General features: G+C 34.6%; 2 pseudogenes; one reads left to right on the forward strand and one right to left on the reverse strand.

The window, feature by feature from the left end:
• Positions 1-21,011: 21,011 nt before the first annotated feature.
• Positions 21,012-21,471, forward strand: LOC131502091 (cytochrome c oxidase subunit 8A, mitochondrial-like; annotated as a pseudogene).
• An 8,173-nt stretch (positions 21,472-29,644) lies between these two features.
• Positions 29,645-47,323, reverse strand: LOC131502092 (small ribosomal subunit protein uS2B-like; annotated as a pseudogene).
• Positions 47,324-72,089: the final 24,766 nt, after the last annotated feature.

Below are 72,089 nucleotides of genomic sequence, written 5' to 3' on the forward strand. Positions count from 1 at the left end.
ATTGTGCCATGTTACCATAAGTTGCAACTGATGGATCACAAAGTTGGTGCTAAAAAATACATGTCCCTAGTGCATCATTCCACATCTGCTACACAATTTCCTACAATACTCATTCCTTCAAGTAGTCATTCCATTCCTCAACTATGCTGTTCTGAATTGAGCACCATGTTTCTTTTATTTAAAAATGAAAGATATATATTTGAAGTCTATAGAAAGAAGTTAAAAGATGGCTGTGTGCTTTTATGGATGATTTCTAAAATCTTTTCTAATTATGATATTTTTATGATTCAGAATCAAAATTTAATATTAATTATATCTTGACCACTATTAAAAATATTGAAAGACTTCCATATGTAAGCCCTCATTCTAGGTACTGGGAAACCTTAAACACTACATACATTATAATCCTTGATTCTTTTACTTCATATTTTTCATAATCTAAGTAGACAGATAAGTAACATAGAAGGTATTTGAAGACATTGAGCATGACTTATATATTGCACAAAAATATTAGTTACATTTGCTGCTCAATAAATGCTGATACCTTCATACATTGTTGGTGGAAATGTAAAATGAGACACCTATTTTGATAAACAGTTTGGCAGTCCCTCAAGAAGTTAAACATAAAATTACCATATAATCCATCAATTATACACTTAAGTATATGCCTATGATAATTTAAAAAAATGTAATCAAATTAAAACCTATGTATGGTGAGCATGTGACTCTTGATCTCAGGATTGTAAGTGTGAGACCTACAGTGGGTGTAGAGATAACTTAAAAATAAAATCTTTAAAAACCCTGTATATAGATGTTAAAAGTAACACTAATCACAATAACTCAAAAGTGGAAACAACCCAAATACCTATCAACTGGTAAATGGTAAATGAAATGTGGTATATTTATACAATGGAATATTACACAACCATAACAAGAAAAGAAATACTGATATATGGTACCACATAAATCAGCCCTGCAAATATCATAAATAAGAAAATCCAGACACATATTTTATGATTTTGTTGATATGAAATATGCAGAATAAAGAAAATCCATGGAGACAGAAAATAGATCAGTGTTTTCCAAGAACTAGGAAAAGGGAGAAAAAAAAGTGCCTGAGTAGTGGGTATAAGGTTTCATTTTGGGGTGATAAAATTTCCAAAATTAGATAATGTGAGTGGCTATACAACATTGTGAATGTATTTATTCAAGAGAGAGTCTCTCAGCCTATTTCTCTCACAGGAGACACTGGGAGGGTGTAAGTGAGTTCCTGGCTTTTGCAGCCATACAGGACAATGCCAAAAAGGTTCACTTCTTTCTTGTCCCACTTAGAATCCTGAGACAAGTAACCTGATTTGGGAGAAGGAAGGGACTAGAAGAATAAGAGACAGAATTCAAAACTAAATATATCAGAGTGATGTGGATCCTACATAAATATTTTGAGGATTCCATTAGGAAACCCACCAATGAACTACTGGGGATTCCCCATCTGGTTATTCCCAATTCTGCTCCATGGACACCCCCAATGATTCACATCTTTTACTCATCCACACCTCCACCCTATGGCAAGCTCAGTGTGCATGACTCTGAGGGCAGCAAGTATGTCCCTTTGCAGATGGATAGTGAGCACATACAGAATGCCATCCCAACTCTGTGAGACTGGGGGGAAAAATCACACAAACATGAGCAATAAAAACTTAGAGAAAACAAATGGGAGACTGTCAACACAAAGTCCAGTTTTGCAGAATTATGAGAAGGCATATGATTTTTTGAGTTATCCTTCAAGAGGAAACAAGAAGTGTGAAGCCTGTGTATCTATAGGTGTATCTATAGAAAAGTATTATGAAAGCCTCAGAATCCCTGTAAGAAACAATTTTTCCCCTGAAGCCATTTAAAGACATATTTTTTTCCCTGAAGCCATTTAATGAAGAATGAAGGATGTGTCTCCTCTTCAAATGCAAAGACAACAGTACTAGACTTCAAGAAACATGAAAAATAAAGAAAAAACCATGATGCCACAAAAGAAACGCAGTAATTTTCCAGTAACCAACCCAAAGAAATGGATATCTGTAATTTGCTGAAAAGATTTTTAAGGAAGTTCATTGAGCTGCAGGAATGCACAAATTCAATAAAATTTTTTAAAAAAAACACAAAATAAAATGAGAAAGTTAGCAGAAAAAAAGATTATTTAAAAAATAGAAATTCTAGAACTGAAGAATACAATGAATAAAAATTTTTAAAATGCAATACATAGCACAAATAATCAGCTGGATCGAGTTGAAAAAATACGAATTTTAGGTGACAGAACTCCTGAAATTATTCAGCAAGAAAAAAACAAAGAAAAGTTAAAAACAGGAAAGATAGTCCAAGAAAATTATGGCATACTATCAGACAAAACAACTTATGTATTATTGTAGTTCCAGATGGAGAATAGAGGAAGAAAGGAGTAGAAAGTTTAGTTTTTAAAAATATTAGCTGATTAATTAGAGAAAGAATAAAAGCCACATAATCATCTTACACATGCAGAAAAAGCATTTGAAAACATGCAACATCCATTCATGACAAAACTCTCAACAAAGTAAGATTAGAACTAACATGTCTTGGGATGCCTGGGTGGCTCAGTCTGTTAAGCAACTGACTTTCGCTCAGGTCATGATTTCAAGGTTCATGGACTTGAGCCCCACATTGGGCTTTCTGCTGTCAGCACAGAGCCTGCTTCAGATCCTCTGTCCCTATCTCCTGCCCCTCCCCTGATCTTGCTGTTTCTCCCAAAAATAAATAAACATTAAAAAAAAGAAAGAATGCATATGAAAATAATGAAGGTCGTATATGAAAAACCCACAGTTTTTGTTTAATTAATTAATATCATACTCCATGATTAAAAATTAAGAGCTTTCTTCCAAGGAATAAGACAAGGATGTACGTTCTCACTCCTTTATTCAATATAGTACTGGAAGTAGTAGCCACAGTAACCAGACAAGAAAAATAAATAAAAGGCATCTGAATTGGGAGCTCCAAATAGACTAGATTCCATCAAGGATCTTAAGCCCAAATGTTTTCATGAGTAAACTGGTAAAATAAGAAAGCAGAGCATACAGTATATTAAAAAAATTGGGGGGAATAAAGTTATCATATAGTAGAAAGTGGTGGGGATTTTTCCAAACTCTGAAGAAGAAACCACACAATTTTTTTTTTCAAATTTTATTGTTAAAATCTCTGCTGGATTTTACAATGAATAAATGTTGGGTTTGGTCAAAGATACTTTCACTTAGTTGTTATTGTCAAATGATTTTTTCTTGTTTAGCCTCTGGATGTGCTCTATTGTTGATTGGTTTTCTAATGTTGAACCAGCCTTGAATAATTTGAAATAAATTCTACTTGGACATGGTTCATACATTTTCTAATGTATGCACACAATTTTCTAATACTCGTTAATAATTTTTGCATCCACATTTGTGAGAGATATTTATCTATATTTTATTTTCCTTTTTTTGTTAGCACTGTATTTTTTCTTTGTTTTCATATCAAGGTATTAGTAGTCTGTGCTTTTTAAGGAATTGACCCATTTTTTCTATGTTGTCAAATCTACGAATATTATTATTTTATATACTCTTTATATAATCTTATTATCAATTTTTAAAAAAAAATTTTAACGTTTTATTTATTTTTGAGACAGGGAGAGACAGAGCATGAACAGGGGAGGGTCAGAGAGAGGGAGACACAGAATCCGAAACAGGCTCCAGGCTCCGAGCTGTCAGCACAGAGCCCTACGCAGGGCTCGAACTCACGGACCGCGAGATCATGAACTGAGCCGAAGTCGGCCGCTTAACCGACTGAGCCACCCAGGCACCCCTCTTATTATCAATTTAATGGTTGTAGAATATTCAGTGAAAGTTCCTGTTAAATTACATATACTTGTGGGTTTTTCTTCTCTCTTGATTGTCAGTCTTCCTAAAGATTTATAATTTTATTATTTCAAACAACAGCTTTTTGTTTAATTAATCTTTCTTTTGTTATTATTGCTTTCCTCTTTTATTTTTTTATTATTTTTTTTTAAATCTTTTTTAACGTTTATTTATTTTTGAGACAGAGAGAGACAGAGCATGAACAGGGGAGGGGCAGAGAGAGAGGGAGAAACAGAATCCGAAACAGGCTCCAGGCTCTGAGCTGTCAGCACAGAGCCCGACGCGGGGCTCGAACTCACGGACTGCGCGATCATGACCTGAGCTGAAGTCGGACGCTTAACCGACCGAGCCACCCAGGCGCCCCTGCTTTCCTCTTTTAAATGTTATTAATTTCTGCTCTTATTTGTATTATTTCTTTCCTTATTCCTGCTTTGGTTTATTTTTTTCTAAAGTTTTCAAAGGAAAAACTGCTAAAGCTGATACATGACATAGATAATTAATTTGAGATTTTTCCTATATTTTTTAAGCATTAGGTGCTATGAATTTCCTTACAATATAGCTTTTGACATGGTTTATTTCCATATTCTTTTAGTTGTATGTATTTTAAAATTTCTTTTTGCACACATGACCCACAGATTAAATCAAAACGTGTTGTTTAGTTTCCAATGGTTGGAGAATTTCTTGTTCGTGCTTTGTTACTCTTTGTCATTTAATTTCATCAAGGTCACAGAAAACACAATGCATAACTTCAATGTTTTAAAACACACTTTGAGGGGCTCCTGGGTGGCTCATTCGGTTGAGCGGCCGACTTCGGCTCAGGTCATGATCTCGCGGTGTGTGAGTTCAAGCCCCGCGTCGGGCTCTGTGCTGACAGCTCAGAGCCTGGACACTGCTTTGGATTCTGTGTCTCCCTCTCTCTCTGCCCCTCCCCCGCTCATGCTCTGTCTCTCTCTCTGTCAAAAATAAATAAACATTAAAAAGAAAAAGTTTAAAAAAAATAAATAAAACACACTTTGAGATTTTATCATGGTTGGAGATATAGTTGACCTTGGTAGATATTCATGGTTATACACACAAAAATGTATACCATGCTGTTGTTGTATGGAATGTTCAATAAAAGTAAATGTAACCTTATTGTGTTATTTAATTTGTTCATCTAGTTCATACCAATGATAATTTTATCACCAGTAGTTACTTATTTTCAAAATTTCAGTATAACTAACATATTTTGTTACATTAGTTTCAGGTGCACAATACAGAGACTCAATACATTAGTCAGTGCTCATCACCATAAGTGTACTTTCATTCCCCTTCACCAATTCATACATAACCCCCACCTCTCCTCTGGCTATAAACAGTATGTTCTCCATATTTAAGACTCTGGGTTTTAGTTACCCCTCTCATATGTCATCTTTTTTATTTCTTGAATCCCATATATGAGTGAAATAATACGTGAAATCTTATGTGTAATAAGATGAGTGAAATCTTTCTTTGACTAACTCATTTCATTTGCATAATGCACTCTAGTTACAGTCACATCATTGCAAATGGCAAGATTTAATCATTTTTGATAACAGTAGTATCCTGTAATATATATTTATATTTATATTTATTTGTGTATAGCAAATCTTCTTTATACATTCATCAGATGATGGACATTTAGGCTCTCTACGTAGTTTGGGTATTGTTGATAATGCTTCTATAAACATCGGGGTGCATGTATTCCTTTGAATCTGTATTTTTGTACCCTTTGGGTAAATGCCTAGTGTACAATTGCTGGATCATAGGTTATTTCTACTTTTAACTTTTTGAGAAACCTCCATACTGTTTTACACAGTGGCTGCACCAGTTTGCATTCCCACCAACAGTGAAAGAGGGTTCCACTTCCTCCACAGCCTTGCCAACACCTGTTGTTTCTTGTATTGTTAATTTTAACCATTCTGACAGGTGTGAGGTGGTATCTCATTGTGGTTTTGATTTGTATTTCCCTGATGCTGAGTGATGTTGAACATCTTTTTACGTGGCTGCTGGGCATCTGGATGTCTCTTTTGGAAAAGTGTCTTCTATTTCTTAACTAGATTATTTGTTCTTTAGGTGTTGAGTTTGAAAAGTTCTTTATGAATTTTGGATACTAACCCTTTATCCAGTGTGTCCTTTGCAAATATCTTCTTCCATTACATAGGATGCCTTTTAGTTTAGTTGATGGTTTCACCATGCAGAAGTTTTCTTCACCATGCAGAAGCTTTTTATCTTGACGAAGTTCCAATAGTTCATTTTTGCTTTTGTTTCTCTTGCTTCCATAGACGTGTCTAGTAAGTTACTGAGACCAATGTAGACGAGGTTCCTGCCTGTATTCTCTTCTAGGATTTTCATAGTTTCCACTTTCAAATTTAAGTTTGTCATCCATTTTGAATTTGTTTTTGTGTATGGTGTAAGAAAGTCATGCAGTTTCATTCTTCTGCATGTTGCTTTCCAGTTTTCCCAACACCATTTGTTAAATAGCCTTTTTTTTTTCCATTTGGATATTCTTCCCCGCTTTGTCAAAGATAAGTAGACCACATAGTTATGGGTCACCTTATGGGTTTTCTATTTTGTTGTATTGATCTCTGTGTCTGTTTGTGTGCCAGTACCATAGTAGTCTTGACGACTACAGCTTTATAAATATAGCTTGAAATCTTTAATAGTGATGCCTCCAGTTTTGTTTTTATTTTTCAGGATTGCTTTAGGTATTCTGTGTCTTTTGTTGCTCCATACAAATTTTGGGATCCATGTGTTCTAGCTCTGTTTAAAATTCTGGTGGTATTATGATGGGGATAGCATTAAATGTGTAGGTTAGTTTGAGTAGTATAGACATTTTAACGATGTTATTTTCTTCCAATCGATGAGCAGGGAATGATTTTCCATTTCTTTGTGTCCTCTTTAATTTCTTTCATAAGTGTTCTATAGTTTTCAAAGTACAAATATTTTACCTCTTTGGTTAAGTTTATCTCTAGGTATCTAATTATTTTGGGTGCAATTGCAAATGTGATCAATTTCTTGATTTCTTTTTGTGCTGCTTCATTATTGGTATATTGAAATGCAACTAATTTATCTACATTGATTTTTATCCTGCAAATTTGCTGATCTCACGTGTTAGTTTTAGCTATTTTTTGGTGGAGTCTTTCAGGATTTCTACAGAGAGCATCATGTCATCTGCATATAGTGAAAGTTTGACTTCTTCCTTGCCAATTTGGATGCTTTTTATTCCTTTTAATTTTCTCTCTTTTTTTTACATTTATTTATCTTTGAGAGACAGAGAAAGACAGAGCACAAGTGGGAGAGGGACAGAGAGAGATGGAGACACAGAATCTGAAGCAGGCTTCAGGCTCTGAGCTGTCAGCACAGAGCCCTATGTGGGGCTGGAACTCACAAACCATGAGATCATGACCTGAGCCGAAGTCGGTCGCTTAACTGACTGATGCACCCAGGTGCCCCTCCTTTCCAGTTTCTGATTGCTGAGGCTAAAACTTCAGCACTATGTTAAGTAACATTGAGAGTAGACATCTTTGTCTTGTTCCTGACCACAGGGGAAAGGTTCTAAGTTTTTCCCCAATGAGGATGATAATAGAGCCAGTCTTTGATATATGGCATTTATGATGTTATGTTCCATATATCTCAAATTTGATGAGATTTTTATTTTAATCAAGAATGGATGCTGTATTTTGTCAAATGCTTTTTCTGAATCTACTGAGAGGATCATATAGTTCTTATCCTTTCTTTCATTAATTTATTAATGCAGTATATCACATTGATGGATTTGAACCAACCCTGCAGCCCAGGAACAAATCCCACTTGATTGTGGTGAATAATTCTTTACATTTGGATTCAATTTGCTAGTATCTTGTTGGGAATTTTTGCGTCCATGTTTAACAGGGATGTTGGCCTGTAATTCTGCCTTTCAATGAAATTTTGGTTTTGAAGTCAAGATAATGCTGGACTCATAGAATGAATTTGGAAGTTTTGGAACAGTTTGAGAAAAATATATATTAGCTCTTCTTTAAATATCTGGTAGAATTCCCCTGGGAAAATATCTGGCCCTGTACTTTTGCTTGTTGTGAGATATTTGTTACTGTTGCAATTTCTTTGTGGTTATTGGTTTGTTCAAATTTTCTATTTCTTCCTGTTTCAGCTTTCATAATTTACATGTTTCTCAGAATTTATTCATTACTTCCAGATTGCCCAGTTTTTTGTCATATAATTTTTCACAATATTCTCTTATAATTGTATTTCTGTGGTGTTGGTTGTGATCTCTTCCCTTTCATTTGTGATTTTATTTTTTAAGCCCTTTATCTTTTCTTTATGATAAGTCTGGCTATGGGATTATCAATTTCATTAATTCTTTGAAAGAACCAGCTCTTAGTTTTGCTGATATGTTACTACTGGTTTTTGTTTGTTTCTAGATCATTAATTTCAGGACTAGTCTTTTTTTTATTTCCTTCTCTTCTGCTGGTTTTAGGCTTTATTTGCTGCTAGTTTTCTATCTCCTTTAGGTGTAAGGTTAGGTTGTGTATTTGAGACCTTTATTGCTGCTTGAGGTAGGCCTGTATTGCAATATACTTCCCTCTTAGGACTACCTTTGCTGCATTCCAAAAGTTTTGGAGTGTCATGTTTTCATTTTCATTTCCCTCTATGTATTTTTTACTGCTTATTTTAATTTTCTGGTTAACCCATTAACTGGTTAGTGGGATGCACTTTAACCTCCATGTATGTGTAGTCTTTCCAAATTTTTTCTTGTGATTGACTTCAAATTTCATTGTATTGTGGTCAGAAAATATGCATGGTATGATCTCAATATTTTTGTAATTGCTAAGGCCTGAGTTGTATCCCAGTGTATGATATATTCTGGACAATGTTCTGTGCACACTCAAAAGGAATGTGCATAGTCCCTCTTTTGGATGGAATATTCTGAATATATCTCTTAAGTCAATCCGTTCCAATGTGTCATTCAAAGCCATTGTTTCCTTGATGCATCTCTCCTTACATGATCTTTCCATTGCTATAAGTGGGGTGTTAAGTTCCTCTACTATTATTGTATTGTTTTCAATGTTTTTTTTAATATTTGTTATTAATTGATTCATATATTTGGGTTCTTCCAAAATTTGGGCCATAAATATTTAGAATTGCTAGATCTTCTTGATGGATAGACCCATTAATTATGATATAATGCCCCCCTTCATTTCTTGTTGCATTATTTGTTTTAAAGTGTAGTTTGTGTGATATAAGTATGACTACTCCAGCTTTATTTTGGCATTCATTATCATGATAGATGGTTCTTCATCCCCACTCATTCAATCTGTTGATGTCTTTGGGTCTAGAATGAATTAACTGTAGGCAGCATATAGATGGGTCTTGTTTGTTTGGTTTTTTTTTCCTTCCATTCTGATATCCTATATCTTATGATTGGAACATTTAATCCATTTACATTCAGGGTGATTATTGAAAATATGAGTTTAGTTCCATTGTGTTATCTGTAAAGTTGGTGTTTCTGGTGATGTTGTCTGTTCCTTTCTAGTCTTTGTTGCTTTTGGTCTTTTTGCCCCACTCAGAGAGACCCCTTAATATTTCTTGCAGGGCTCGTTCAGTGGTCACCTACTCCATCAGTTTCTGTTTGTCTTGGAAACTCTTTATCTCACCTTCTACTCTGAATGACTGATTTGCTGGATAAAGTATTCTTGGCTGCATATGTATCCCATTCAGCACATTGAATATATCCTGCCATTCCCTTTGCCCTGCCAAGTTTCTGTGGACATACCTGCTGTGAATTCAATCTGTCTCCCCTTGTAGGTTAAGGAATGTTTTCCCCTTGATGTTTTCAAGATCCTTTCCTTGCCTATGTATTTTGTGAATTGGACTATGATATGCCTTAGCAATGCCTGACTTTTGTTGAATTTAGTGGGAGTTCTCTGTGCTTCTTGGATTTTGATGTCTGTGTCCTCCCTCATGTTAGGGACATTTTCAGCTATAAGTTGTTCAAATAAACCTTTCCCACCTTTTCTCTCTCTTAAGCTTCTGGGACTTCTATGATACAAATGTTATTCCATTTTAATAAGTCAGTGAGTTTCCTAAGTCTTCCTTATTATCTATTACCTTGGTTTCCCTCTTCTTTTCAGCTTTGTTATTTTCCATAATTTTATTTTAAATATCACTAATTCATTCCTATGCTTCATCTACCCTCACTATTTTGGCATCCATTCAGGTTTGCAGCTTGGTTATAGCATTAATTTAAGCCTTACTAAATTTTATCTCTTCAGTGAAGGATTTTCTAGTGTCTTATAGAATCCTTATAATTGTTCATTTAAATTCTAGTTCAGACATCTTCCTTATGTCTCTATTAATTAAATCCCTGTATATCATTTCTTCCTGTTATTTCTTTTGGGATAATTTCTCTGTCTTGTCATTTTGGAGGAAAAATAATAAAATTAAATTTAAAAATTAAAGATTGAATAAAGGAAGCTATATCTTAGATGTGTTTTGGTCTGTTTTGTTAACAACCTTTGTTAAGAGAAGCTTGACAGAAAAAAAGAAAAGATAAAAAAATAAAAGTTAAAAAAATTACTCTTTCTGTATCCAAAACAAAAACATTTAAAAACATGCCAAAAAAACCCCAAAGGAAGCTAGATCCTTTGTCCCCCTAGAGCTGAAGCTTTTCAGCACTCTATGATCAAGAGATTTACTGTGTTGGATGAGTTTGTGCTGCTCTTCTGGGAGAGGAGCCTTCTGATCTGACTCTCAGGTGGTTTTGCCCTAGTGGAGATGTTCCTGGAGGACACATCATGGGGGCAAGGCTTGTTCTAATGGGTCCATTCTCCACTAGTTGGCACTCTTTAGCTCACTTAGGTCAATCAGTGTTGGTGGGTTAGGGGTGAAAATGGCTTCTCCCTGTTCTCTAGTCTGCGGAGTAGGAACTTTGTGCCTTCACAGATGTACAAATGACTACCCCTCCTGTGTCCTTGGCTTTAATTAGATTCCCACGTTCACCCTGCCCTTGACCAAGGTGTCCACCTGCCTGGGAGGTGTAGCACTCTTGTTTTATCTCAGGAGAAACAGTATTTCAAAACCCCAACCTTCAGAGACCTCTTTGGCTTGGACCCATGCTGATCCCTGGGGAAGGGTCTCCTTGTGTTCTGGCGGGTACCAGCTGATCCCAGGGAACAGTGACATGTTGGTGCCATGGCAGCACCTTGAAATTTATAGTAAATTACAACACACAACTGGTGCCATGGTTTGCTGCCCTCAGCTGGTATCTTTGATCCTATACTGGTGAGTAGGGCAACTCAATGGCATCAGCAGATTTCTTTTTGCCTGCGAAGAGGCCAGATCACCACTATCAAATGCACTCCAAGCAGAGGAACTGCTTCCCCCTGAGCAACTGAGGGGATCCTCAGACCATGCTGCCTTCTCCTGGGGTTCTGCCCTGCTTCCTCACCAGAGCACCACCAGGCACTGACCTATTAAACTTTAGCCTCTGCCTTCTACTGTTTATAAATACTGGCAGTATTGAAACCCTCTCCTTTTCCCCATCAATGGTTTGGGGGAAAGATTTCTTGTGTAGACCCGTGTGTGTGTTTTCACTTTTTTCACTCTTTCTCACAATCTTTCTGCTAGCTCATCTGTCTGCAATCATGGCCTCCCCTTCCACTGCAGTGACTGTGGCTCTTTTCTCCCACAAATCAACTCTGCAGTTTCTACCTTCCACATATTTTTTCTGTATGTTTGTAGACTGGGGCTTTGTTCTCTAAGACTTCCAATCGAGTTCTTGGGTGTTCAAAATGATTTGTTATTTTCTAGCTTTTCAGAGGAGGAGGGAAGCTTAGAGAAAAAAAACCTCTCTGACTAGCTTTTTCATATATGGCCTTCATCATGCTCAATGTTCTCTCCAACCCTACTTTGTTGAGAGTTTTTTCATGTATTGATGTGTTATGTTGTCAAATGTTTTTTTCTGCATCTACTAAAATGACCATGTGATTTTTATCCTTTCTTTTATTGATATTATTTATCACATGGAATAATTTGCAAATATGAAATGATCCTTGCATCCCTGGAATAAAATCTCACTTGATCTTCATTAATGATTTTTTAATGTATGGTTGGAATTGGTTCACTAATATTTTGGTAAGGATTTTTGCATCTATGGTCATGAGAGATATTGGCCTGTAATTTTACTTTTTGTAGTGTCTGTATTTGGTTTTGGTATCAGGGTATTTCTCCCTCTTCATAGAATGAAATTGGAACATTCTTTTCCTTTATATTTTTTGGAATATTTTGAGAAGAATAGGTATTAAGTCTTGTTTAAATGTTGGGTAGATTTCACCAGTGAAACTATCTGATCCCAGACTTTAGTTTGTTGGATGATTTTTGATTACTGATTAAATTTCATTGCTAGTAACCTGTCTAATTAAATTTTTATTCTTTTCTTATTCAGTTTGGGGAGGTTATAAGTTTCTCACAATTTATACATTTCTACTAGGTTGTCCAATTGGTTGGCATATAATATTTCATAATATTGTCTTATACTTCTTTTCATTTCTGTGACGATGCCTGTTTTTCCTGCTATGCCCTCTCTGATTTTATTTTTTGTGTCCTCTTTCCCTCTTTTTTCTTTATTTGACTAAAAGTTTATGAATTTTCTTGCTATCTTCACAAATGATTGTGGTTTCATTGATCTGTTCCATTGTTTTTTTAGTCTATATTTCATTTATTTCTGCCCTAATATTTATTGCTTCCTTCATTCTACTAGTTTTGAGCTTTGTTTTTCTTAGTCTTACTCTTTTACATGTAAGTTTATGTGGTTTATTTCAGGTTTCTTGCTTCTTGAGGTAGGCCTGCATATCTATAATTTTCCCCTCATAGCAGTTTTGACGTTTACCAAAGATTTTGTACTCTTGTGTTTTCATTTTCATTTTTCTCCATGAATTTTTTGACTCCCTAATTGATATTTTGTTTCACTTATTGTTTCTTAACATGCTATTCAACCTCCATGCATTTTTGTTCTTTCCAGACTTGTTTTATCATGGTTGATTTCTAGTTTTATAGTTTTGTGGTCAGAAAAGCTACATGGTATAATTTCGATCTTTTTGAGTTTGTTTAGACTTGTTTTGTGGCAGGGCCTGAAGTTGGACAAGACGCCTATATCCAGTGTGTCTGTTGAGTTTGCAGCAGCCTCAAACTACTGGGGTCTTTCTTTGTACTGTCCCCTGTAAGGTTTATGGTGGTGGGCAGAGCTGGTAGTGAGATCAGATGCCCCCCACCCCAGTCCAAGTTGTGTGTGTGGTTATATTTCCTTCTCCCCAGGTAAGGAGTCATTTTGGAGTGGTGCTGGTCACTGTTGGGGCTGTTTGCACAGTGACATGCTTCTGGAGTAGCTTTGGTTAGACTCTTATTGAGTGGAACAGGTTGGATGGGGCAGTCCATAGAACACGTAGGTGGGATCCACCGTGTTAGCAATGTTTGTGTTCATCTTCTCGTGGGAGGATACCTGGAGTTGCATGGAGAACTCCTGCCAAGTGGGGTAAGTTGGATGGAGAAGACCCCCAGGACAACATGGGGGCAAGGCACACTGTAAGCAAGCTACATGAAAGTGTTTGCAGTGGTTCCTACAGGTATCCCTGCATTTAGGCTGAAGGGTGGAGGAGAGAAATAGTACCAGGCAGCTCCTTTGTTCTTGGAGAAGTCTCTCAAGGATCCCTGCCCCTCATGAACATATTTTGAAACTAGCAAATAAGTCTACTTCCTGTATACCCCAGGTGACTCTCAAACTGGTGATTCTCTGCTTTATCTTGGTAGAGTTCTTTGTTATGCTGTCACTTTAATGACAGTGACTATTTCCTATTGCTTGCTAGCTCTTTGAGTGTTGAAACTATTGATTTTTAATGTTCCTTTTATTAAGCCCCACTGATTGTAAAGCATTTTTAGTTTTCAATGCTAAATGTTAAAAGGATTTGTCTTCCTTTGCCAGTACCCCCTGCTTGGGATGCCTAGTGTGGGGTTTATTCTTTCCTCTCCATGCTTCCCCTATCCCATGGTAAGTTTCTCAGGTCACTTTTGTTCCTGGCCCCATGCATGCCTTTCTTACAATTCTCAATGTGGCCTCTTCTGTTTAATTAAATAAATGCGATAAGCCTGTTCTGCAAGTCTTTGGGTCATTCTCTGAGTTATTTACACTGATTTCAGTTGTTATCTAGGGGTATCTGTAGGATGCTCCTACTCCCAACACCTTCCCTGGTACTCTTATCTCTGGTAGTTCTATCAGTGGCAGTCAGAAGTGTGTTAAATTTCCCAAACATAATTTGATCTATTGTTCTTTTAGTTTTACCAGTTTTAATTTTAAGTATCTTGGAATATTTTCATTTGGATCATTATGTGTTCTTGGTGCATAGGTAATTTGTCATTATGTAATATCTGCCTCTAGCAATTTTCTTTGCTCTGAAATCTACTTTATCTGATATTTATATAAACATCGTTTTTTTTAATGTTTGCATTTATTTTCCATTCTTTTACTTGGAATTTTTCTAAATCATATTTGAAGTGGATTTCTCCACCCATGTGCAATAGAGACCCTCAGGATTTTAGAAATGTATGGAAGTGCTCTCAGATTGACAAAAAAGCATCTATAAAAACTGTGTCATCATAATTAATGGTGAAGGTCTGAATGATGGTTCTAAGATTGTAAACAGATTGCATATGTCCTGTCTTGACAATATTATCCAGTATGTTAGGGGAAGTTATAACAAAAATAATAAGGCAAATATAAATAAATATATATCACACAAATTGGTAAGAAAGCAAGAAAAGTACCCTATTTCCAAATGGGAAAATTGCTTACATATAAAATATCTAGGAAATCTACAAATAAAACCTCTATGATTTATAAGTAATTTTAGTAACATCACAGCATACAAGATCAACACAAAAAAGTGTGATGGATATTAAGGAGGTTACTTGTTGTGATGAGCACTGAGTGTAAATTCTACTCCTGAAACCAATATTACACTGTATGTTAACTAACTAGAATTTAAATAAAAACTTGAAACAAATAAAAAATAATTATATTTCTATATGCCAATGACAGCTTTGCTTAAATTGAAACTAAAATTATGATATCATACACAATTACTGCACAATAAAGAAATGTTCTGTTATATAATTAACAAAACATTTGCAGTATCTGTATTCTGACAATTAAAAATTCTGTTGAGGGGGCCTGGGTGGCTCAGTTGGTTGAGTGTCCAACTTCAGCTCAGGTCATGATCTCACAGCTTATGAGTTCAAGCCCCATGTCGAGTTTTGTGCTATCTCAGAGCCTGGAGCCTCCTTCAGACTCTGTGTCTCCACTCTCTCTGCCCCTCCCCTACTCATGATCTGTATGTCTCTCTCTAAAAATTAAATAAACACTTAAAGAAATTTTAAATTCTGTTTAAATTTATTTATTTATGTAAAAAATATTTACTTATTCATTTTGAAAGAGAGAGAGCAAGAGCGAGGGGAGGGGCATAGAGAGAGGAGAGAGAGAATTCTGAGCAGGCTCTATGTCACTAACATGGAGGCTGATGAGGGGCTCAATCCCATGAAGCATGAAATCATGACCTGAGTCAAAATCAAGTGTTGGATGCTTAACCAACTGAGCCACCCAGACGCCTCTGTTGAAACAAATTTAAAATACGGACTTTCATTAATGAAAAGGCACACAATACATGTGGATTAGAAAGCTGAAAATAGTAAAGATGTTAACTCACTCCAAATTAATCTGTAGGTTTAATGAAATTCTTGTCAAATTCCCAGCAATTTTTTTTGACATAAAAAACCTTATACAATTTATGTGGACAAACACAGAGATTACAACATCTAAAACAATTTAAAAATAATGTTGGGAGAAACTATTATATCATAATAAATAATAAACATTAGAGACAATATTAACACTTACATACCTACAGTGATCAAAAGAGTGTGGAGTTGGTAGAGAATAGACACATAGATCAAGGGACTATAATAGAAATCCCAAATGTAGACCCACATAAATATATCTAGCTAATTTTTCCAGTTTTATTGATATATATTTGACATATGTAATGGTATAAGTTTAAGGTATATAGCCTTATTGTTTGACTTCCATATATTGCAAAATAATTATTGATGACAGTTTAGTTGACATGAATCATTGACACAGATACAATTAAAAGAGAAAGAGAAAAGAGAAAATAATCTTTTTTCTTGTGATGAGAACTCTTAAAACTTATTGTCATAACAACTTTCATATATATCATACAGCAATGTCAATTATAGTCATACTGTATTTACATGCCTAGTACTTCTTTATCTTGTAACTGGATGATTGAACCTTTTCTCTAGATTCCTTCTGTGCCATTCCTAACCGGCAACCACACATCTGTTCCCTTTTTCTATGAGTATGTTTTTTTCTTCAGACTCCACGTAGATATGAGACCATAGAGTATTTGTCTTTTTCTTCAGTCATCATGGTGCCCTCAAGTCATGTTTTCACAAATGGAAGGATTTTTTTTTGTTTTTGTTTTTGTTTTATGGCTGAATAATGTTTGGCTTTAATGGTGTGTGTGTGTGTGTGTGTGTGTATCACAGCTTTTTAATCTATTCAGCTGTAAGTGGAAAGGTCGTTTGCATATCTTGGCTAGTAAATAATGCTGCTAATAACATGCAAGTACAGAAAAATTTTTGAATTTGTGTTTTCATTTCCTTTGGATATAGTCCCAGAAGAGGAATTGCTGGGTCACCTGCTAATTTTATACTCTATATTCTGAGGATCATTCATAACATTTTTCATAGTAGCTGTTACAGTTTACAAACCTGCCAACAGTGCAGAAGGGTTCTACTTTTTTGTCACATCCTCACCAGCATTGGTTATCTCTTGTCTTTTTAATAATGGCTATTTAACAGGTGTGATGTGATATCTTATCGTGATTGGATTTGGATTTCCCTAATGACTACTGATTTGAGCATATTTTCATGTACCTGTTGGCCTTTCATATACATTCTCTACAGAAATGTCTATATAGGACATCTGTTGTTTTTTAATTAAATTACTTGTCTTTTTGTTTTTATTTGTTATTGAGATGTGTGAGTTTTTTTTATGTAATTTGGACATTAACACATTATCAGATATATGGTTTGCAAATGTTTTTCCCATTACATACATTATCTTTTCACCTTGTTGATTGTTTTTTTTTTTTTTTGCTGTGAAGAAGCTTTTCAAGTTGATATATTCTCAGTTGTTTATTTTTTATTTTATGGCTTGTGTTTTAAGTTATATTTAAAAATCGTTGTGAAGACCCAGGTCATGGAGCTTTATTCCTTTGATTTTTTCCCCCCAGGAGTTTCATGATTTTGTGTCTTACATTTAAGTTTTAAGCCATTTTGACTTAAATTTGTGAGTGACATAAGACAGAGGTCATTTCATTTGGGGTAGTTTCATCTTTTTCTCATTTAAAATCAAATATCCAATTTTCCCACCACCATTTATGGAAGGGACTGAATTTTTTCATTGAGTACTCTTAGCTCTATTGTAAATATTAGTTGACAATATATTCTTGGGTTTATTTCTGAGCTCTCAATTCTGTTCCATTGGTCTATGTGTCTGGTTTTATTCTAGTAACATACTGTTTTGATGGCCATAATTTATAGTAGAGATTAAAACCAGGGAGTATGATGCCCCCCACTTCATCTTCTTTCTCAGACTTCCTTGGTATATTCAGTGTTTTCTATAGTTCCATATAAATTAAAAAAAAAAAATTTTGTATTTCTGTAAAAGATGCTATTGGAATCTTGATAGGGATTGCATCAAATCTATAATTATATTTTATTACTATAGGCATTTTAAGAATATTAGCTCCTTCAATCCATGAACAGAGGATAACTTTCCATGTGTTTGTATCATCATTAATTTCTTTCATCAATGCCTTTTGATTTTCAGAGTAGAGATCTTTCACCTCCTAGGTTAAGTTCATTCTTAATTGTTTTATTATTTTTGATGCTACTATAAATGGAATTGTTTTCTTTATTTCTTTTTTTATATAATTTGTTGTTAGTGTATAGAAATGCTACTGATATTTGTATGTTAATTTTGTATACTGCAAATTTACTGAATTTGTTGATAGGATCTCAGTTTCTTTGTTTAGTTTTTAGAATTATGTATATATATATATATACATATATATGTATATATATATGTATATATATATATGTATACATACATACATATACATACACACACACACACACACACACACACAATCATGTAATCAGGAAAGAAAGACAATTTTGCTTTTTCTTTTCCAATTCTGATTTCTTTCATTACCTTTTCTCATCTGAGTGTTGTAGCAAGGATTTTCAATACTATGTTGAATAAGAAAGGTGAGAGTGGAAACGCTTGTCTTATTCTTAATCTAAAAGGGAAACCTTTTAAAGTTTCACAAGTAAATATGATATAAGCTATGGTCTCACTATATGTGACAGTTATTGTATTGACATATTTTATACCTAACTTATCAAGAATTTTATTTTATTTTTTTATTTATCAAGAATTTTAACATTAATGTAAGTCAAACTTTGCCAATTGTTTTTTCTGCATGAAGATGATAATATGCTATTTACTCTCATCTTATTAATGTGACATGCCACATTGATTTATTTCCATGTATTGAACCATCCTTGCATCTCAGATGTAAATCTCACTTGATAATGGTGAATGATCCTTTTAATGTACTGTTGAATTTGTTTTTTTAGTATTTTATTATAATTTTTGCATCTAGGGGTGCCTGTGTAACACAAACGGTTAATCATCCAACTCTTGATTTCAGCTCAGGTCATGATCTCATTGTTTGTGAGTTTGAGCTCTGCATCATTCTTCATGCTTATGGTGCAGAGCCTGCTTGGGAATCTCTCTTTCTCCTTCTCCTTCTGCCCCCCCAACAAATAAATAAGCTTTAAAAACATTTGCATCTATATTTTTCAGAGATTTTAGTGTGTAGTTTTCTTCACTGGTAGTTTTGTTTTCTGGCTTTGGTATCAGAGTGATGCTGGCTTCATAAAATGAAGTTTGGAGTATTTCCTTCTCTTTAATTTGGGGAAAGAGCTTGAGAAAGATTGGCCTCGATGCTTTAAATGTTTGTTAAAACTCACCAATGAAACCCGCTTGTACTGGAATTTTCTTTAGGGGGAAAATTTTGGTTACTAATTCAATGTCATTACTAGTTTTGCTAGATTTTTAACTTTTAAACATTATTCTACTATTTTGCTGATGTTAAGATATTTTATAATAAAACTAGTCAATATTTTTCTGTAAAAATGTCATTGATAGTAATTGGTGTATTTATATTTTCTGTATCTTCCTGATTCAGTCTTGGTAGTTTGTATGTTTCTAAGAAATTTTCTTAGAAACAAATTTTCTTAGAAACAAAAATTCTTAGAAATTTCTTCTAAATTGTTCAGTTTCTTGGTGTACAGTTATTCATAGTAGCCTCTTATGATTCTTTGTATTTCTGTGGTATCAGTTGTAATGTCTCTTTTTCATTTCTAATTTTATTAATTTGGTACTCTTCTTTTTTTCTTGGTTTATCTAAATAAAGCTTTCTGAATTTTGTTTGTTTTTTCAAAGAACCAACTCTTAGTTTAGTATTTTCTATTTCCTGTTCTCTATTTCATTTATGTCTGCTCAAACCTTTATATAGTCTTCTTTCTGTTAGCTTTGAGCTCCATTTATTTTTTTCTTTCTAGTCCCTCAAGGTGTAGAATTAAATTATTTGTGATTTTTCTTGCTTCTTAAAGTAGGTTTTTATTACTATTAACATCCTTCTTTGTAATTCTTTTGGTGTATGCCACATGTTTTGGTATATTGTGTTTTCATTTTCATTTGTCTAAAGATACTTTTTTATTTTATAGTCAGAGAAGATACTTGATAAAATTTCAATCTTCTTGAAATTGTTTAGACTTGGACTAACATACAGTTTATCCTAGAAAACGTTCCCTGTGCATGTGGGAAGAATGTGCCTTCTGCTCTTGATGAACAAAATGTTCTGTATATGTCTGCTAGGTTCATATGGCATACAGCATTGTTCAAATCTGCTGTTTCCTTATTGATTATCTGTCTGAATTACCTATCCATTGTTGAGAGTGGGGTATTAAAGTCCCCAACTATTATTTAATTATTTATGTCTCCTTTTAACTCTGTTATTTTTTGCTTTATGTCTTTAAATGCTCCTATGTTGGGCACATACATATTTATAATTACTATATATGTATGTGCTATATACATATAATTACTATATATAGCTACTTTTGTGTTACCATTTGCTTGAATTTTTTTCATCTCTTCACTGTCAGTCTACGTATGTTTTTAAGGCTAAAGTGATTAGCTTGTAGGCAGCATACCACTGAATTTCGTTTTTCTACCCATTCAAACATTCTGTCTTTTGGTTGGAGAATTTAATTTATTTTCATTTGAAGTAATTATTATCTGTTAATGCTTATTGTCATTTGTGATTTGCTTTCTGTTTTTTTCATATATCCATTGTTCTTTGTTTCTCATCCTGCTGTCTTTTGTGTGTGTGTTTTGATGTCTTATGGTACCAATACACTTTGACTTCTCTATCATGCTATTTTGTGTAATTACTACAAATTGTCTTGTAGTACAATTTGTCTTATCATGAAGCTTATATAAAGCATTTTAATATCACAACATCATTTTTTAACTTAATAACAACTTAACTTCAATAGAATTCTTAAGTTTTATACTTTTATTTTTGCTCCTCCTCACATTTAAGATTATTGGTGTTATAATTCATGTAATTTTATATTGTATAACTAATAACAGATTATTGTATTTATGACTATTTTTACCACATTTGTTTTTTAACTTTGAAATTACAAAGTTGTAAATGCATTATGTACCACTATTACCATATTATAGAAACAAAATTTGACTATATTTTTGTCATTACCAGGGAGTCATACACTGCCTTCATTTGTTTTTATGCAGATGCAAAATAAGTACATTTTAAAATGTTTTACATCGACTATCTGCAGTTATTCCATGAGGTCATGTCCATGCTGACACCACTGCTGCTGAGTGTCCTGACAGGATTTATCCAGCAGCTCCCAATGCTGGGTGCCCAGATCCATTCCATGCTGCCACAGGAAGAGCTTGGGACCATGATTTATAGCCATTGGGCTCACCTCCCTGCTTTCTTTTTCTTTTTTTTTTTTAATTTTGTTTAACATTTATTAGTTTTTGAGACAGAGAGAGACAGAGCATGAATGGGGGAGGGTCACAGAGAGAGGGAGACACAGAATCTGAAAGCAGGCTCCAGGCTCTGAGCGGTCAGCACAGAGCCCGACGTGGGGCTCGAACTCACAGACCGCGAGATCATGACCTGAGCCGAAGTCGGACGCTTAACCGACCGAGCCACCCAGGCGCCCCTCACCTCCCGGATTTGTATGTTTCCTCTTACCATTGGGCTGGGTACTGTCACATCTAGAGAACTACAAGAAGTGGATGTGAAGGGGTTTGTCCTGTCCCTTACCCTGTGACTTGACCACCCCCAGCCTGTCTTGATCATGTCTGCTGCATTCTTGACCAGCTTTCCCTGGATCATATCCTTCAATTACAGTGACCTCCTCTGCAATCATGACCTCTCAGTTTATCCGTGGTGACATCCTGGGACCACATATATTGGTCTATAAGGTTCTGCTCAGTAGGGTCCTCCTTGTAAAAATAAGTCTACTTAAACCTTAAAAATTTCTTTAAAAATGTTCTGCATCAGTAACCATAAAAGAATCCCAATTAAAATCACAATGCCATATTACTATACACCTTTCAAATTGGATAAATAAAAAAATGTGGCAATATCAAATATTTTCATGGTTGTTGAGAAATAGTACCATTCATAGAATGCTGGTGAGAAGGTAAAATGATACATTTTATTTTGAATCCACCACTTTGGAAACCAGTTGAGAAGTTTCTATTAAAACTAAGCATAAAAATCTCAAATTAGGCAGCAACTGTACTCTTTCACATTTATCCCATAGAAATGAACAGATTCACACAAAAATCTGCACATGAATGTAAATGAGCAAAAGAGAGGATCTCTCTGTATTATTGATTACAGCGGCATGTTAATCTGCAATGATCATAAATTAAAAGATTTTTAAAAATTATGCCAGCAATATAAAATATATTTGTTCATTCCCTTTTAGCATAAACTTCTATTGGAGAATCCCTGTTTAATTTAAGATTGTATATTCTTTGATGGCTGGCATTTAGCCTTAGACTTTTTTTTTAATTAACCGTAGTAACTATAGCCATACTAGTCGTTGCTTGTTTAGTAGTTATTGGTGTATATAGCACAATAGAGTATTCATTAACATTAAATAATTAATTTGACATTGAATGCTAACTCTGTGTCACATATTGCAGTTGCTTACATAGATATCACGATCCTTGCATCTCTTGACATCACAATCTAGTAGGCAAGACAGTATTGCAAACAGATAAATAAACAATGTCATAGGTTTTAATGGATACACACAGAGGCTACTGAGAGAGCCCTATCAGGAGAGAAAAGTGTAATGAGATTTAGAGAAATCATGATAGATTAGAAAGATAAAGTTGAATATTGTAAATTCTCCAGGTGAAGAAAAAGGTGAAGTGATCGCTGATGGGAGAAATAATATTGGTATATGAAAATATTATGAAAAAAGTTTGCTGCAGGATTTTAGAAGTAATATAGAAAGAAGTAATATAGAAATATGGTATAGCTAGAGTGTAAATGTCAGAAACAACAACAACAACAGCAACACTATTATAAACAGAGAAGCTAAGCATGGATCATATAGTGAAAGGTCTTGTATCCTGGGATAAAGCCGCCCAAGAATTGTGGGAAGACATAAACTAGGGTAAAAACAAACAAACAAAAAAGATGTTCCTATTTGGCCAGCGACTATTCTGATTTTAGCACAGACAATCCCATATCCTGGGAAGCCCCTAGTCACAGACAAGCTGGGTAGGTCATTGCCCACTAGTATGTTTCCTGAATTGTATTTAGAAAGATAACTCACTATAGCCTTAAGTTAAGCCACAGTGTGGAAGAATGAAAAAGGGGATGGAGGCAGGAAATTCAGTTGGGAGAAAATTACAATTTCAATGTAAGATTTCTTCCTTATTATTAGTAATTTTTAATGGTTCTCTGCCACACAGATCAAAGTACTGGGGCCTTACAAACAACTCAATAATACAATTTTAAAATAAGTAATTCTAGTGTTAGAATCATGTGTAACATTGTTGATGAGAAGTCAATACTTTATTTCTTTCATTTCAGCCTTCCTGAAAAGCATACTAATAGAAGGCTGACCATTGCATGTCTAAAAGTTGAGTAAACTGTACCATGTATATCTGGGCAATCTTCATGTGAAGCATATTTAATTAACATAGGAAGGTACTTTATAGATAGAGTGCTCTTACGTGCAAAGTTTTCACATGGAAAAGATTATGCCATGATTTTTTACTTTCAGATGGAGTAGTCAGTTTTTAACCCAAATCAGAATTATGTGTAAATTATTATAAAAATAAATTCAATGAAATTTAAAGTCAGAAAAAAATTAAGGCATATTTGGCTATAATTATGGATGTGCTGAAACTTTAATCTCTAAGTAGTTCAAAAGCTTAGCAGAGATGCAAAGAAGAAAAATAATGTTCAAAAGCTTCGTTCAAAGATGTAGATTTTATAGAGTCTATGGAGAGTGAAGCACAGCATACCCATTTCACAAGAACTGAAAGAGTCTCTCATATGGCACATATATTTTAGTAATATTGAAAACTATAATGTAAATTATGCCAATACTTTTTAAAAATCCCACGTTTTAGACAGATAGAAAATTAAAATAAACTTTACCTTCATTATAGTCCCACACCCTTGAGGAAATTACAATAACCTTTATAAATTTTACTAGGCTGCTACAAACACACCTATGTATATACTTATATTTGCACAAATGGAATCATATTATACATATTTTTCAAAAGAACCTTTCTTTTATCCTTCTAGTTAAAGTTGAAACCTCATATGACATTTGTTAGTTCTGCATTAAGTTTCATAGACTGAATATTTAGAAAGCTAGACTGTGAATAGACAGGGTCACCAAATCAGTTGTTTTTCAGTGGAAATTACTGTTTTCCTTTTTCTCAACTTACTGTTTGATCCCTAGGCAGTCAAATGAACAGCTGTGCAATCAATCTACATTACTTAAAAAGACTGTCAAAAATATTATTTCGACTCTTTTTTGATCTTTTTTTAATACATAGAAAAGACCACAATCAAAGCATTCATTCATTAATCAAATATTTATTAAGTATATACCATGTGTCGGGCACTTAGATGTGAAGAAAAACATGACAATCACTTTTATAATATACTACATAAATAATTATTATCACCATTATTTTTATTGTTACCTCTAAAAGTTTGTCAGCTTACATTTCCATCCTAAACAATGAAATTTACTTTTTAACTTGGGAATTCACTTTAAATATGTAATTCTCGTAATCTTATACTTCCTCAAGAAGTAATATATTTTTCATATAATATCAACTACCCTCCAGAGTTTTTATTATTAAATAAAATACATAGTTTATTTAGATTTCCTTAATTCTCACCTAATGTCCATTTTCAGTTTTAAGTCCCATCCAAGTTATCATTTAGTTGATATATCTCTTTATGTTGCTCTCATGTATCATGATGTGTTATTTTATTAATATTTTAAGGTTTATCATTTTATTATTATTTTTTATTTTTTTCTATTTATTATTTATTATTTTATTTGTTAATTTACATCCAAGTTAGTTAGTATATACTGCAACAATGATTTCAAGAGTAGATTCCTTAATGACTCTTACCCATTTAGCCCATCCCCCGTCTCAAAACCCCTCCAGCAACCCTCTATTTGTTCTCCATATTTAAGAGTCTCTTGTCTTTTGACCCTCTCTCTGTTTTTATATTATTTTTTCCCTTCCTTTATGTTCATTTGTTTTGTATCTTAAATTCCTCGCATGGGTGAAGTCATACAATATTTGTCTTTCTCTGACTAATTTTGCTCAGCATAATACCATGTAGCTCCATGTAGTTGCAAATGGCAAGGTTTCATTCTTTTTGATTGCTGAGTAATACTTCATTGTATATATATACCACATCTTCTTTATCCATTCATCCATCAATGGACATGTGGACTCTTTCCATACATTGGCTACTGTTGATAGTGCTGCTATAAATATTGGGGTGCATGTGCCCCTTCGAAACAACATACCTGTATCCCTTAGATAAATACCTAGTAGTGCAATTGCTTGGTGGTAGGGTAGTTCTATTTTCAGTTTTTTGAGGAACCTCCATACTGTATTCCAGAGTGGCTGCACCAGTTTTCATTCCCACCAACAATGCAAAAGAGATCCTCTTTCTCCGCATCCTCACCAATATCGGTTGTTGCCTGTGTTGTTAATGTTAGCCATTCTAACAAGTGTGAGGTGGTACCTCATTGTGGTTTTCACTTGTATTTCCCTGATAATGAGTGATGTTGAGCATTTTTTCATGGGTCACTTGGCCATCTGGCTATCTTCTTTGGAGAAGTGTCTATTCATGTCTTCTGCCCATTTCTTCACTGGATTGTTTGTTTTTTGGGTGTTGAGTTTGATAAGGTCTTTATAGATTTTGGATACTAGCCCTTTATCTGATATGTCATTTGCAAATATATTCTCCCATTCTCCCGGAATGGGAGAAACTATTTTAGTTTTGCTGATTATTTCCTTTGCTGCACAGAAGCTTTTTATGCTGATGAGGTCCCAGTAGTTCATTTTTGCTTTTATTTCCTTTGCCTCCAGAGACATGTTGAGTAAGAAGTTGCGGGTCAGGTCAAAGAGGTTTTTGCCTGCTTTCTTCTCGAGGATTTTGATGGCTTCCTGTCTTATGTTTAGGTCTTTCGTCCATTTTGAGTTTATTTTTGTGTATGGTGTAGGAAAATGGTCCAGGTTCATTCTTCTGCATGTCGCTGTCCAGTATTCCCAGCACCACTTGCTGAAGAGACTGTCTTTATTCCATTGGATATTCTTTCCTGCTTTGTCAAAGATTAGTTGGCCACATATTTATGGGTGTATTTTTGAGTTCTCTATTCTGTTCCATTTATCTGAGGGTCTGTTTTTGTGACAGTACCATACTGTCTTCATGATTATAGCTTTGTAATACAGCTTGAAGTCCGGGATTGTGATACCTCCAGCTTCAGTTTTCTTTTTCAAGATTGCTTTTGCTACTCAAGGTCTTTCCTGGTTCCATGCAAATTTTAGGATTATTTGTTCTAGCTCTGTGATGAATTCTGGTGTTATTTTGATAGGGATTACATTGAATATGTAGATCGCTTTGGGTAGTATTGACAAAGTTGCAGGATATAATATCAATGCACAAGAATTAGTTGCATTCCTATACACCAATAATGAAGCAACAGAAAGAGAAATCAATCCATTTACAATTGCACCAAAAAACATAAAATACCTAGGAATAAATCTAACAGAAGAGGTGAAAATCTATGCATTGAAAACTATAGAAAGCTTATGAAAGAAATTGAAGAAGACACAAAAAATGGAAAAATAACGTTTATTCATTTTAGAGAGACAGCACACAAATGGGGGAATGGCAGAGGGAGAGGGATACACAGAATCCAAAGCAGGCTCCAGGCTTTGAGTTGTCAGCACAGAGCCTGACAGCAGGGCTTGAACCCACAAACCAAGAGATCATGACCTGAGCTGAAGTCGGACACTTAACCGACTGAGCTACCCGGAAGCCCCATCTATCATGATGTTTAAAAAGTAATTTAACAGAAAATTCACATAAAATACACTTATCTGTTTAAAAAAGTTTATTAGCATTTTTTTCAAATTTGAGCATAGATGACACACAATAATATATTGGTATCAGTTATACAAACTGATTCAACAATTCTGTATGTTACATTATGCTCAACACAAGTGTAGGTACCATCTGTAACTATGTGATGTTATTATAATGCCATTGTCTATATTCCTTTTGCTATACCCTTAATTCCTTGACTTATTTATTCCATAAATGGAAGCCTGTAGCTCCCCCTCTCCTTTACCCATTTTGCTTCTATACTCTCACCTGTGGAAATCATCAGTTTGTTCTCTATACTTATAGGTCTGATTCTGCTTTTCAATAGGTTTATTCATTGTTTTGTTGTTTAGATTCCACATATGATGGAAAGTTTAGATTCTACATATGACAGAAATTACATGGTATTTATCTTTTTTTCTGTATGACATATTTGGCTTAGCACAATGCCTGCTAGGTCCATTCATGTTGGCACAAATGGCTAGATTACATTATTTTTTTGTGGCTCAGTAATATTCGATTTTACATCTATCATCTATCTATCTATCTATCATCTATCTTCTTTTTTTCATTCATTTATTAATGGACACTTGGACTGCTTTCATATCTTAACTATTATAAATAATGCTGCATAGGGGCACATATATCTTTCCAAATTAGTGTTTTCATTTTCTTTGTGTAAATACCCAGCAGTAGAATTACTGGATCATATGGTATTTTTATTTTTCATTTCTTAGGAATGTCCATAATATTTTTCACAGTGGCTATACAAATTTACAATCCCAGCAACAGTGCATGAAAGTTTCTTTTTTACCACGTCCTTGCCAACACTCATTCCTGATCTTTTTTATGGTAGCCATTCTGCCAGGTATGAGATGATATCTCACTGTGGTTTAGATTTGCACTTCCCTGATGATTAGTGACACTGAGCATCTTTTTATGTGTCTTTTGTCCATCTGTATGGCCAAAAGTATCTATTCGGGTCTTCTGACAATTTTTAATTGGGTTATTTTTTTTTCGTGTGTGTTTTGAGTGGTATAAGTTCCTTACATATTTTAGATATTAACTCCTTATTGGATATATCATTTGCAAACATCTTCTCCCATTCAGTAGGTTGCCTTTTGTTTTGTTGAAGGCATTCTTTTCTGTGCAGAAGATTTTTATTTGGATGTAGTCTCAATAGTTTATTATTCTTTATTTGAGTACAGTTGACATATGGTGTTACATTAGTTTCAGGTGTCTGGCGTAGTGATTTGCCAAGTGTTTAAACTATGCTATGTACACTACAAGTTTGCTTTTGTTCCTCGCCTTAGGAGATATATATAGAAAGCCAACCACAAGCCAATGTCAGAGAAATTACTGACCATTTGTCTTCTAAGGGTTTTATGTTTTCAGGTCTCACATTTTGAGTACATTTTTGTGTTTGATATAAGAATGTGGTCCAGTTTCATCCTTTCACATGTAGCTATGCCACATTCTTGTATAAATACAACTTCTATTTAGTTTCAAAATATTTTCATCATTTTGACTCCTTACTAAGTAGTTTCTCTGTATTTCCTTTCCCCATATCTCTACCACAAAGTAGAAAAAACACCTACCCATATTACTTATCTGTGAAAGTATCTATTCTAGGTATTTCATTCAAGTGAAATCATAAAATATGTGACCTGGTATGCCAGACATTTTTCATTTAATACAATGTATTAGAGTTTGATCCACATTGTAGCATGCATTCCATTTTGTAGTAAAATTATATTCCCTTATATAAGATAATAAAACGTAATATATATACCTATATATCACCATGTTTATTCATTCACACATGATGTATAGTAGTAATTGCACATTTTGGATATTGAAAATAATGTTTATGTGTGTATGTGTATTTATGTACTTTTTAAAGTACCTGTTTTTAATTTTGGAAGTCATAAACCTTTGAGTGAAATTGCTATGTGAAAACTCTGCTTAATTTTAAGGATCACTTTATCAAAGCAAGTGAAGTATTTTACATTTCCACAAGTAGTATAATTACAGTTGTTCAAATTTATTCACATACTTGCCAACACTTGTTTTATTTCCACTTTATATAACTGTCTGAAGGAGTGTGAAGTGGTATCACATTGTGGTTTTGATTTGCATGTAGCTAAAGACTAGTGACATTGAGTTTCATTTCATGTGCTTTTGGGAAATTTGCATATTTTTTGTGAAGAAATATCTACTCATGTTTATATTCATTTATTAAAGTTGCCTTATTGTAGATTTATAAAAGTTTTAAAAAATATATTATAGATACTAGATTCTTAAAAGACATACGATTTGTAGATAGTTTCTCACAGTATATAGGTTTTCATTTTACTTTCTTGATAATGTTTTTTGACATTTTAAATTTGAACTTAAATTTATCCATTTATTTTTGTTGCTCTTGCTTTCAGTGTCATATGTAAACTCTTACTGCCAAATTCAGGGCCATGAAGATTTTCCCCTATGTTTTCTCATCAAAGTTGTACAGATTTACCTGCTGTGTTTAGGTCATTGATCCATTTATAATTAATTTTTGTATATGATATGAGGTAGAGGTCCTTTATTATTTTTATGTGTATATGTTTATTTACAAGTACCACTTATTGAAAAGACTACTTTTTTTCCTCACTGAATGTTTTGGCACCCTTATTAAAAATCAGTTGACTATAAGCCTGAACCAACCACAGAGACTCATTAATGGTTCATATTCAACAATAAAATTATAGGCACTATCTGACTGTGGATCCCAAAGATTTTGGAAGAATGTATTCACTCATGTACAACAGCAAAAAACCCCTTCCATTCACAGATGCCACCAACAGGCCCTCCCAGAATTCCAGACCAAGCTATCTGCTGAAGGCCTTCCCCTGCAGATGTCAGCCTGTGGAGACAACAAGAGGTGACTGTTACTGTAAAATGTAAATTCACTAGAGAAAAGATTTAAGAAGTATAAAAAGTCAGGAAAACAACACCATGAATGGAAATTAATAAAGTTTCAGTAACTGATTTTAATAAAAGATCAGTGAACTGCCTGACAAAGAATTAAAACTAATAATCTTAAAGAAACTCAGTAAGATGGAAAAGAACACAGACAACTAAACAAAATCAAGTAAACAATAGATGAATAAATGGAGAGGATCAACAAAGAAATGGAAACCATAAAACAAAACCAAATCAATACCCTAGAGTTGAAGAATGACTGAATTAAAAAATTCAAAGGACAGTTTCAACAGCAGACTTGATTTATTAGCAGAAAGAATTATTGAACTCGAAGAGGTGATTTGAAATTATCCAGTTATAAGAGCAAAAACTAAGAAAAAATAATGTAAAAATATTTAGAAAGCTTATGGGACTTGTGGGGTCCCATCAAAAGAAACAATATATGTGTGATGAGAGTACCAGAAGGAGAGAAGAGTGATAAAAGGGAAGAAAACTTATTCAAAGAAATAATGCATAAAAAACTTCCCAAATTTTGGCAGGGAAATGGACATCCCAATTCATGAATATCGAAATTACGTAAATAGGTTGCAACTAAAAAGATCTTTACAAAGCAAACTATAATTAAATTGTAAAATGAGAAACCCAAAGAGAGAATTTTGAAAACAACATAAGAATGATTTGTCCCATATAACAGAACTTCCATGAGAAAATCAGCACATTTCTCACCAGAAACCATGCAGATAAGAAGGGTATGGGATAATATACTTAAACTACTAAAAAATATCTTGCCAACCAAGAATATCATAACCATCAAAGCTACCCTTCAAAAATGAAGGAGAGATAAAAACATTCAAAGGTAAACAAAAGTTGAAGGAATGCATCACCTCTTGACCTACCTTAAGAGAAGTGGCAAAGGGCGTTGTTCAAGTTGAAACAAATAGGCAGTAAACAGAAACACGAAGATGTATGAAAGAAAAAGTCTCACTGGTAAAGGTAAATATATAAATAAATACAGAACATTCTAATTTTGTAATGGCAGTAGATAAATGATTTTTAACCCAAATATAAAAGTTAAAGAGCAAAAGTTTTAAGACTATAATGACAAATATTTCATGATGACAACAAAATATAAAAAGGGGTAAACATTGAGGGGCACCTGGGTGGTTCAATCTATTGAGCATCCAGCTTTGGTTCAGGTCATGATCTCAGGGTTTGGGAGTTTGAGCCTTGTGTTGAGCTTCATGCTGCCCATGAAGAGTCTGCTTGGGATTCTTGCTTTCTCCTCTGTCTTTGCCACTCCCCCACTTGCACTTTCTCTCTCTCTGTCTCTCTCTAAAAATAAATACACTTTAAAAATGAAGTAACTGTTGATATCAATACCATAAACTGGGTGGGGATATTAAAAGTGTAGAGCTTCCATATTTGATAAAATTTAAATATCTATCATCATAAAATAGACTATAAGAGGTTCAATGGAAACACAGTAGTAATGATGAGGGGGGAAAAACTATGGTAGATACACAAAAGATAAAAAGAACCTAAGTCTATCACTTAAAAACACATCAGGGTGGCTCAGGTAGTTAAGTGTCTTTCGCTCAGGTCATGATCTGGTGATTCAGAAGTTCAAGCCTTGCATTGGGTTCTGTAGTGACAACTCAGAGCCTGGAGCCTGCTTCAGATTCTGTCTCCCTCTTTCTCTGCCCTTCTCTTCATGCTATGTCTCTCTCTCAAAAATAAACACTCATCATCAGGGAAATACAATTCAAAACCACAATGAGATACCACCTTACACCTGTCAGAATGGCTAACATTATAATACAGCTCCTGCAACAACAGATGTTGGTGAGGATGCAGAGAAAGAGGATTTCTTTTGCATTGTTGGTGGGAATGCAAGCTGGGAATGCAAGCAGCCACTCTGGAAAACAGTATGGAGGTTCCTCAAAAATTGAAAATAGAACTACCCTACGACCCATCAATTGCACTACTAGGCATTTATCCAAGGGATATATGTGTGCTGTTTCGAAGGGACACAGGCACTCCCATGTTTATAGCAGCACTATCAACAATAGCCAAAGTATGGAAAGAGCCCAAATGTCCATCGATGGATGAATGGATAAAGAAGATGTGGTGTATATATATATATATATATACACACACAATGAAGTATTACTTGGCAATCAAAAAGAATGAAATCTTGCCATTTGCAACTACGTGGTTTGAACTGGAGTGTATTAAGCTAAGTGAAATTAGTCAGTCAGAGAAAGACAAAAATCATATGACTTCACTCATATGAGGACTTTAAGAGACAAAACAGATGAAAATAAGGAAGGAAAACAAAAATAATATAAAAACAGGGAGGGGGACAAAACCTAAGAGACTCATAAATATGAAAAACAAACTGAGGGTTACTGAAGGGGCTGTGGGAGGGCAGATGGGCTAAGTGGGTAAGGGGCACTAAGGAATCTACTCCTGAAATCATTGTTGCACTATATGCTAACTAATTTGGATGTAAATTTAAAAAAAATTAAATTAAATTAAAAATAAATAAATAAACATTAAAAAATAATTAAAAATACACATTAAACCACAAAGACTGCAAAAGAACAAGAAAAATTAATACAATGACAATAGCTTCTTATTTATCAATGATGACATTAAATATAAATGAATGAAATTTACCAGTAGAAAACCAAAGTGATTGAATGGATTTTAAGACCCAATGAATAATCCAATTTACAAACAGACAGAAGACATGAATAAACATTTTTTCCAAAGAAGAAATACAGATGGCTAATAGATGTGAAAATGTGTTCAACATCACTGATCATCAGGAAAATAGAAATCAAAACTACAATAAGATATCACCTCACACCTGTAAGATTAGCTAAAATCAACAACACAAGAAACAACATGTGTTGGTGAGGATGTGGAGAAAGGGAAACCATCTCTTAGTGTTGGGAATACAAACTGGTACAGCCACTCTGGAAAACAGTATAGAAGTTCCTAAAAACGTAATAAAAAAAAAAAACTATCCCATGATCCAACAATTGTACTACTAGGCATTTACTCAAGGATACAAGAATACTGATTGAAGGGATATATGCACCCTGATGCTTATAGTGGCATTACCTACAATAGCCAAATTGGCACAGCCGAAGTGTCTACTGATTGATAATGGATAAAAAAGAAGTGAGATATATATATATATATATATATATATAGATATAGATATAGATATATATATACACACACATACATGTATAATGAAATATCATTCAACCCTCAAAAAGAATGGAGTCTTGCCATTTACAACGACATGGATGGAGCTGGGGAGTGTTATGCTAAACAAAGTAAGTGAATCAGAGAAAGACAAATACCATATGAGTATATTGAATTTAAGAAATAATCTGAGCCTGGATGGCTCAGTCTGTTGAGCGTCCGACTTTGGCTCAGGTCATGATCTTGCAGATCATGGGTTCAAGCCTGCATATGTCAGCCCTGCTGACAGCTCAGAGCCTGGACCCCACTTGGAATTCTCTCTCTCTCTCTCTCTCTCTCTCTCTCTCTCCCTCCCTCCCTCTCTCTCTCTGTTCCTTCGCTACTTGCACTCTGCCATTCTCTCTTTCAAAAATAAATAAACATTAAAAAAATAAGAAATAATGTGGAATTTAAGAATAAAATGAACAAAGGGGAAAAAAGAGAGAGTGAGGCAAACCAAGAAAAACAGACTATTAACCATTGAGGACAAACTGATGGCTACCAGAGGGGGTAGGTGGGTGGGGTGGATAAAATAGTTGATAAGGACTAAAAATTGAACTTATTTGTGATGAGCACTGGGTGTTGTATGAAAGTGTTGAGTTGCTATATTGTACACCTGAAATTGATATTACACCATATATTAACAAAATATTATTTAAATAAAAGCTTAAAAAGAAAGAATACCTAAATATATGCTGTGTACAAGAGACTCACATCAATTTAAGGACACACATATCCTGAATTTGAAGGAATGGATAAAGATATTCTATGCAAAAGGCAAACAAAAAGAGCAGGTGTGACTATAATTCTATCAGGTAAATCATATTTTAAGTCAAAAATTCTCACAAAAGTCAAAGAAGGTTATTACATAATGATAAAGGAACCAATTATAGAGGAAGATATAATAATTAGACATTGATTTGATCCAATAGAAAATCTCCTAAATATATAGAGCAACACTGACATTTAGGGAGTGATAAATAGATAGCAAAATAATAACAGTGGTAGACTTCAATACTCCACATTTAATAATGGATAGGTCATCCACTTAGAAAATCCATTATGAAATTGCAGTCTTTTTAAAATTTTTTAAAGATTTCATTTATTTATTTTGAGAGAGAGAAAATGGGGAATGGTCAGGGAGAAAGAGAGAGAGAGAGAGAGAGAGAGAGAGAGAGAGAGAGAGAAAACCCAAGCAGTCTCCATGATGTCATTGTAGAGCCTGATGCAAGGCTTGATCCCATGAACTGTGAGATTATCACCTGAGCTGAAATCAGGAGTGAGATGTTTAACCAACTGAGCCATCTGGTGTCCCAGGAAATGCAGTCTTGAAAAATACTATAGACCAAATGCACCTTATAGACATGTACAGAACATTCCATCAGACAGCAGCAGAATACACTTTCTTTTCAAAGGAGCATGGGTCATTCTCTAAGTTTGATTACATACTAGCTCACAAAACAAGTCTTGGAAAATTAGAGAAGTCAACAATCACTCCAAGTATTGTTTCCAAACACAATGGAATAAACATCATAACAAGTGCCCTCATAATACCCATCATAGGCCAATATCCTTGATAAACTGAATGCAAAATCCCCAAATAAAATATTAGCAAACAGAATTCAGATCCATATTAAAAATATTATATGCCAAAAACAAATATGACTAATCTTTGGGAATCAAGAAGTATTCAATATAGGCAAATCAATCAATGTGGTATGCCACATTAATGGAATAAAGAACAAAAAGTCTTGATTAATTTAATAGATGTATGAAAAGCATTTGGCAAAACTCAACAAAGTTTCATTAAAAACCAAATTTTCAATAAGGTAGGTCTAGAATGAACTTACCAAACACTGAAAAGGCCATATATAAAAAGGCCACAAAAAAACTTGATCAGTGGTGAAATACTAAATGTCTGGAACTTGCTCATCTTTCACAACTATAACTACTTACTCACTGAGCAACTACCCCTCATATGGCCTTTCCCCATCCCCTGATGATCACAATTATATTGTCTATTTCTATATATTTGACTATTTAGAGGCATTACATAAGATAAATCACACATTGTTTGTCTTTTTGTGTTTGGCATTCACTTAGCATAATATTCTCTTAGTTTATCCATGTTACTGCAAACAGTAGTATTTTCTTTGTTTAGGCTGCATAATATTCCATTTTATGCATAGACTACATTTTCTTTATTCATCTCTTGACAGATCTGCTGATCTGATTCTGAATCCTGCAATACGACATAATATTTCCATATCTAGGCTAATGTGAATAAGTGCTAAAATGTACACTGGATATCTATTCAAGATTCTAATTTCAATTCTTGATTTACATTTCCCTAATCATTAGCAATATTGAGCATCTTTCCATATACCTGTTGTCCTTTTGTATGTTTTCTTTGGAGAAAAGTAGTTCAATTCCTTTGCCTATATTTAATCAGGTTGTTTGCATTTTTTTGCTATTGAGCTACAGGAGTTGTATATATATATATATATATATATATATATATATATATATATTTAAATTGCCTTTTATCAAATATATGGATTATAATTATTTTCTTCCATTTCATAGACTGCCTGTTGTTTCCTTTGCTGTTCAGAGCTTTTAAATTTGATGCACTCCTACTCCTATTTTTACTTTTGTTGCCTGTGCTTTTGATGTTATATCCAAGAAATTTGCCAAGACCAATATCAAGAAGCTTCCTTCCCCCTTTGTTTTCTTGGTGATTTTTACAATTTCAGAAATTACATTTAAATCTTTAATTGAAGTTGAGTCAATGTTTAATGTATGGTGTAAGATAAAAGTCTAATTTTATTTTCTTGGTATAGATATCATGTTTGCATTATACCATTCGTTGAAGAGACTATCTCTTCTACAGTGTGCATTCTCAGCACCCTTCTTGAAGATTAATTGACCATAAGTTTATATCTGGCCTCTAATTTTTGTTCCATTGGTCCACATGTCTATTTTTAGTACAATACCGCTTTGACTACTGTAGCTTTTTACTATATTTTGAAATTAGAAAATGTGATATAGTCAGATTTTGTTTTCTATTTGCTTAACATTGCCTTGGCTATTCATGATCTTTTGGGATTTCATATAAATTTTAGAATTATTTCTTCTTTTGAATGATTTCTATGTCTGTAAAAGTTGCTTCTGGAATTGTGATGAGATTTCACTGAATCTGTAGATCACTTCAGGTAGTAAGGATGTTTAACAATATTAATTATCCCAATGTATGCACATGAGATGTTTCTCCATTTATTTGCATCTGCTTTAATTTTTTTTTCTCAGTGTTTTATAGTTTTTAGTTTACAAGCCTTTTACCTCTTTGGTTAAATGTATTCCTAAGTAATATATTCCTTTTGATAACCAAATGGGATCACATTATTAACTTCCTTTATGGATGGTTAATTGTTAATGTATAGAAATAAAACTAACTTTTACATGGTTCTTTTAAATCCTGCAACTACTGAATTTGCTTGTAGTTCTGACAGTTATTTTGTGCATTTTTAAATTTTTTTGATGTTTATTTATTTTTGACAGAGAGACAGAGCATGAGTGGGGGAGGGGCAGAGAGAGAGGGAGACACAGCATCTGAAGCAGGCTCCAGGCTCTGAGCTGTCAGCACAGAGCCCGACGCGGGGCTCAAACCCACGAACCGTGAGATCATGACCTTAGTCAAAGTCAGACGCCCAACTGACTGAGCCACCCAGGCGCCCCTATTTTGTGCATTGTTAAGGTAATCTGCATATAGGAATATGTCATATATAAGCAAAGATAATTTAACTTTGTTCTTTCTCATCTGGATGTATTTTATTTATGTTTTTTGTCCAACTGCACTGACTAGGATTGCCAGTACTAAGTTGAATATAACTGGTTAGATTGGATATCCTGGTCTTGTTCCTGATCTTATAGGAAAATCTTTCAAATTTTCACCATTGAGCATGATGTAAGTTGTGGACTTGTCAAATGCGGTCTTAATTTTTATTTCTTCTCTTCCTTCTTTACAAGCGTGGTTTTTTTTAACGTGAAAGAGTGCTGAATTTTGCCTAATAGTTTTACTGTATCTACTGAGATATACATGCCATTTTTATCCTTCATTATGTTAATGTAATGAATCATATCGATTGATTTACATAGTTTGAACCTACCTTACATTTTTAGGATAAATTGTATTGTTCATGGTGTAAGATTTTTTAAAATATTCTTTTGATTTTTTTTTTTTTTTTTTTTTTTTTGCTAAGAGGAGGAAAGTGCTTGCTGTTCTCTTTGCATAAATATTAAGAAGCACAACTTCTGGGAAATATGTAAAAGTAATATTTTGTTTAGTAAAAATAAAGCAAAATTAAACACCAAACTGTCCTCTGAAGTGGCTGTACCATTTTGCATTTCTAACAGCAATGTATGAGAATTGCTGGTTTTTCCTCTTGACGGCACTTGGTATTTTGAGAATTCTCAATTATGGCCATTCGAATAGGTATATAGTCATATCACATTGTTGGTTTAGTGTTCATTCTCCTGAAAACATATGATTTAGATTACATATTCATGTGTTTATTTGTTATATGTATATCTTTTTGGTGAGGTTTCTGTTAATGTCTTGGCCCATTTTTACATTGACTTGTTTCCTTATTATCGAATTTTAAGAGGTTTTTATGTATATTTTGGATAACAGTCCTTTACAGATGTCTCTTTGCAAACATTTTCTCCAAATATATGGTTTGTCTTCTCATTCTCTTGACAATATCTATTGCAGGGCAGAAGTTTCTAATTTTAATGAAGTTACTTTATCAATTATTTATTTCATGATTGTGACTTGGGAGTTATATCTGAAAGGTCATTTCAAACCCAAGGTCATGTAGGTATACTCATGTTTTTAAATTAAGATCTGTGGGGCACCTGGGTGCCTCAGTTGGTTAAGCATCCAACTTTGGCCCAGGTCATTATCTCATGGTTCATGAGTTAGAGCCCTGTGTCGGGCTCTGTGCTGACAGCACAGAACCTGGACCCTATTTCGGATTTTGTATCTCCCTCTCTCTCTACCTCTCCCTCACTCACGCTCTCTTTCTCTCAAAAATAAAAAAAAAAACAACAATATTTTTGTAATAAATAAATAAATAGATTTAGATCCTTGAGTTAATATTTGGGCAGCGTATAAGTTCTGTGTCTGGATTAAATTTTTGCATGTGATTGTACAGATGTGCCGGCACCATTTGTTGAAGACATCATCTTTGCTTCATTGTATTATTTTTCTCCTCTGTAGCGTATCAGTAAACTATATTTTTGGTCGTCTATTTCTGGACTCTATTCTGTTCTAGCGATCTATTTGTCTATCCTTTAACGATTACCACACTGTCTTGAATACTGAAGCTCTATAGTAAGATTTGAAGTTTTGCAATTTCCAGTTTTCAACTTTGCTCTTCTCTTTCAAAATTGTGTTGGCTATACGAGGTATTTTGGGTCTCTATATAAACTTTAGAATTAGTTTGTCAAAACCCATAAAATACTTTGCTGGACTTTTGATTGGGATGGCATTGAATCTATAGATCATTTTGAAAATAACTAAAATTTTGGCAATATTGAGTCTCTTATACACTAGCTTTCCGATTCTTTGATTTCATGCACTGGAGTTTTGTAATTTCTTCACATAGATCTTATATATAATTTGTTAGATTTATACAGATGGATTTCAGTTTCTGAAGCTATTGTAAATGTTATTTTTAAAATTTTAAACTCTATTTAATTATTGTTGATATATAAGAAAGCAATTCACTTTTGTATATCACCTTTGTATCCTACAACTTTGTTATAATCATTTATTAGTTCCAACATTTTTATTGTTGTTGTTCATTCTTTCATATTTTTGACATAGATAATTGTTTAATCTACAAAGGTAGTTTTATGTCTTCCTTCCTAATATATATACTATTTAGTTCCTTTTTCTTGCTTTACTGCTTTAAGAAGGACTTTCAGAAATTGTTGAAATGAAGTGGTGAGAAAGGTTATCCTCATCTTGTACCTGATCTTCAAAGGAGAGCTTTGAGTATCTCACCATTAGCTATGATGTTAACTGTAAGTTTTTAAGACACTGTATCATTTTGGTAAACGTTCGTCTCTATATCTAATTTACTGAGAGGTTTTACTCATGAATTGGTGTTGAATTTTGTCTAATGATTTTTCTGAATCTGCTGATATGATCATGTGTGTTTTTTCCTTTTACTGTCTTTTCCTTTTGGATAGTGTTAATTAATTTTAGAATGTTAAAATAGTTTTGCATACCTGGGGCAAATATTGGTCATGATACATAATTATTTTCATATGTTTTTTATTTTAATTTACTAATATTTTTTGAAGAACCTTTACTTCTTTGTTCCTGAAATACACTGGTCTGTAGATTTGTTTTCTTTTAATGCCTTCCTCTGAATTTAGTAATAGAGTAATTTTGGCCACATAAGTGAGATAGAAAATATTTCTTCCCATTCCATCCTCTAAAGGAGACTGTAGAGAATTACTATAATTCGTCCATAAATATTTGGTAGAATTTGCCATTGAACAAAAATGGGCATGGTGCTTTCTGTTTTGAAATTTGAATAATTATTGATTCAATTTGTTTAAAATGTATCATCCTATCTAGCTCATCTGTTTCTTCTTGTGTGAGTTTTAGAAGATTATGTTATTCAAGGAATTAGTCTATTCCATCTAGATTATCAACTTTGTGGGGATATGGTTTTTACTAGTATTTTTTCATTATCCTTTTAACTTACCTGGGATCTGCAGTTGTATAACCTATTTAATTTCACTTTTTTAAAGTTTTAATTAAATTCCTGTGAATTAACATTAATGCAATATTAGTTTCAGGTGTACAATTTAGTGATTATTCATTTACATATGACACTTGATGCCCATCACAACTGTTGCACTCCTTAATCCCCATCACAAAAATAAACCCATCCCCCCACTGACCTCCCCTCTATTAACCATCATTTTGTTTTCTGTAGTTGAGTCTGTTTCTTGGCTTGCCTCGCTCTTCCCCCACCCATGATCACTTGTGTTTTTTCTTAAATTCCACATATGAGTAAAACCATATGGTATTTGTATTTCTCTGACTGACTTATGTCATTAACATAAAAATCTCTAACTCCATCCATGTCATTGGATATGGCAAGGCTTCATTATTTTGTATTGCAGAGTAGTATATATATACCAATTCTTTATCCATTTGTCACTTGATAGACATTTTGGTTCTTTCCATAATTTGGTTAATGTACATAATACTGCTATAAATATTCGAGGTTCATGTATCCCTTCAAATTAGTCTTTTTTTTTATTCCTTGGGTATATGTTAGTAGTATTATTGGAAGATCAAAAGGCAGTTCTATTTTTAACTTTTAGAGGAACCTCCATACTATTTTCTACAGTGACCGCACAAGTCTACATTCCCATCAACATTGTAAGAGGGTTCTTCTTTCTCCACATCCTCACTAACACATATTGTTTCTTGTGTTGTTGATTGTAGCCATTCTTGTGGGTGTGAAGTGATACCTCATTATAGCTTTGACTTGTATTTTCTTTTTTTAAATTTTTATTTAATATTTATTTATTTTTGACAGAGAGAGAGAGACAGAGCATGAGTGGGGGAGGGGCAGAGAGAGAGGGAGACACAGAATCCGAAACAGGCTCCACGCTTTAAGCTGTTAGCACAGAGCCTGACACGGGGCTCAAACTCACTGACCACGAGATCATGACCTGAGCCAAAGTCGGAGGCTCAACCAACTGAGCCACTCAGGCACCCCGACTTATATTTTCTTGAGGATCATTGATGTCGAGCATCTTGTCATGTGACTGTTGGATATCTGTATGTTTTTTTTGGGGGGGGGAATGTCTGTTCATGTCTTCTGCCCATTTTTAATTAGATTATTTGGTTTTGAAGTGAAGAATCTTATGAGTTCTTTATATTTTTTGTATACTAACCCTTTACTGGATATGTCAATTGCAACTATATTCTCCCATTACATAGGTTGCCTTTTACATATGCTGAATATTTCCTCCAGTTTGAAGTTTTTTTTGTTTTTTGTTTTTTTGTTTTTTTTTAATGAAGTCCCAATAGTTTATTTTTGTCTTTGTTTCCCCTTTCCTAAAAAGACATACCTTGTAAGAACTTTCTATGGCTGGTATCAAAGGGATTACTGCCTGTGTTTTCCTCTAGGATTTCATGGTTTCCCATCTCACATATAAGTCTTAAATCCATTTTGAATTAATTTTTGTGTATGGTGTAAGAAAGTGGTCCAGATTCATTATTTTGCATACTGCTGTCCCATTTTCCCAACACTATTTGTTGAAGAGCCTGGTTTTTTTTTTGATTAGATATTATTTCCTGCTTTGTTGAAGATTAATTGACCATATAGTTGTGGGACCATTTCAGGATTCTCAGTTCTGTTCTATTGATATGTGTGTCTATTTTTTTATGCCAGTCCAATACTGTCTTGATCACTACAGCTTTGTAATAAAACTTGAAGTCTGGAATAGTGATGCTTCCAGCTTTGCTTTTCTTTTTAAAAATTGCTTTGGCCCTTTGGTGTCTTTTGTGGTTCCATTCAAATATTACAACTGTTTGCTCTAGTCCTGTGAAAAATGCATTAGTATTTTGATTGGGATTGCACTGAATGGGAGATTGCTTTGGGTAATATATACATTTATAGATATAGATATATAGATATTACAGATAGTTTTTCAATACATGAGCATGGGATGCTTTACATTTCTTTGTGTCATCTTCAATTTCTTTCATCAGTGATTTATACTCTTCAGAGTACAGGTTTTTACTCTCCTTGGTTAGGTTTATTCCTAAGTACCTTATGGGTTTTGGTGCAATTGTAAATGAGATTTATTCCATGATTTCTCTTTCTGCAGATTCATTGTTGGTGTATAGAAATGCAGCATGTTTGTGTATGTTGATTTTGTAACCTATGACTTTACTGAATCGTGTATAAATTCTGGCAATTTTTTGTTGCAGTCTTTCAGGTTTTATATATATAGTACCATGTAACCTGGAACTACTAAAAGTTTGACTGTTTCCTTGCTGATTTGAATGCCTTTTATTTCTTTGTGTTGTCTGATTGCTGTGGATAGTACTTCCAAAACTATCTTAAATAACAGTGGTGAGAGCAGGCATTCCCATCTTGTTCCTGACCATAGAGGAAAAGCTCTAGATTTTTCTTCATTTGTTGATTTTCTGGTTGGCCTGTTCATTATTTAGTGTCATGTTGTTTTACCTCTATGTGTTTGTGTTCTTTTCCTTTTCTTTCTTGTTTTGAGCTCAAGTTTCATACTTCTGTGTTCAGAAAAATATGTATGGTATAATCTCAATCTTTTTGTACTTCTTGAGGCTTGAAATGTGACTTGTACTATGTGATCTATTCTGGAGAATATCCTATGTGCACTTGAAAAGAATGTGTATTCTGCTGTTTTAAAATAAAATATTCTGAATATATCTGTTAAGTCTATCTGGTCCAGTTGACATTCAAAGCCATTGTTTCCTTGTTGATTTTCTGTTTAGATGGTCTGTCTATTAATGTAAGTGGGGTGTTAAAGTTCTCTATTATTATTGTATTATTATCAATGAATTATTTTATGTTTGTTATTATATATATATATATATATATATATACACTCCCATGTTGGATGCATAAATATTTACAATTGTTAGATCTCCTTGTTGGAGTGTCCCCTTTATGATGGTATAGTCCCATTTTTCATCTCTTGTTATAGTCTATTTTTTTAAGTTTAGTTTTCTGATATATATATTGCTACTCTGTCTTTTCATGTCCATTTGATGTAAATGATTCTTCATACCCTCATTTTCAATCTGCAGGTGTCTTTAAGTCTAAAGTAAGTTTCTTATAGGTAGCATATAGATGGGTCTTGACTTTTATCCATTTGGATGCCCCGTGTGTTTTGACTTGAGTGCTTACTCCATTTACATTCAAAGTAATATTGATACATGGGTATTTAGTGTCATTTTATTTCTTGTTTATCATTGTACATGGAGATTTTCTCTGATCCTTTCTTGTCTTTGTCACTTTTGGTCTTTCCATCCCACTCAAAGAGTCTTCTTTAATATTTCTTTCCAGGATAGTTTAGTGGTCATGGACTCCTTTAGTTTTTGTTTGTCTGGGAAACTCTATCTCTTTTTCTATTTTGAACCATAGCCTTGCTGTAAAGAGCATTATTGGGATGCAATTTTTCCTATTGAGCACTTTGAATATATCATGCTACTCCCTTCTGGCTTGATAAGTTTTTGTTGAGAGATCTTTTTATTTTTTTATTTAAACATTATAATGTTTTTTTTTTATTTTTGATAGAGAGAGAGAGAGACAGAGCATGAGCAGGGGAGGGGCAGAGAGAGAGGGAGACACAGAATATGAAGCAGGCTCCAGGCCCCAACCTGTCAGAACAGAGTCCGACTTGAGCTCAAACTCACAGACCGTGAGATCATGACTTGAGGTGAAGTCGGATGCTCAACTGACTGAGCCATCCAGGTGCCCCTGTTGAGAAATCTTAAGCTAGTCTTATGGGTCTTCCCTTGTAAGTTAAGGACTTCTTTTGTTTTGCCACTTTTAAGATTTTTTTCATTACCACTTTATTCTGCAACTTTAATAGCAATATATCTTGAGGTGTGCCTGAGTGGCTCAGTTGGTTAAGTTTCTGACTCTTGATTTCAGTTCAGGTCATGATTTCCTGGTTTGTGGGATTCAGCCCTGCATCAGGCTCTGTGCTGACAGTGTGGAGCCTGCCTGAGATTCTCTCTCTGCCCTTTCCCTGTGCACATGCTCTCATTCTTTCTCTCTCTCAAAATAAAGAAACTTTAAAAACAAATTATTAAATTAAAAAGTCTTGATGTTTGCCTGATTTTGTTGATTTTGATGAGAATTCTATGTGCTTCCTGGATCTGGATGTGTATTTCCTTCTGAAGATGAGGGATGTTTTCAGCTATTATTTCTTCAACTAAACTTTCTGCCCCTTTTTTCCTGTGTCTTCTTCTGGGACTCCTATACTAAAAATGTTATTACATTTTATGGAGTCACTGATTTCTCTAAGTCTACTCTTGTTTATTTATTTATTTTATAAGGAGAGAGAGAAGAGAGGAGGGGCAGAGAGAAAGGGAGACAGAGAATCTGAAGCAGGCTCCAGGCTCTGAGCTGTCAGCACAGAGCCTGATGTGGGGCTCAAACCCACAAACTGTGAGATCATGACCTGAACTGAAGTCAGACACTTAAGCAACTGAGCCACCCAGGAACCTCTAGTTCTTTACTTCTTTTGTTCAGCTTCATTATTGTCCATTATTTTATCTTCTCGATCACTAATACATTACTCTGCTTTTTCCAGTCTGGTGTTTATTGCAGCAAGCCAGTTTCCAATCTCATTTGTGGCATTTTTCATCTCTGATTCATTCTTTTTAAAAACTCTTTTATATCTGTTGTGTTTCACTGATGTCTTCTTTTCTCAAGACCATTAAATATCATTATGATTTTTGCTTTAAATTTTTCTTTAGGTATTTTACGTCTATCTGTTTTTTTTCTAGATCTCTGTCTGGGGTTTTATATTGTTCTTTCATTTGTTTTAAATTCCTCAGTTTTGGTATTTTGTTTAAGTTTCTGCCTTCTCTGTGTTAGAAAACTCCATTATGTTTCCTGCTTCTCAGGGTAATGGGTTTAGAAAGAAGAGGTCACATAGTGCTCAGGGTCAGGAGCTTCATGCAGTGTCTGTGGTTTGTGCTGTGTGTGCTCTGCTACTCTATTCTGACTTCTCTATCTTTCAGGCCAGTCATCTGCAGAGGCTCTCCTTGCCTGATGTGGGCAACGTTTGGTCCCTGGGCTGAATGTGGTGACTTTTAACTAGTTGTGCTCTGGTCTGATTGATATGCTTGTGAAATGAGACCTGACACCCATTCTACCAGAACCACGGCCCTTCAGAACTCTCTAGACTGGAAACGTGGTGTGGGCAAGGGTTTGTCCTGATCTTCTGAGGGGAATGTCCTGCCATCCTGGGACTGAGTCAAGCTTGACTGAGAAGGGCAGTCCTTCCAGATCACAGGTGGTGGAGCTCGATGTAAACAAGTTAGGCAGCCAGTGTCCAATCTAAGCAGCTTCCTTCAGGTGGCTCTGTTTATGCCCAATGGTGGGGGGAATTGTCCCCAGGCAGCTTCTTTTTTCCTTGAGAGGCACCTTGTAAATGCTGCCTCTCAGGGAAGCTCCTAGAATATAAAATATCTTCCCTGTGTGCCCCGAGCATTTTTCATATTGCTGTTTCCATGCTGTCTGCTCCCATGATGTTTGCTTTCATTATTTCCAGGAGCAGCGCAGTAACCTCCAGACCCTATTCCCAGTCTTCTGACCTTTAAAACTCCAGGTTTTAGATACATGGTGTGGACAGAAGCATGCTGATCTTCTGGAGACCAGCATGCTGGGGATGAGACAAGCTTGAGCAAGAAGGGCAGTCTCACCAGAACACAGGGAGATGGGTCTTGGTGTAAGCAAGTTAAGCAACCAGTGCGGTCTTTTCTGAATTTCATGCAGGTTTTAAGATTTTTTGTCTTTGAAAAATGCCACTTAAATTTTGATAGGAATTGATTGATTTTGTAATCACATTGAGGAGCATGAATACTTTAACAATATTTTGTCTTCAATCCATGAACTCAGAATGTCTCTATTTACTTGTGTCTTCTTCAATTTCTTTTATCAATGTTGTATAGTTTTAATTGCATAGGTATGCCAACTTCTTGGTTGTATATATTCATAAGTTTATTATTTATTTTCATTCCACTGTAAATGAAATAGTTTTCTCAATGGCTTTTACAAATATGTCATTGTTAGCATATAGAAACACAACTGAATGTGCATATTAATCATTTTATCCTGTAACTTAACTAAATTCACTTATTATAATAGTCTTTTAGTAAACTCTTTAGCTTTTTATATATGTAAGATGATGTCTTCTGCAAATACAGTTATACTATATGTTTTCCAGTTTGTGTGCCTTTGATCTTCTTTAATTGAATAGTTATCTGGATATTACTACCAGTAATAGAATTGATTAGAATGAAACATTCTTTTCTTGTTTCTGACCTTAGAAAAAAGGTTTTTAATTTTACACCATTGAATGTAACATTTACGGCCTTGTCATAGATAGCTTTTATTATGTTGGGATATATTTCATTCATTTTTTAATATTTTTTCAACTTTTAGAAACTGTTTATTTTCCATTAACCTTATTTCTTTTTTGTTTCTCTGTAGAAAAGCAGCTTCAGACAAGTCAGTGATTGTTCCTACCTATTCAGTAGCCCGAGCAGTGGGAGCTGCAGACCAGTCTTCAATGGCAGGCCGAGTGCTCCAGTCCTCAGTAGGGAATTGCTGACTAGGCACAGAGGGCACCTGCATGCCTTCAGACCAGTTTGTGACTTCAAGTTGAGTAACAGTGAACTCAGGAACTGGAACAGTCCATTCACCCTGAAATTATTGCTTGGTCACAGCCTTTATGGCAGCAGCTTGCTTTTCCTTTTCAATCTCTTCAGGATCCCTATAGAAGGAGAGATCAGGCATGACCTCCCATAGGTGTTCACAGGAAATGGTGCCACACATGCACAGAACTTCCTGGGCCAGCATCCACCACGTCAAGCCCACCGAGTGAGCTCTCTTGTTTTTGCAAGGGATGGCAATGTCCACATAGCGCAGAGAGTCTGTGCTGCACAGACCGGTGGCAGACAGGTTAACATTAGAAGCTTCTGTGAGTGGTCAGCCCTGGGATCAGTAACCACCAGAAATCTTGGCTCCCAGAAAGCTGCCTGGATGTTGTTAGTGAAGGTTCTGGGAATGAAGCGGCCAGCAATAGGAGTGGCTCCAGTAGCAGCAGCAAACTTCAGCACAGCTTGCTGGCCAGTATTCCGGGATGATATGACACTGACATCAGCTGGATTTTCAATAGCAACAATGGCATGAGTTGCCAGCAGAATCTTCTCCTAAGGTTCTCTTCAGATTTATGATGTAAATACCATCACTTTTTCTTTTTTAGATGTGCTGTTCCCTTTGGAAGTCAAGGATGGTGCCGTCTAAGTGGGTTCCTGCTGCAAGAAATTTGAAGACATCATCCTTCATTTGCAGGACATCAAGGGCTCTGGACATTGTGAAAGTTTCCCTTTAAGTTACAACGGGAATGCAAAACAATACCCTATGGACCCCTCCCTGGGTATCATGGAAAAGCGGATATATTTCATTTATACCTAATTTGTGAGAGTATTTATAATTAAAAGATGTTGAATTTTGCCAAATGAGTTTGCTGTATCATTGAGAAAATTGTATGATATTTATCCTTTATTTTGTTAATGTGATGCCTCAGCTTTATTGATTTGCGTATGTTGAAATATCCTTGAATCTAATGAATAAATCCCACCTGATCATGGTGTGTAATTTTTTTATGTGCAGTGGAATTTGATTTGGTAATATTTTGTTAAGGATTTTTGCAATGGATTTTATCAGAGACAGTGGTCAATAATTTTATTTTCTTTTAATGTCCTTACATGGTTTTGATAACAGGATAATTTTGTCTCATAAAATAACTTTGTAAGTGTCCTTTTCTCTTCAAACTTTTAGAAAGATTTGAAAAGTTTGGCATTAATTCTTATTTAAATGGTAGAATTCAACAGTGACTCATCTGGTCGTAGATATTTATTTGTTGAGAGGTGTTTCATTATTGTTGTAATATCTTTAGTAGCAATTTGTCCAGATTTTCTATTACTTTATAATTAAATATTGGTAGGTTTTCTGTCTCTAAGAGTTTCTGCATTTTTAGGTTATCCAATTATTTGACATATAATTGTTTATAGTATCATGTTATCCTTTGTGATTCTATGGTGTCATATATGATGCCCTTTCATTCATTTATAATTTGATATATTTGAGTTTTCTATTTTGTTTTCTTACTCTAATTAAAAATTTGCCAATTCCATTTACTTTGTAAAAAAAAAAAACAACAACGAAAAACAACCAAAATAATAGTTTTATTGATCTTTTCTATTGTCTTTCTAGTCTCTATTTTATTTTATTTTTTTTGTATTCTGACCTTTGTTATTTTCCTGTATTTCATAACTTTTGGCTCAGTTTGATCTTTTTATTCCAGTTCATGGAGATATAAAGTTATATTGTTTAAGAAGTTTTATTTATTTATTTCTTTAATATTGTTGCTTCTCATTAAAAACTTCCCTCTTAGAACTGGAGTTTCTGAATCTCATGTTTTGGTATGTTGTAATTCAATTTTTTTTTTGTTTCAAAGTATCTTTTGATTTTCTTGTTGATTTCTTCATGGACCCATTGGCTATTCAGGCACATTTTGTTTAGTCCTCAAATGTTTGTGAATTTTCAAATTTTGTTATTTTTATTCATCTCTAGTTTTATATCTTTGTGGTAAGAAAAGATCCTTGATATGAGTTCAAACTTTTTTAATTTGTTCATACTTGTTTAGTTGCCTAAAAAGAATCTATGATGGGAATGTTTTGTATGCACTTAAGAAGAAAAAGCATTTTGATGCTGTTAGATAAAATGTTCTGTAAATATGTTTTAGGTCGATTTCTTCTAATGTGTAATTCAAGTCCAATGTTTCCTTGTAGAATTTCTGTCTAGATGATCTATCTTTCATTGAAATTGATATGCTGAAGTCCCCCTACTAGTATGGTATTGCTGTCTACTTCTTCCTTCCAATCAGTAAATATTTGCTTTATATATTCAAGTACTCCAATGCTAGGTGCATACATATTTATAATTGTTATGTCCTCTTGATTAATTCAGCTCTTTATCATTTTATAACATTGCTTTTTGTTAGAGTTTTTCACATAAAGTCTTTTTTACCTGTATATGTGTAGCTATCACTGGTTTCTTTTGACGTCCATTTGCATAGACTATATTTTTACATCCTTTTACCCTCATTCTTTGTGTCATTATAGCTGAAGTAAGACTCTTATAGGCAGCTTATAAACATGTATTATTTTTATTTATCCAGACACTTTATATGATTTGATAGAATAATTTAATTAATTTGTATAAAGTGATTATTGATGCATAAGTTTTTATAGTAGCCATTATGCTAATTGTTTTAGGTGTTTTATAAGGCTTTCCACCCCCCTTCTTTTCTTCTATTCCTGTCTTACTTTCTCATTTGTTGATTTTCTGCTTTTATTCTTCTCTCTTTATCTATTGTCTATCTACTGTAGGGTTTCACTTTATAGTTACCACGAGATTTACAACAAAATCTTATAATTATTGTAGTCTACTTTCAGCTGATAACACCTTCAATTACACTCAGAATACCTACATTTTTCTCCTTCCCCAACAAAATTTATTTATTTATTTATTTATCCAAAATTTTGTTTAAGTTTATTTATTTAGGGAGTGACAGAAAAGGGGAGGGGCATAGAGAGGAGAATTCAAAGCAAGCTCCACATTATTAGTGCAGAGCCCGATGCTCTATGAAACTGTGAGATCATGACCTGAGCCAAAATCAAGAGCTGGAAGATTAAATGTCTGAGCCACCCAGGCACCCTTCAAGGTTTTTTTTCTTTTAGTCTAGTTATTTAGCATAGTGTTATATTAGTTTCATGTATACAATATAGTGATTCAACAATTCCATACATGACCCAGTGCTCATCATGATAAGTACACCCCTTCATCCCCATCAACTATTTTCACTCATCCATCCACCCACATCTCCTCTGGTAACCATAAGTTTCTTCTCTATAATTAAGACTCTGCTTCTTGGTTTGTCTCTCTTTCTCTTTTTCCCCTATGCTCACTTGTTTTGTTTCTTAAACACCACATATGAGTGAAATTATATGGTATTTGTGTTTCTCTGACTGACAAATTTTACTTAGCACTATATTCTCCAGTTCCATCCATGCCCTTGCAAATGGCACGATTATATGGTTTTTAAATACTGAATATATCCCACTGTGGATATATACCACTTTTTCTTTATTCATCTATCAGTGGACACTTGGACTGGTTTTATAATTCCGATGTAAACATAAGGGTGCATGTATTATTTTGAATTAGTGTTTTTGTGTTCTTTGTGTAAATACCCAGTAGTGCAATTGCTGGATCATAGAGTAATTATATTTTTAACTTTTAATAATCCTATACAAAGAGATGAAAGATGTGTACTCTAAAAACTATAAAACATTGGCAAAAAAATTAAGATGACACAAAGAAATGGAAATTTATTCCATGCTTATGGATTGGAAAAATAAATATTTTTAAAATGTCTATAGTACCCATAGCAATCTACACAGTCAATGCAACCCAATCAAAATACAAATGCATTTTTCAGAAAACTGGAAGAAAGAAACCTATTATTTGTATGAAACTATAAAAAACCCCAAATATCCAGAGCAGTCTTGAAAAAGAAAAGCAAAGCTGGAGGCATCACAATTCCAGATGCCGAGTTATATTACAAAACTGTGGTAATCAAAACAGTATGGTACTGGCACAAAAAATAGACAGATAAATCAATTGAACAGAATAGAAAACCTAGAAATAAATCCATGACTATATGGTGAATTAGTCTTTGACAAAGCAAGAAAGAGTGCCCAATGGGAAAAAGACCATCTCTTCAACAAATGGTGTTGGGAAAACTGACAACATCATGTTAAAGAATGAAAAGTGGACCACTATCTTACACCATACACAAAGATAAATTCAAAATGGATTAAATATCTAAATGTGAGATTTGGAACCATAAAAATCACAGAAGAGAATATAGGCAGTGATTTCCTTAACATTGGCTATAGCAACATTTTTCTATCTATGTTTTCTGAGACAAGAGAAAAGCAAAAATAAAATTTTGGGACTTTCTATCAAAATAAAAAAGCTTCTGCACAGTGAGGGAAAATATCAACAAACTAAAAGGCAAACTATGGAAGGGAAGAAGATATTTGCAAATGTCATATCTAATAAAGGGTTAGTATTCAAAATATATAAAGAAATTATAAAACTCAACACTGAACAAAAACAAATAATCCAATTAGAAATGGACAGAAGATATGAACAGATATTTCTCCAAGGAAGATATCCAGATGACCAACAGACACATGACAAGATGTTCAACATCACTGATCAGCAAAATGACGATGACATATCACCTCATCATCATTAACAAAGTGACAATGAGGTATACCTGACACCTGTCAAAATGGTTAAAATCAACAACACAAGAAACAACAAATGTGGAAGGATATGGAGAAAAAGCAGTTTTCTTGTGCTGTTTGTGGGAATTCAAACTGGTGTAACCAATGTACGCAACAATGTGGAGGTTCCTCAAAAAGTTAAAAATATATATATTTTTAATTTTGATGTCACCATTCACATATTTTATTATGTATCCATTAGCAAATATTGTTGCTATAATTATTTATAGTAATTTGACTTAAAGTTTATAATAATATTATGATTTATTTATTCACTAGCATTGTTATATTAAAGTACTCTGAGTTTAACTATATATTATCTTTACCAGTATATTTCATACTTTCCTATATTTTCATGTTAATATTCAATAATCTTTTGTTTATGCTTGAAGAACTCCTAGCTTTTATTGAAAAACCTGTTCAGTGTTTATGAATTCCTTCAGCATTTTTTTTTTTTTTTGGTCTGGGAAAATCTTTATATCTCCTTCAATTCTAAAGGAGAACTTTGGCTGGTTTGCAGTGTTTGTTTTTGTTTTATTTTAGCATGTTGACTATGTTATGCCACTTACTTCTGGCCAGCAATGTTTCTGCTGAGAAATCCACTAATAGCCTTATGGGTGCTCTCTTGTACATGATGAATCATGTTTTCTTGCTGTTTTTAAAATTGTCGTTAACAATTTTATCTTCATGTTTCTCAAATAGGCTTATTTGTGCTCTTATTTGAGGCCTTTGGATTTCATGAATCAGGGTGTCAATTTCTACCCTTCGATATGAGAAGTTTCAGCCATTATTTAATTATTTATTTGCTGTTTTATTATTTATTTTTAATATAATTTATTGTCAAATTGGCTAACATACAGTGTGTAATAAACTTCCCTTCACTTTCATTCACTCTTTCCCTTCATGGGATTCCCTTGATGCATACAATGATTTACTTGATTATAGTTCAGAGGACCTTTAGTCTTCCTTCACTCTTTTGCATTCTTGTGTTCTTTTTGATCCTCTGACTAGATAATTTCAAATGATCTATTTTTAAATCAGCTGATTATTTTGACTGCCTGTTAAATCTGCTGTTGAAACTCTCTTTGAATATTTCAGTTCAATTATTGAATTATTTAATTCAAGTAGTTTTCTAGGTTATTTTTTATTATTTCTACTTTTTTAATTTAAAGTAAAATTAGTTAACAAAAAGTGTAGTATTGGTTTCATAATTAGAATTTAGTGATTTTTCACTTGCATATAATACCCAGTACTCATCTCAACGTGTGCACTCCTCAGTGTCTATCAAAAATTTAGCTCATTTCCTTACCCCCCTCCCCTCCAGCAACCTTCAGTTTGTCTTCTGTATTTAAGAATCTCCTGTATTTCTATTTTGATAACCTTATTTTGTTGATGTAACATTTTTCCAATTTAATTTAGTTATCTATATTTTCTTCTATCTCACTTAGCCTCTTTAAGTCAATTATTTTGAGTTCTTAGCCAGGCAATTTACCAATCTTTTTTATTAGAGTCAGTTACAGATTTGTTTTGTACCTTTGGTAGCATCATATTCCCTTGATTTATTTTCTCTCTAGTAGATTACTCTTCATATGCCTACTTGAACAAGCAGCCACCTTTCCTATCGTTTATATATTTCTTTTGGAAGTGAAAAACCGTTGAAAATCATCCTGGTTAGAGATTCTGAGAGTCTATCAAAAGTTTTATAGAGATGTGCATGTTCCACCACTTTCATATCCTCCTGGTAAAGAAGTTTCAGTGTTTTGAATATTCTCTCAGTTTCACCAAACCATGCTGACTTAAGTCTTTCTTTCTTTCTTTCTTTCTTTCTTTCTTTCTTTCTTTCTTTCTTTCTTTCTTTCTTTCTTGGAGTACAGTAGTCCTTAAGGAGGTTTGGTGCAAGCATCACTTATTTAATTCTGAAGGAGAGGTCTCGGTATTTCCCCCCTTCTTTCAGTCCTGCAGAGATTTCCAGGATATTGAAAACTTCATTTACATTTTCTCCAAGGGAGTACCCTGGAATTCCAGGATGTTGGATGCAAATGGATCTATACCTTCCTCCTGAAAGATAAGTTTTAATATTCTACACCTTCTTTCATTCCCACAGAGATGAGCAGACTACTTAAGGCCACTTGCTCCTTTTCCTAGAGGAGTGTACTGGAATTCCAGGAGACTGGATGCATCTCTACCTCTCTCCCTTTTGTGCACTGGAATGTCAAGAGACTAGGTGTAGCCCCAATTCTCCCCCTTCCTCTTGAAAGAGAAATCTCAGGAGTGTGCATATTCTCTCCAACTTACTGGAACATGAAGTCTCCTGAAACACTGCTCTTTTTCTTTTTGTTAGCTGTCTCCAGATGTTATATCTATGCTAGTTGTTTCAGGGCTCTGAGTGAGATAAGAGAGAAGTAGGTCTCACAAAAAGTACCCTGAAGTTCTGGGGATGTCAGAGGGACACTTCACTCATTTTTCCCTGAAGGATAAACCATAGACCAAGTGGATGTCTCTTAGCACTGAGCTGTGCAGGCATGAGGAAAGAACAAACATGAATAGACCAAAAATATTTCTTAAATATTTCAAAGTGATTTTACTTGGTTTTATTCTCCTCTGAGATGTTGCAAACTCTTAACCTAAATCTGCAACTCTCACTTAGGTATGTTAGCCAAATATTATTTTATCTGTTTTTTGTGTAAAGAGTGGTGCTGTGACTTCCTATTGAATTATCTCATTAATGTCACTCCCTCTATTGTGTTTAGAGAATTTAAACACTTAAAAACTTTACACTCTTACTTTTAATGAATTCCAATTTGCTAAATTTGGATTTAGTTTCCTTTTCTTTTGCTGATTCTTTAATGTGTGTTTAGATGATTCATTTAAACTATTTCCTTTTAATGCTATGAGTACAATCAGTTCTATTTATCTATTTTTTTACATTTTTAGTGTTTATTTATTATTGAGAGTGAGAGAGAGAGAGAGAGAGAGAGAGACAAAGAGATGGAGAGAATGAGCGAGGGAGGGGGAAAAAGAGAGAGGGAGACACAGAATCTGAAGCAGACTCCAGTCTCTGATCTGTCAGCACAGAGCCCAATACGGATGTCAAACCCATGAACCATGAGATAATGACCTGAGCTAAAGTCGGATGCCAAACAACTGATCCACCCAGGCACCCCCAGTTCTATTTTTCTTGCATTCTATAAATTTTGGAATGGGTAATTTTTCTCATTTCTTTCAATGTATCTTATTTCTTCAATTAAAGTATAGTTGACACACAAAGTTACATTATTTTCAGGAGTACACCATAGTGATTTGAAAATGCTATACATTTTGCTATACTCACAAATGTAGTTACTATCTGACATCATACAATGCTGTTACAACATCATTGACTATATTACATGTGTTATACCGTTCATCTCCATGACTTATACATTTTATAACTGGAAGTCTGTATTTCTCATTCACCTTCACCCATTTTGTCCATTCCCATAACTTCCTCTTCACTGGAAACTACCACTTCGTTTTCTGTGCTTATGGGTTATTTCTCCATTTGTATGTGTGTTTGCTTTATTTTTGTTTTATTTGAGTAGAATTGACACATAAATTTACATTCATTTCAGGTGTACAACTTAGTGATTTGACAACTTTATACATTAGGTTATGCTTATGAGGCTACAATCTGTCCAATTACATTGCTATTACAATATAATTCACTGTATTCCTTATGCTCTGACTTTTAATCTTGAAGCTTATTCATTCCATACCCAGAAAACAGTACCTTCCTCTCTCCTTCACCGTTGTGCCCACCCAGCCCACCAACCATAAGTTTGTTCTCTGTATTTAGAGTTCTGATTCTTTTTTTTTTGTCTATTTCCTCATTTTTTAAACAATTTTATTTAAATCCAAGTTAGTTGACGTATAGTGTAATAATGGTTTCAGGAGTAGAATTTAGTGATTCATCACTTCCATATAGTTCTCATCCCAACAAGCGCCCTCCTTAGTGCCTGTCACCCATTAAGCCCATCCCCCCCCATTTCCCCTCTCGAGCAACCCTCAGTTTTTCACTGTATTTAAAATATTTTATTGTTTGCTTCCCTGTCTGTTTTTAATCATATTTTCCCTTCCCTTCCCCTAAGATTTTTGGTTTTGTTTGTTAAATTCTACATAGAAGTGAAATTATATATTTATCTTTCTCTGACTTATTTCGCATAACATAATACACTCTAGTTCCATGCATGTTGTTGCAAACTGCAAGATTTCATTCTTTATGATCTTTGAGTAAGAATCCATTTTATATATATACCACATCTTCTTTATTCATTTGTCAGTTGATGGACATTTGGGTTCTTTCCATGATTTGGCTATTGTTGATAGAGCTACTATAAACATTGGGGTGCATGTGGCCCTTTGAATCAGCGTTTTTGTGTCTTTTGGATCAATTGCTGGGTCATAAGGTATTTCTATTTTTAACTTTTTGAGGAACCTTCATACTGTTTTCAAGACTGGCTGCAATAGTTTCCATTTCCACTGGCAGTACAAAAGTGTTCATCCATTTTCAGTTAATTTTTGTGTATGGTGTAAGAAAGTTATAAAGGTTCATTCTTCTCCATGCCACTGTCCAGTTTCCCAACACCATTTGCTGAAAAGACCATCTTTTTTTTTCCATGGAATATTTTTTTTCCTGCTTTGTCAATAATTAGTTGGCCATACAATTCTGGGTCAATTTCTGGGTTCTCTATTCTGTTCCATTGATCTATATGTCTGTTTTTGTGGCAGTACCATACTGTCTTGATGATTACACCTTTGTAATACAACTTGAAGTCCGAAATTGTGATGCCTCCAGTTTTGGTTTTCTTCTTCAAGATTACTTTGGATATTTGGGATCTTTTCTGATTCCATACAAATTTTTGGTGTGTTTGTTCTAGTTCTGTGAAGAATTCTCATGTTATTTTAGTAGGTATAGCATGGAATATGTAGATTGCTTTGGCTAGTATCGACATTTTAACAAGAACATTTGTTATTCCTATCCATGAGTATGAAATGTTTTTCTACTTCTTTGTATCTTATTCAATTTCTTTCATAAGCTTTCTATAGTTTTCAACATACAGATATTTAACCTCTTTGGTCAGGTTTAGTCCTAAGTATTTTATGGTGTTTGGTGTTATTGTAAATGGGATTGATTCCTTGATTTCTATTTCTGCTGCTTCATTATTGGTGTATAGAAATGCAACTGATTTCTGTACATTGATTTTATATCCTACAACTTTTCCGAATTCATGTATCAGTTCTAGCAGTTTTTTGTGTAGCTTTGGGTTTTCCTAGAGTATCATGTCATCTGGGAAGAGTGAACATTTGACTTCTTTCTTGCCAATTTAAATGCCTTTTGTTTTGTTTTCTTGTCTGATTGCTGAGACTGGGACTTCCAGTATGATGTTGAACAACAGTGGTAAGTGTGGACATCCTTGTCGTGTTCCTGACCTTAGGGGGAAAGTTTTTCCCCATTGAGGATGATACTAGGTGTAGTTCTTTCATATACAACCTTTATGATCTTGAGGTATGTCCATTCTATACCTAATTTCTTGAGGGTTTTTATCAATAATGGATGCTGTATTTTGTCAAATGCTTTTTCTGCATCCGTTGAGAAGATCGTGTAGTTCTTATTGTTTCTTTTATTAATGTGATAAATCACGATTCTTGATTTGTGGATATCGAACCACCCCTGCAGCCCGGAAATAAATCCCACTTGATCATGGTGAATAATTTTTTTAAAGTAATGTTGGTTTAGGTTTGCTAATATATTATTGAGAATTTTTTTAATTCATGTTCATCAGGGAAATTGTTCTGTATATCTCCTTTTTAGTGGGATCTTTGTCTGGTTTTGAAATCAAGGTAATGCTGGCTTCATAGAGTGAGTTCTGAAGTTTTCCTTCCATTTCTATTTTTTGGAACAGCTTCAAAAAATAAGTGTTAACTTTTCTTTAATTCTTTGGTAGAATTCCCCTGGAAAGCCATTCAGCCCTGCACTCTTGTTTTTTGGGAAATTTTGTATTACTGATTTAATTTCTGTACTGGCTACCGTTCTGTTCAATTTTTCTCTTTCTTTCTATTTCAGTTTTGATGGTTTATATGTTTCTAGGAATTTGTCTATTTCTTCCAGATTGCCCAATTTGTTGACATTTAATTGCTCATAACATTTTCTTATTATTGTTTGTATTTCTGTGGTGTTTGTTGTGATTTCTCCTCATTCATTTGTGAGTTTACTTATTTGGGTATTTTCCTTTCATTCTTTGTTAAATCTGGTGAAGGGTTAATTAATTTTGTTAATGTTTTCAAAGTACCAGCTCCTGGTTTCATTGTTTTACTACTTTTTGATTTCAATATTTTTTATTTCTACTTTAATCTTTATTATTTCCTTTTGCTGGTTTTGGGCTTTATTTTCTCTTCTTTTTCTAGCTCTTTTAGGTGTAAGGTTCAGTTGTGTATTTGAGACATTTCTACCTTCTTTAGGAAAGCCTGGAATACTATATACTTCCTTCTTATGACCACCTTTGCTACATCCCAGAGGTTTTGGACTGTCATGTTTTCATTTCCATTGACTTCCATGTACTTTTTCATTTCCTTTGTAATTCCTGGTTAAGACATTTATTCATCAGTCAGCTGTTCCTTTATCTCCAAGTATTCATGGTCTTTCCAAATGTTTTCCTGTGGTTTATTTCAAGTTTTATAGTTGTGGTCTTAAAATATGTATGGTATGATATTAAGGATTTTGTACTTGTTGAGGGCTGATTTGTGACCCAGTATGTGATCTATTCTTGAAAAATATTCCATGTGCATTCAAGAAGAATGTGCATTCTGCTGCTTTAGGATGGAATGTTCTGAATATATCTGTTAAGTCCATCTGGTCCAGAAAGGCATTCAAAGCCATTATTTTCTTGTTGATTTTCTGCTTAGATAGTCTGCTCATTGCTATAAATGTAGTGTTAAAGTCCCTTACGATTATGATATTACTATCAGTTTGTTTCTTTATGTTAGTGTTTAATTAATTTATATATTTATGTGCTTTCAATATGGGTGTATGAATATTTATAATTGTTATAATTTCTTGGTGGATAGACACCTTAATTATCATATAATGCCCTTCTTTATCTCTTGTTACAGTCTTTGCTTTAAAATATACTTTATCTGATATAAATATGGATACTCTGGCTTTCTTTTGACATCCACTAATATTATAGATGGCTCTCCATCCCCTTATTTACAATCTGCATGTGTCTTTAGGTCTTAAATGAGTCTCTTATGGGCAGCATATAGATGGCTCTTGTTTTTTATCCATTCTTATACCTTCTGTCTTTTAATTACAGCACTAATCCATATACATTTATTTATTTATGTATGTATTTATTTACTTTGATTTTATTTATTTTTAAAATTTACATCCAAGTTAGTTAGCATACAGTGCAACAATGATTTCAGGGGTAGATTCCTTAATGCCCCTTACCCAGGTAGCCCATCCCACCACCCACAACCCCTCCAGTAACCCTCTTTTTGTTTTCCATATTTCAGAGTCACTTATGTTTTTGTCCACCTCCATTTTTATATTATTTTTGCTTCCCTTCACTTATGTTCATCTGCTTTGTATCTTAAAATTCCTCATATGAGTCAAGTCATATGATATTTTCTTTCTCTGACAAATTTCGCTTAGCGTAATACCCTCTAGTGCCATCCTCATAGTTGCAAATGACAAGATTTCATTCTTTTTGATTGCCAAGTAATACTCCATTATACATAAATACCACTTCTTTATCCATTCATCCATTGATGGACATACGGGCTCTTCCCATGTGTTGGCTATTGTTGATAGTGCTGCAATAAACATTGGGGTTCAGGGGTGCCTGGGTGGCTCAGTTGTTTGGTCATCTGACTATAGCTCAGGTCATGTTCTTGTGGTTTATGAGTTTGAGCCCCACATCAGGCTCTGTGTTGCTGGATCCTGCTTCTGCTATCTCCCTCAATCTCTGCTCCTCTCCAGATCATGCTCTGTCTCTCTGTTTCTCAAAAATAATAATTAAAAAAAATAAAAAAAATAAACATTGGGTGCATGTGCCCTGTTGGAACAGCATACCTGTATCTCTTGGATAAACACCTGGTAGTGCAATTCCTGGGTCAAAGGGTAGTTCTATTTCCAATTTTTTGATGAACCTCCATACTGTTTTCCAGAGTGGCTGCACCAGCTGGCATTCCCACCAACAGTGCAAGAGGGTTCCTGTTTCTCCACATCTTCACCAACGTCAGTTGTTGCCTGAGTTGTTAATGTTAGCCATTCTGACAGGTGTGAGGTGGTATCTCATTGTGGTTTTGATTTGTATTTCGCTGATGATGAGTGATGTTGAGCATTTTTTCATGTGTCGGTTGGCCATCTGGATGTCTTCTTTGGAGAAGTGTCTATTAATGTCTTTTGCCCATTTCTTCACTGGATTGTTTGTTTTTTGGGTGTTGAGTTTGATAAGGTCTTTATACATTTTGGATACTAACCCTTTATCTGATATGTCATTTGCAAATATCTTCTCCCATTCTGTCGCTTGACTTTTAGTTTTGCTGATTGTTTCCTTTCCTGTGCACAAGCTTTTTATATTGATGAGGTCCCAGTAGTTCATTTTTGCTTTTGTTTCCTTTGCCTCCAGAGACATGTCGAGTAAGAAGTTGCTGCGGCTGAGGTCAAAGAGGTTTTTCCTGCTTTCTCTTCAAGGATTTTTATGGCTTCCTGTCTTACATTTAGGTTTTTCCTCCATTTTGAGTTTATTTTAGTGTATGGTGTAAGAAAGTGGTCCAGGTTCATTCTTCTGCATGTCGCTGTCCAGTTTTCCCAGCACCACTTGCTGAAGAGATTGTCTTTATTGTATTGGATATGCTTTCCTGCTTTGTCAAAGATTAGTTGGCCATACGTTTGTGAGTCCATTTCTGGGAGCTCTAATCTGTTCCATTGATCTGAGTGTCTGTTCTTGTGCCAATACCATACTGTCTTGAAGATTATAGCTTTGTAATACAGCGTGAAGTCTGGGATTGTGATGCCTCCTGCTTTGGTTTTCTTTTTTAAGATTTTTTTGGCTATATGGAGGCATTTCCAGTTCCATAAAAATTTAAGAAATGTTTGTTCTAGCTCTGTGAAAAATGCTGGTGTTATTTTGATTGGTATTGCATTGAATATGTATATTGCCTTGGGTAGTATTGATATTTTAAAAATATTTGTTCTTCCTATCCATGGGCATGGAATCTTTTTCCATTTTTTTGTGTCTTCTTCAATTTCTTTCATAAGCTTTCTGTATTTTTCAGTATACAGATTTTTCACCTCTTTGGTTAGATTTCTTCTTTCGTTTTTGCTTAGGGTTTTTGGCGTGATTGTCAATGGGATTGATTCCCTGATTTCTATTTCTGTTGCTTCATTATTGGTGTATAGGAATGCAATTGATTTATGTGCATTGATTTTATATCCTGCCACATTGCTGAATTCATGGATCAATTCTAGCAGTTTTTTGGTGGAATCTTTTGTGTTTTCCATATAAAGTATCATGTTATCTGTGAAGAGAGAAAGTTGGACCTTCTACTGGTTGATTTGGTGGCCTTATATGTCTTTGTGTTGTTCTATTGCTGACGCTAATACTTCCAATACTATGTTGAATAACAGTAGTGAGGTGGACATCCCTGCATTGTTCCTGACCTTAGGGGGAAAACTCTCAGTTTTTACACATTGATGATGATATTAGTGTTGGGCTTTTCATATATCGCTTTTATGATCTCGAGGTATGATTGTTTTCTCCCTACTTTCTTCAGGATTTTTATCAAGAAAGGATGCGGTATTTTGTCAAATCTTTTCTCTCCATCGATTGAGAGGATCATGTGGCTCTTGTCCTTTCTCTTATTGATGTCATGAAATACATTGATTATTTTGCAGTTATTGAAATAGCCCTACATGCCAGGTATAAATCCCACATGGTCGTGGTGAATAATTTTTTTAATGTATTCTTGGATCCAATTGACTGAAATCTTGTTGAGGATTTTTGCATCCATGTTCATCAGGGAAATTTTTCTCTAGTTCTCCTTTTTAGTGGGGTTTTTGTCTGGTTTTGGAACCAAGGTAATGCTGGCTTCAAAGAGAGAGTTTGGAAGTTTTCCTTCCATTTCTATTTTTTGGAACAGCTTTATGAGAATAGGTGTTAACTCTTCCTTAAGCATTTGGTAGAATTCCCCCGGAAAGCCATCTGACCCTGGAGTCTTGTTTTTTGGCAGATTTTTTTTATTACTAATTCAATTTCCTTACTGGTAATGTTTCTGTTCAAATTTTCTATCTCTTCCTGTTTCAGTTGTGGTAGTTTATATGTTTCTACAAGTTTGTCCATTTCTTCCAGATTGCCCATTTTATTGGCGTATAATTGCACATAATATTCTCTTATTATTGTTTTTATTTCTGCTGTGTTGGCTGTGATCTCTCCTCTTTAATTCATGATTTTATTTATATGGGTCTTTTCCTTTTTCTATTTGATCAAACTTGCCAGTGGTTTATCAATTTTGTTAATTCTTTCAAACAGATTCTGGTTTCATTGATCTGTTCTGCTTTTTTGTCTGTTTCAATAGCATTGATTTCTACTCTAATGTTTATTATTTCCTGTCTTCTGATGGTTTGGGGTATTATTTGTTGTTCTTTTCCAAGCTATTTAAGGTGTAAGGTTATGCTGTGTATCTGTGACCTCTCTTTCTTCTTTAGGAAGGCCTGGATTGCTATATACTTCTCTCTTATGACTGCCTTTGCTGCGTCCCAGAGGTTTTGGGCTATGGTGTTATCATTTTTATTGGCTTCCAGGTACTTTTTAATTCCCTCTTTAACTTCTTGGTTAGCCCATTCATTCTTCAGTAGGATGTTCTTTAGTCTCCAAGTATTTGTTATCTTTCCAAATTTTTTCTTGTGGTTGATTTCTAGTTTCAGAGCGTTTAGTTCTGAAAATATGCATGGTTTTACCTTGATATTTTTATACTTGTTGAAGGCTGATTTGTGTCCCAGTATGTGATCTACTCTGGAGAACATTCCATGTGCACTGGAGAAGAATGTATATTCTGCTGTTTTAGGATGAAGTGTTCTGAATATATCTGTTAAGTCCAACTGATCCAGTTTGTCATTAAAAGCCATTGTTTCCTTGTTCATTTTCTGTTTAGATGATCTATCCATTGCAGTAAGTGGGGTGTTGATATCCCCTACTATTATATTATTATTATCAATGAGTTTCTTTATGTTTGTGATTAATTGATTTATATATTTGGGTGTGTATGCACATGCACGGGAAGGATGACAATGATGTCACCCAGCTACCCAGTCTCTAGTATTGGAACTCTGTGCTCTCCCCAACCAGCGATTATACACTCGTCTTTTGTCTCCAGCTTCCATCCACTCCCAGCTTTTATACTTTCCATGACCAAGCCGTCAGGTTCCCAGGTGGGAACTCAGGAGGGAGGGTTTTGTCTCAAATGCAGCTGTTTCCCGACCCCTCACTTCTGAGGGGCTGCAGCTTTGACCTGCTCATATCCTCTGGGGGAGGTTCTCAACAAGCAATGGCCAGTGCCAGCTGCACCCAGGAATATTTTCAGGACTGTGCTGCTGTTGATGCCCAGAGACTGTGGCTGGGTGCCAGCCCACCCCAGAAAAAATTCATGCAATCGTGTAGCAGCAACATTTCAGGGATTATGGAAAATCACAACACACATCTGGCACCAGGCTTTACCCTTAAGAACTTTGTTCCAGCATCAGCGAATGTGGTTGTGCTCTGGTGTCTGTTGGGACTGGGTGGCCACACAGCTTCTACCAAATGTCCTTCCAGCAGTGGAAGCGGTTCTCTCTGTGTGGCCCAAGGATTTCCTGAACCCCACTCTGCTCCTGAGATTCACCTTTCCCACCAGAACACCACCAGGAATTGAGCTGCAGAGTTTCAGACTCTGCAATCCCCCTGTTTATGGAGTCTTAATGTAATTTAAACTCTCTCCTTTCTCTTTTCTCCCTTTTTAGTTCAGTCCCTGTGGCTGTTTCCATTTTTCCACTTTCTCTCTAGCTGCCTCTGGGGTGCTTTTCTCATACTCTCCCCCATCTCCATCCTCTCTTTGCAAGCAAAAACAGCTCCCTGCCCTCCTCGACTTCTCTCTCCCCCAGTTCATCTCTTCACGCCAGGTATCTGCTGAGTTCCATGGTTGCAGTTGTGCAGAAGTTGTGTTAATCCTCAAACCAGTTTTCTAGGTGTGCAGGATGCTTCAGTATTGATTTGGTTCAATCCATTTATGTTTAGAGTGATTATTGAAAGATAGGAATTTAGTGCCATTGTGTTGCTTTAGAGTTGATGTTTCTGTTGACTTTCTCTGGTCCTTTCTAGTCTTTCTTGCTTTTGGTCTTTTGTTTTGTTTTTTCCTCATTCAAAGTTTCCCCCTTAAAATTTCTTACAGCCTGGTTTAGTGGTCACAGTTTCCTTTAGTATTTGTCCCAGAAGCTTTTTATCTCTCCTATTTTGAATGACATCCTTCCTGGATGAGGAATTCTTGTCTGCATATTTTTCTGATTCAGCACATTGAATATATCCTACCTGTCCTTTCTGTCCTGCCCAAGTTTCTATGGACAGATATGCTGCAAACCTGATCTGTGCTCCCTTGTAGGTTAAGAACTTTTTTCCCTTTGCTGCTTCTATGATTCTTTCCTTGTCTGTGTATTTTGTGAATTTGACTATGATAAGCCTTGATGATGGTAAGTTTTGTTGAATCTAAATGGGAGTTCTCTATTCTTCTTTAAAATTGATGTTTGTGCCTTTCCCCAGTTTAGGAAAGTTTTCAACTATAATTTGTTCGCCTAAACCTTCTGCACTTTTTCTTTCTTTATGTTCTGGTACTCCTATGATATGAATGTTATTCCTCTTTAATAAGTCACTGACTTCTCTAAGTCTTGTATCGTGATCTTTTGCCTTTATTTACCCATTTTTTCTGCTTCATTATTGTACATAATTTTATCTTTATAACATTGATTCAATGCTCTGCTTCATTTATCTTTTTTGTCACAGCATCCAGTTTGAGATTGTCTCTTAATTACAGCATTTTTAATTTCAGCCTGACTAGATTTTAGTTCTTTTATCTTTGCAGAAAAGGATTGTGTGGTGTTTTCTATGCTTTTTTCAACCCCAGCTAGTATCCTTTTTTTTTTTTTTTTAATTTTTTTTTTCAACTTTTTTTTTTATTTTTTTGGGACAGAGAGAGACAGAGCATGAACGGGGGAGGGTCAGAGAGAGAGGGAGACACAGAATCGGAAACAGGCTCCAGGCTCCGAGCCATCGGCCCAGATCCTGACGCGGGGCTCGAACTCACGGACCGCGAGATCGTGACCTGGCTGAAGTCGGACGCTTAACCGACTGCGCCACCCAGGCGCCCCTAGTATCCTTATAATCGTGGTTTTAAATTGTAGTGCAGACATGTTGATGAAGACATCTTTTCTCATGTTGATTAAATCCCTGGCTGACATTTCTCCTCATCTTTATTTTGGGGTGAATTCCTCTGTCTTGTCATTTTGGAGAAAGAAAAAATAATAAAATAAAAGTTAAAAAATTAAAAACAAAACAAAAAATCAAATAAATGAAGCTAGATCTTATGTGTGTTTTGGTCTGTTTGTTAAAAAAGCTTGGTAGAATAGACACAAAAGAGAAAATAAAGGGGAAAAAGTTAGAAAATAATTAAAATAAGATAATTAAATCATAAAATATAATAAAGATAGTAAAATATTTTTAACTTAAAAAATTCTGTATGCAAGAACGAGAAAGAAAGAAAGAAAGAAAGAAGGAAGGAATTAAAGAAAGAAAAAAGAAAATTTAACAAAAATGAAAGCAAATAAAATGAACAAACACATGAACCAGCAAACAGAATGAATCCTGAATGAAGTTACATGCAGTTTCCCCTAGAACTGAAATTTTGAAGCATTCTCTAGTCTGTGCACTAAGCAGGTGGAGGGATTTGTGCTGGTCTTGTGGGACATGTGCCTGGAGGGTGCTAGTGGGTGGGGCTTGATGTAACAGCTTTGTTCTTCACTTGGTTGTACTGCTTAGTTTACTGAAATGGATTAGTGTGCATGTGTTCATGCTTGGGCACTCTAGGGGTGAAAATGGCTTCACTCAGCTCCCTAGTCTTTGGCACAGGAACCTTATGCTCTCACCAACCCTCAATCCAGTACTCCTTTTTCTCAGGTCTCTGTCCATCCCCCACCTCTATCCTGTCAGTGTCCAAGCTGTCTGCCTGCATGTGGCACTTCCTTCCAGAGTTTTATCTCAGATGGGGCTGTGTTTCACAACCCCACACTTCAGAGACCCCCACGGCTTTGACCCGAACTGACTCTCTGGGGGAAGGTCTTGTCGAACAATGGCTGGGTGCCAGCTTGTCCCAGAAAATGTTCACCCAATTGCACAGCAGCAGAGGTTCAGAGTTTATAGCAAATCAAAACACACTGCTGGCACTAGGTTTCCCCATACTCTGGTGTCTTTGTCTCAATACCAGCAAATTTGGCTGTTGTCTGGGTTTTGCCCAGTCCTTTCCCCTGGGGAGGCCATATGGTCTCTATCAAATGCACTCAAAGCACAGGAAACGCTTCTCCCCATGTGGCAAATGAACCCCTCAGACCATGCTTCCTGCTTCTGGGGATTAAGCTTAAATCCTCACCAAAGCATCACTAAGGCACTGAGCTCTGAACCTTCATACTCTGTGCTCTACTCTTTGTAGAATCCTGGTGGTATTGAAACCATCTAGTGTCTCCTCATGAATGATTAAAGGGGAACAGATTTCTTGTCCAGTCCCCTGTGTTTTCACTCTTCCTCTGTCTCTTTCTCTCCAGCTACTTTTGGGAGGAGTGTTTTTCTTGCCAGAACCCAATGTGCTGCACTCTCCCCATTTCTCCTTCTCTCTCTGTCCTCTTTCTGTGGAAACAGCTCCCTACCTTCCATGTGTCTGCAGCTTTTCTGTCTCCCAATTCAGCTCTTCATACCACATACCTGCCAAGTTCTGTGGCTCATACTATGCATATTGTTGTGTTAATCCTCAGATCAATTTACTAGAGGTTCAAAATGGTTTGATGCTGATCTAGCTGCATTTCAGGAATGAGACAAGCTTGGGGTCCCCAAACTACTCTGCCATCTTAACTCCTCGCTATTTCTTCAGTTTTTTTTGAGATATCACTAATAAGTAGAATTATGTGGTATATGTCTTTCTCAGTCTTAATTATTTCACTTAGCATAATATCTTCTAGACCCATTCATTGTGTCTCAAATGGCACAATCTCATCCTTTTCAATGGCTGTGCAGTATTTTATTATATTTATTTTTTATTATATAAATGTTTGAATTTCAAAATTTCCTTGACCATTAGGCTATTGATGGGCAAAGGTTACTTCCATTTCTTAGTTATTGTAAACAATGCTGCAATAAAAAATAGAGGTGAGGGGTGCCTGGGTGGCTCAGTCAGTTAAGTGTCTGACTTAAGCTCAGGTCATGATCTCCTGGTTCCTAAATTCAGGCTCTGTGTCAGGCTCTGTGCTGACAGCTCAGAGCCTGGAGGCTTTTTCAGATTCTATGTTTCTCTGCCCCTCCCTTGATCATTCTCTCTCTCTCTCTCTCTCTCTCTCTCAAAAATAAATAAACATCTAAAAAATCTATATATATATATATATATATAGAGAGAGAGAGAGAGAGAGGTGAAAATATCTTTTCAAATTAGTATTTTCATTTTCTTTGGCTAAATACTGAATAGTGAAATTTTGGGTCATAGTGTGTTTCTATTTTCAATTTTTTGATATATGTCCTTACTCTTTTCACAATGGCTTTACCAATTTACATTCCCACTAACAGTGCATGAGGGTCCCTTTTTATCAAAATTCTTGCTCACACTTGTTATTTCTTGTGATTTTTATTTTAGCCATTCCTTCTGGTGTAAGGGAATATATCATTTTGGTTTTGATTTTTAATTCCCTAATAATTAGAGATGTTGAGTATCTTTTCATGTGTATATTGTTTATTGGTATGTCTTCTTTGGAAAATTGTCTGTTTAGGTTTTCTGCTATTTTAAAAGCAGATAACTTCTTTTTGGTGTTGAGTTGCATAAATTATTTATATATTTTGGATAGTAATCTCTTATTGGACTTATAAATGTCATACACCACGTCAACAAAATATAGGATAAAAATCATTGGCCCATTGTGCAGTAGTGTGTTGTTTGATATTTACATATTAAACATTTAATGTTTACATTATAGATTTTCCAGCTTTGTTTTATTGTTGATTTTTAGTTTTGTACCATTGTGGTTGCAAAATATAATTGGTATAATTTCAGTCATCTTAAATTTATGTTTGTGATGCTTGTTTGTATGTGATTTAACCAGGGGGTTCTTCAGTGTGTATTTGAAAAAAATGTGTACTCTATTTTTCTTGAATTGAATATTTTATATATACCTATTACAGCCATGTATTCTGAAGTATGCTTCAAGTAAAAAATGTTCTTTTTGAAGAAAATAACTTTAACTGATGGTACTTATTTAAAATAAACCATATCAGAGGGGAGGTAAATTGGGGGGTAGGTGAAAAAGGTAAAGGGGATTAAGAGTACACTTATAATGAGCACTGAGTAATGATGTATAGATTGTTCAATCACTACATTTTACACCCAAAACTAATGTAACACCATATGTTAACTATACTGGAATTAACCATAAAAAAGCTTAATAAAAAATCAACTGGGAAGAATCATATTATCATCTCAATATATGCAGAAAAAAACATTTGACAACATTCAGCACCCATTCATGTTAAAAACTCACAACAAATTGGGGATAGAGACAACAACCCTCAGTATAATAAAGGCCATATATGAAACGCCAACAGATAATTTCATACTCAGTAGTGAAAAAGGGAGAGCTTTCATTATAAGGTCAGGAACAGGATAAGATATCCACTCTCCTCATCACTTTTACTCAATGTAGTAGTAGAAATCTTAGCCACAGCAATCAGACAAAAAAAAGAAATAAGAGGCACTCATATTGGTAAAGAAGTTAAAGTGTTACTATTTGGAGACATCGCAATACTATACATAGAAAACCCTAAGGACTCCATTAGTATACTACTAGAAGTAATAAATGAATTCAGTAAAGTGGCAGAATACAATATAAAATCAATACCAAGAAAACAGTAGCATTACTATACACTAATAACAAAATAAGTAGAGGAAAAATAAAAAAAGCAAAACCAAAGCAAAACCAAAGCAAAACAAAACAAAACAAAACAAAAAAACTACATCTAAAATTGTAACAAAAAGAATAAAATACTTAGGAATAAAATTAACCAAAAAAGTGAAAGACTATACCCCAAAACTTTAAAACATGATGAAAGAAATTGAAGATGGCACAAATAAATGAAAACAATATTCCATGCTCATAGAATAGAAGAGTTAATTTTGTTAAAATGTCCATGTTACCCAAAGCCATCTACAGATTCAGTGCAATTCCAATTAAAATAAGAGCAGCATTTTACAAACAACTAGAACAAACAATGCTAAAATTTGTATGGAATCACAGAGACCTTCAATAGCCAAAGCAATCTTGAGAAAGAAGAACTTAGCTGGAGGTATTACAATAACAGATTTTGGGAAATATCACATAGTTGTAGAAAACAAAACAATATCATACTGACACAGAAAATAGACACATAGATCAATGAAACAGAATAGACACCTCAGAAATAAATCTATGACTATACGGTCAATTAATCAACTACAAAGGAAGAAGGAATATATGACAGGGAAAAGACAGTTTGCTCAATAAATGGTGCAAGGAAAACTGGACAGCTACATGCAAATTAATAAAATTGGACCACTTTCTTACACTATACACAAAAATAAACTCAAAATGAATTAAGGACCTAAATGTGAGACCTGGACTATAAATCCTAGAAAAGAGCACAGGCATTTTGCTTTGTGTATCCTTTGACATTGGCCACAACATTTTTCTAGATACATCTGCAGATGCAAAGGAAACAAACAAAAAAAAAGCTATTGGGACTACATCAAAATGAAAAGCTTTTCATAGCAAAGGTAACCATCAATAAACAAAAAGACAATGTACTCAATGGAAGAAGATGTTTGCAAATGTTTATTTTTTTCTTTCACATATAAGTTATATCATATGGTATTTGTTTTTTTCTGACTTTTGAACTTAGCAAAATACCCTCTAAATCCATCTATGTTGTCACAAATGGCAATATACCATTATTTTTTATGGCTGAGTAGTATTCCATTGTTTATATATATGACATCTTCCTTATTAATCTATCAATGGACATATAGGCTGCTTTCATACCTTTGTTATTATAAATAATGCTTCAATAAATATAGCAATGCATATATCATTTCAAATTAGTGTTTTTGTATTCTTTGGGTAAATACCCAGTAGTGGAATTACTGTAGCATATGGATTCCTGTTTTGGATTTTCTGAGAAACATCTACAATGATTTCCATGGTGGCTTCACTGATTTACTCTCCCACCAACAGTGCACATCCACTTCCTCACTGACATTTGTTCTTTCTTTTCTTTTTTATTCTAGTCATTCTAGTTATTCTCTTGACCCTCTATTCTTTTCATTGATCTACGTGTCTATTTTAGTGCAAGTACCATACTATTTTGCTTATTATAGCTTTGTAGAATTCCTTGAAATCTCAGATTGTGATACCTCCAGATTTTTTTTTTTTCTTTTTCAAGAATGGTTTGGCTATTTAAGTTCTTCTGTGGTTCCATCCAAATTTTAGTATTTTTTTTCCCTAGCTCTGTGAAAAATGCTACTGGTATTTTTATAGGGATCACATTGAATTTGTAGATTTCATTGTGTAGTGTAGTCATTTTAAAAATGTTAATTCTTCAGGAAAAAGACAGGGGTGTCCACTCTGACCACTGTTATTCAACATAGTATTGGAAGTCTTAAGCTCTTCAATCAGACAACACAAAGCAATAAAAGGGATCCACATTGGCCAGGAAGAGGTCAAACTTTCACTCTTTGCAGATGACATGATACTCTATATGGAAAACCCTAACGATTGCACCAAAAACTGCTAGAATTGATTCATGAATTCAGCAAAGTTGCAGGATATAAACTCAATGAACAGAAATCAGATGCATTCCTATACACCAACAATGAAGCAACAGAAGGAGAAATCAAGAAATCGATCCCATTTACAGTTGCACAAAAAAACATAAAATACCTAGGAATAAATCTAACCCAAAGGTGAAAAATCTATATACTGACTACTATAGAAAGCTTCTGAAAATATTGAAAAAGACACAAAAAATGGAAAAAGATTCCATGCTCCCAGATAGGAAGAACAAATATTGTTAAAATGCCAATACTGCCCAAAACAATCTACATATTCAATGCAATACCTATCAAAATAACACCAGCATTCTTCAAAGAGCTAGAAAAAATAACCCTAAAATTTGTATGGAACCAGAAAAGACCCTGAATAGCCAAAGCGATTTTAAAAAAGAAAACCAAAGAGGGAGGCAACACAATCCCAGACTTCAAGCTATACTACAAAGCTGTAATCATCAAGACAGTATGGTACTGGCACAAGAACAGACACTCAGATAAATGGAACAGAATAGAGAACCCAGAAATGGAACCACAAACGTATGGCCAACTAATCTTTGACAAAGCAGGAAAGAATATACAATGGCATAAAGACAGTCTCTTCAGCAAGTGGTGCTGGGAAAACTGGACAGCGACATGCAGAAGAATGAACCTGGGCCACTTTCTTACACCATACACAAAAAGAAACCCAAAGTGGATGAAAGACCTCAATGTAAGACAGGAAGCCATCAAAATCCTTGAGGAGAAAGCAGGCAAAAACTTCTTTGATCTTGGCCGCAGCAATTTCTTATTCAACACCTCTCTGGAGGCAAGGGAAACAAAAGCAAAATGAACTCCTGGGACCTCATCAAAATAAAAATCTTCTGCACAGCAAAGGACACAATCACTCAAACTAAAAGGCAGCCGACACAATGGGAGAAGATATTTGCAAATGACATATCAGATAAAAGGCTAGTATCGGGGCGCCTGGGTGGCGCAGTCGGTTAAGCGTCCGACTTCAGCCAGGTCACGATCTCGCGGTCTGTGAGTTCGAGCCCCGCGTCAGGCTCTGGGCTGATGGCTCGGAGCCTGGAGCCTGTTTCCGATTCTGTGTCTCCCTCTCTCTCTGCCCCTCCCCCGTTCATGCTCTGTCTCTCTCTGTCCCAAAAATAAATAAAAAACGTTGAAAAAAAAATTAAAAAAAAAAAAAGGCTAGTATCCAAAATCTATAAAGAACTTATCAAACTCAACACCCAAAGAAACAGATAATCCAGTGAAGAAATGGGTAAAAGACATGAATAGACACTTCTCCAAAGAAGACATCCAGATGGCCAACCAACACATGAAAAATGTTCAACATCACTCATCATCAGGGAAATGCAAATCAAAACCACAATGAGATACAACTTACCCCTGTCAGAATAGCTAACATTAACAACTCAGGCAACAACAGATGTTGGCGAGGATGCAGAGAAAGAGAATCTCCTTTGCATTGTTGGTGGGAATGCAAGCTGGTGCAACCACTCTGGAGAACAGTATGGAGGTTCCTCAAAAAACTAAAAACAGAACTTCCCTACGACCCAGCAATTGCACTACTAAGCATTTATCCACAGGATACAG

The sequence above is a fragment of the Neofelis nebulosa genome, chromosome X (assembly GCF_028018385.1).
Source record: "Neofelis nebulosa isolate mNeoNeb1 chromosome X, mNeoNeb1.pri, whole genome shotgun sequence".
Taxonomy (NCBI): Eukaryota; Metazoa; Chordata; class Mammalia; order Carnivora; family Felidae; genus Neofelis; species Neofelis nebulosa.